Source organism: Nomascus leucogenys, chromosome 9, assembly GCF_006542625.1.
Source record: "Nomascus leucogenys isolate Asia chromosome 9, Asia_NLE_v1, whole genome shotgun sequence".
Lineage (NCBI taxonomy): Eukaryota > Metazoa > Chordata > Mammalia > Primates > Hylobatidae > Nomascus > Nomascus leucogenys.
In genome coordinates, this window is record NC_044389.1 from 107,184,933 (window position 1) to 107,247,794 (window position 62,862).

The 62,862-nt window shown below is 49.4% G+C and overlaps 1 protein-coding gene and 1 long non-coding RNA gene across 4 annotated transcripts; one reads left to right on the plus strand and one right to left on the minus strand.

The window, feature by feature from the left end:
- Positions 1–28,640: 28,640 nt before the first annotated feature.
- On the minus strand, positions 28,641–48,823 carry GATA3 (GATA binding protein 3). 2 transcript variants are annotated; one of them, XM_012499407.2, is made up of 6 exons: positions 48,585–48,823; positions 47,584–48,193; positions 44,650–45,186; positions 39,333–39,475; positions 33,914–34,039; positions 28,641–29,799 (listed from the first exon to the last, which is right to left on the minus strand). In XM_012499407.2, exons 2-6 carry the CDS (start codon positions 47,822–47,824, stop codon positions 29,515–29,517), a joined length of 1,332 nt encoding a protein of 443 aa, XP_012354861.1. In that variant the 5' UTR covers positions 47,825–48,193; positions 48,585–48,823; the 3' UTR covers positions 28,641–29,514. The 2 variants fall into 2 exon arrangements, with proteins under 2 accessions (XP_012354861.1, XP_003257671.1); XM_003257623.4 differs by having other exon boundaries at positions 39,333–39,478.
- Positions 48,824–50,027: 1,204 nt separating this feature from the next.
- LOC115836649 lies at positions 50,028–51,223 on the plus strand. Of its 2 annotated transcripts, none has more exons than XR_004031648.1 (2): positions 50,028–50,353; positions 50,731–51,222. It is a non-coding gene; the product is annotated as an uncharacterized LOC115836649 (long non-coding RNA). The 2 variants fall into 2 exon arrangements; XR_004031647.1 differs by having other exon boundaries at positions 50,055–50,290; positions 50,731–51,223.
- The last annotated feature ends 11,639 nt before the right edge of the window (positions 51,224–62,862 follow it).

Sequence of the window (62,862 nt, forward strand, 5' to 3'; positions counted from 1 at the left end):
TGGCACAGTTGCTCACAAGTGTTTCAGGGTAGAAAGGGGCTTATTCCGAGTTCTCAACTTCTGGACCAAAAAAAAAAAAAAAAAAATCCCATATTAGCCAACTGACACACATGCACTCTAAAGAACATCAGATGTCGGACGTGATAAGCCACATGGGGTGAGGTGCATACGTGGAGCATCAAATACCAGCACAGAAGTCACCCTGGGCTCTGGGCTGTCCTAACCAGTGCAGAGCCGAGGGGCTCTCTTCAAATTGAGTTGACCCAGTTTTTCCCAGGTGGGAAGGCCACAGCACTTCACAGCACTTGGGGAGGTCAGGAAGGTCAGGCAGGACAAACTAGACAAATCCTCCACTTTCCATTGCCCCCACACCCCATGAAGAATGAAGGTGGGGTTGGGGTAGAGAATAAACTAGACCACAGGGCAAATTCCGACAGGCTGGAGGGAAACGCTGTGGAGGACAGGATTCTTTTGCCTCTAGTTCCTCCTTCCAAAAGTGCATTCTTCCAGATTCTGAATCTTCTAAATTAGGAGCAATCCCAATGGCCTAGAAAATTCTGGCCAAGGTTCTCCAAGGCAGCATCTGCCACCCTGAGATCTGCTCCCAACTTCTTGAAACCTTGGCAAACATCTGCCTGTTCTCAGCTCCCGCCAACCCCCCCCCCCCCCCCCGGCCCCACCACCTCCAGCCTCGGGCCCCCCAGGCAGGCATGCAGCAGCTCAAGATAGCAGCTCCGCCCTCTTCCCGGGAGGGAGGCAGCAGCCCTAGCAGGTGTCTCTGGCTTTTCTCCTGCGGCAAGAGGCACATGCAGGTGCCTCCTGCCACTCCCTTTTTCCTCCCAGTGGGAGTGGGCGGCTAGGGAGGTGTCCCAGCCACTCCCTCTGCCTCCCTGGGGCTGGTGGCTTAGGGAGGCACCTCAACTCCTTTCTCAGAGCAGAAGGCTGGAGTCCCTGAGCCACACCACACCCTCCCACGCTGCTTTTGCACCAGCCCTTCCAGCGAGCAGCGCTCACCCTCACCACCTCTGAGGAGCTCTGGAACTCCCCTTACAAAGCAGAAAATCCCCGTAGCCATTGCGGACCCCATGAGTTCTCCTTTCTAGACTCCATCAGCCTGTCACTCAGGCTGGCAGCCATCCATTCCTGCAGGGCCCACCGAGGCCCAGACACAGCCAGCGCCCGTGGGGGCTACAGCGATGGTGGGCAGGAGGCAGCCTGTCCTCCAGGATCTGACAGTCTGTCCAGGACCTTGAAGTCTGGGTAGTGAAATGTACAACCCCCACTCCCCGCCCCCCAGTGCTCTAAGGCTTGGAGACTCGATAACATGTCAGAGTCTTATCTCACCCCTGCCAGGGCTTTGGGAAGACGTACCTCTCCTCTCCCATATCTGATTCCCACATTGAGAAGAAAAGAGGAGAGAGAATTCCTCCTCAAGGTTGTGTAGGCTGAGGATGGATGATAACAATCCAATCTTTTTTTAGAAAGAAAGGGTCTTGCTCTGTCACCCAGTCTGGAGTGCAGTGATGCAATCCTAGCTTCAGCCTCAACCTTCCCAGATCAAGCAACCCTCCCATCCCAAGTGGATGGGACCACATGCATGCACCACCATGCCTGGCTAATTTTTTTTTATTTTTTTGTAAAGATGGGGGTGGGGGGGTCTCATCATGTTGCCCAGGCTGATCTTGAACTCCTTGAGCTCAAGCGACCCTCCCGCCTCAGCCTCCCAAAGAGCTGGGATTACAGGTGTGAGCCACCATGTCTGACCAGATTTTTTCAATTCAATTCTCCACTAAGACAGAACTACAAAGTGCCTGTAATCTCAGCACTTTGGGAGACCGAGGCGGGTGGATCTTGAGGTCAGGGGTTTGAGACCAGCCTGACCAACATGATGAAACCCCATCTCTAATAAAAATACAAAAAGTAGCCAGGCATGGTGGGGCGTGCCTGTAATTCCAAGTTCTCGGGAGACTTAGGCAGGAGAATCGCTTGAACCTGGGAGGCGGAGGTTGCAGTGAGCCAAGATCGCACCATTGCACTCCAGCCTGGGTGACAGAGCAAGACTCGTCTCAAAAAAAAAAAAAAAAAAAAATAGAAACAAAAACTTCAGGTCCAGCTTATCCACGTTTGGAGGGTGATGGCAAAAGAATGAATGAGTGAAACGTGGGGCCCTTCCAGGAAACAGCTCCCACATGTGTGCCTCCACCCCTACCTCATTTCTGTGTGCACTTGGGGGGCTACAAAAAGGAAGCCCAGGTAGACAGGTTAGCCCACCACAGCACAGCCCACCCAGCCCCCAGCAAAGGGCCATGGCTCCGTGACACAGCAGGTTGCCTTACGGAGAAGTGTCTTGCCTCACTGGGAGGGAGCTACCCAGGGAAGTAGAGTTCCAGGGATACAGAGAGCCCCCAAGAGCCCAGCCTCCCAAACGCACCTTACAGAAGGAACCCCGGAGAGGAGAAGGCAGTCAGTGGGGTGAAAACGCCCCAGGGAAAATCTGCTAGGATGGAGGTGACATTTGGTTAAAAAAAAGAGGAACAAGAAGGTAAGAAGGAGTTGACAGTGATAACAAAAGTGACCCAGCCTAGAAAAAGCACCACATCTGCCCCCCCAAAAAAAGGGTCCTGGCATTCAAAATAATTGTAATTTTAAAAAAACCAGGAGAATTTGTTGTTCTAATCCAAGGATTGCTGACTTTTTTACTACAATGATGATGTCCTTTGTTCCTCGGGCCCCTGGGGGTATCCAAGCATGGCCTGTGTCTGTTCTATTCTAGATGTGAACGAGCTCACACCTTGGTTAGCTAGGCTGAGCTTGAGCTGAAATTCCAGAAGGCTTTAGCTAAAAATCCAGTCACCAGACACTTGGGTAAAGGGGGCATTTTCCCAGAAACTGTTGACCGGGGATTTGGGGTTCAGTCTTAAAGACAATCACCCATGATTAAGCCTCTGACCTCATCCCTTCTCCCAAGATCTGTCTGTGAGACAGAATTGCTTCATTATGAAAGTGGAGCCTCCTTGGTCTTTCTTTTCATCTAGTACATCTCCCTCAGCCCAGTGCAGTTAATAATGATCTTCTGGCCAGGCGCAGTGGCTCACGCCTGTTAGTTCCAGCATTTTGGGAGGCCGAACGGGGCAGATCATGAGGTCAGGAGTTTGAGACCAGCTTGACCAACATGGTGAAACCCCATCTCTACTAAAAATACAAAAATTAGCTGGGTATTGTGTTGGGCACCATGCCAGGTGCCTGTAATCCCAGCTTATTGAGAGGTTGAGACAGGAGGATCATTTGAACCCGGGAGGCAGAGGTTGCAGGGAGCCAAGATTGCGCCATTGCACTCCAGCCTGGGTGATGGGGCGAGACTCTGTCTCAAAAAATAAAAATAAAAAATAATCATCTTCTACCTTGCACAAGTGTTCCATGAGTCAAACTAAGAATTGACAAATGAACCATCTTACAGATAGGGAAACTGAGGTGCTGAAAAGGGAAGTGTTGCACCTTAAAGATGATAAGAGCCACAGCAAAGAAGGCTCCTCATCTCCAGGAGCCTACATGTGACATAGAGTTTTCACAGTCCAGTGTCTGGGCGGCAAGAACTTCAGTTTCCCTCTAGGTCCTGCAAGAGGAGTGGGAATGTCAGTAATGTATGATCCCTTATCTTGGGGTCAATCCAGTCTGGGCTTTTTGTATCCTTCCTGGAAGAATGTAACCATGAAACAACACTGTCTTTTAGAAATGCTGTTTCTTACCTCTACGCGTTCTGTGAAATTCCTTAAAACCAGTAGAACTATAATCAGATGAAGTAAAATTCCAAAATCTCCTGTGCAACTCCCAAGAGAGTCCCAGCCTCCTATCCACATAGCTGAATGTGATCAAAGAATGAGGAAATTAGGTCGAGAATGACCTGCACAGACTCTCTAGGACATACTTCTGATTAAACAGATGAACAAAGGGCATCCCAGGGCTTTGGGATTAGCCCAAGAACAGCCACTAGGAATTGACTGAACCAACACTGAGTCCCAGTCTCTTGACTTCCCATTCATAAGAAGATGAAATTAGCATTACCAGAATCAGACAGCCCCTCTGTAATGGTTTACACAGAATAATGCTGTGAGCTCAGTGCTGATTAGCTTAACCTCACTCACAACCACAATTTGAGTTCCATAATACTGTCAGCGACATCACCTTTGGGGTGACAAGATAGTCCTACAGTCTCCAGAGAAAACATGGCATTGGGGTTCCTAATAATACAGGCGCATGCAGGTATGCCTTACTTCCTGAAAATGCTATGCTACTGAATTCATATTGAATTTTTGTAATGATAGCATTTCTTTTTTATATATACTTTTTTATTATACTTTAAGTTTTAGGATACATGTGCACAACGTGCAGGCTTGTTACATATGTATACATATGCCATGTTGCTGTGCTGCCTAGCATTTCTATGCACTGGGAAGTTGACTATATAAAGTATCCTAAGGTGAATTCTTATTATTAGCAAAGCATCTTTTTGCAAAACAAATCATTCCTCCTGATGTTTATAAATAAGTTTTATTTAAAGTGAAGTGTGTATCTGTACTGAAAGCTAATCTCCATATTATTCTAAGCACAGCTCAGATTCCATAAAGGACCTCACTTTGAGAGCAGCATGGGAAGAAAACATTTGAATAAGAGCAGGTCCAGGAGAGAAATCAGATCAATCCACCTCTTTCCTAACTTCTCCCATCTTCTAGGTGTCTCTTTATCAGAGCAAAGTCCCAACCATAATGCCCAAAATTAAGATTTTGGAGGAATTTCATGGGAGGAAAATAACAATTTTTTTTATTTTAGCATCTGAGTCACCACACTAGAAGAAGAAAATAATTATTAACATGGTAGACAAGAAAGCCTATCATTTGGTGAAAAATAAATGGCATCATTTATTTTATTGGGAAAATATTTCCAAATTCTCAGCAGCATTACTCCAAATCAAGGATGGGAGAAGCAAGATTCTACATAGATGCAGAAAAGATTAAAAGGAAGTCAAAAAACTGTTTAAGAGATTAAGCCCATGGGCCTGATGTGGTGGTTTCACACCTATAATCCCAGCACTTTGGGAGGCCAAGGCAGGAGGATCACTTAAGGCCAGGAGTTCAAGACCAGCTTGAGCAACATAGGAAGACCCAATCTCTAAAAAAAATTTATTTTAATTAGCTGGGCATGGTGGCAGACACCTATAGTCTCAACTACTCAGGAGGCTGAGGTGGGAGCATCACCTGAGCCTGGGAGGTTGAGCCTCTAGTGAGCCATGGTTGCACCACTGCAATCCCTTCTGGGTGAGACAGAGAGAGAGAGACTACTCAAAAAGAAAGAAAAAGTTACATACATACATACATACATACATAAAAACATAAATAAATAAATAAAAATCCAGGCCGTGCATAGTGGCTTACACCTGTAATCCCAGCACTTTGGGAGGCCGAAGCGGGCAGATCACCTGAGGTCAGGAGTTCAAGACCAGCCCGGCCAACATAGCAAAACCCTGTTTCTACTAAAAATACAAGAATAAGCCGGGCGTGCTGGCATGTGCTTGTAATCCCAGCTGCTTGGGAGGCTGAGGAAGGGGAATCACTAGAACCTGGGAGGCGGAGGTTGCAGTGAGCTGAGATCGCACCACTGCCCTCCAGCCTGGGCAACAGAGCAAGACCCTGTCTAGAAAAAAAAATATCTAGGAGTTTGAGAGATTAAGCCCATCATAGGGGTCCAATAAATACTTTAAATCGATAATCAGATTTGTTTGCTGGCTTGGTTGGTTGGTTGGTTGGTTGGTTGGTTGGCTGGTTGGTTGGTTTTAAGTGGAAGCCATAAAGAAAAATTACAGGACCAGGAATTGCATTGGGTGTGAAGTGAGAGAGGAGAGAGGTCCTGAGACCCTATAGGGTGCGCTCAGAGGAGAGAGGAAGCCATTTTCTTCCTTTTCCCCAAAGAGAGGCATCTGGTGAGCACACACGAGGCTAATGTCATGCTAGAGTTTTCTTTCTCTGATTACTAAAGCAATATATGCTCGTTGTAGAACATCTGAAAGGAAACTGTGAAGAAGTAGAAGTCACCATGGAAGTAACCGCTGTTAACCTGGGGGCAGACTTCCAGAGCTCTTTAAAAGCAGAAAATGTTATTTCTTTCTTGAATGGTGTCAATGAGGCTCTATTCAGAGGCAGGACCTTCTGCTTCAGCGTCAGGGAACCCCAGGGTGCTAAGCTTCAGTTCCTGCCACAGGAGCCTTTGCATTCTGTGCAGAAAGATGACTAAAGCAGAGGGACCTGGAAAATAACAACCCCACATTCTCAGGGCCCCTGGCCCCCGCAGAGCAATGGGGCCCAAGCCTGGGGAGTTGTCGCCTGGCCTGATCCCCACCTTGCCCTCCTGCAACATGAGACATCTGTCCAGGTGAGGGTGGAGTACACCGCCACGTACTGACAAACGGGAAAGTATCACCCTGAGGCACTCACAGCTCCTACATGGAGCTCTCGGTTCAGGGAAAAAAATAAACCAAGGGAGGAATTTTCCACTGTCCCATCACTCAAGAGAGCGGCAGGCTCGGTGCAGAAAACTCACTGCGGGCACTCCAGGTCTTGGGACCCACCCAGCCCCACCACGAGTCAGCACTTCCCTGGTGGGGTGGTCGTCTGTTGTACGGTCGCTAATGGATCTTCATGTGTGGAAACAGCTTCTGAATATTTTTTACCTAGTACGGGCCTGCAAGACGGGCCAGGTGGCCTTAGCTCTTTGCACAGCTCCAGTAGGAGAAGCTACTTGAAGAGAGTTAGAAGAAAGCTCGCCACCACACATCTTCCCCATCTTGGTTCACAGTGGCTGTCAACACCCCTGAGATTCAAATCCTCAGCTGGAGGCTTTCCCAGTCCCTCTAAGAGTGGATAAGAGGTCGCTCCACCGCTAACTAGCTGTGCAAACTGAGGCAGGTTATTGAACCTCTTTAAGCCTCTGTAGCTCCACCTGTAAATAATAGCAGCATTTCCCTCATTAAGTTGTTACGAAGATTCAAAGAGATAAATACACACACGGAACCTGGCACATCCACACTTAGCAAATGTGAGTTGTTAATATCCAGCAACTCATTTATTCAACAGCTACTTATTGGGAGCCAGCATACTTCTGGGGACACACGGTTTCTGCCTTCAAGGATGACATCGTCTAGTGGGGGAGAGAAATGTTGAAAACCAACAATGACTACATGCCATGATCACTTCTGTGAGGTGTGTAGAATAATCACCCTTTTGTGGCCTATCACGTATATCTCCCCAATGATGCTACCAGGGCATCATTCTTACAGACGATGAGTCTGAGGCCCAGAGGTCACCTTGTGGACTTCAACCCAGGTTTGACCACAGTGCTCGTGGTCCACATTCACTGGCCCCTTTTTATTTATTTTTTTTTTTAGACAGAGTCTCACTTTCTTGCCCAGGCTGGAGTGCAGTGGTGGCTCGGCTCACTGCAGCCTCCACTTCCTGGGTTCAAGTGATTCTCCTGCCTTAGCCTCCCAAATAGCTGGGACTATAGGCATGCACCACCACACTCAGCTAATTTTTACATTTTTAGTAGAGACGGGGTTTCATTACGTTGGCCAGGCTGTCCTGTTTTTTTTGGGGGGTGGGGTGGGGCGGGAACAGAGTCTCGCTCTGTTGCCCAAGTCAGAGTGCAGTGGCACGATTTTGGCTCACTGCAACCTTCACCTTCCAGGTTCAAGCAATCCTCCTCCCTCAGCTCCCCCTAGTAGCTGGAATTACAGGCATCTGCCACCACGCCTGGCCAATTTTTGTATTTTTAGTAGAGACAGGGTTTCTCCATGTTGGCCTGGCTGGTCTCAAACTGCTGACCTCAGGTGATCCACGTGCCTTGGCCTCCCAAAGTGCTGGGGTTACAGGCATAAGCCACCGCACCCAGGCTTTTTTTTTTTTTTTTTTTTAATATTATAGGATCCACCAAAGCTTCAGGTGGACCTGCTCAGGATAACTCAGATGATCCCTTGACGCTGTACACAGCTTTAAATCTGAACCCAAATACACTCACCCATTATGCAAGCCACGCTGCCAGGTCGATGCAAAAAACCCTGCAGATTGTCATCAGTCGTGGTCCACGCTGTGGTCACCGCAGCTGTTCTTTGTCATTGCAGAATTGCAACCCTGCATGTCACTCTGGGACATATGGCCCTGGGCCTGTAAGCTACCACCAGGCCACCGACGGCTGCTCCTCACCACCTGACAGTGATGATTAAACATGGTCTATTTAGAGGAGCCGTAAAAAAGCCAGATATCCCTCACAGAGGAGCAGAGGGGCGCACAAACAATGGGACAGATTTTCCTGTCTCTCGGTAGAGTCACTCTCTCATCTTTCACCAAGAGAAAAAAAGTCATGCAATGAGAATCTAGCAGCAGAACCCAAGGGGAGTTTCGGGGCAGGAGAGGCAGCCAGGACATGGATGCCCGCCCAACGCTTCCGCTGCCCACACTCCTACCTCAAGCGAAGAAATGGAAAGCACTTTTATTTCTTCTGAACTCCCGGCCTGTCCCGCTAGTTTGGTTCATTTGCTGCTCTTGAAGATAGGAATCCCCCAGCTCCAAGACAGCCCACCCAGCATGCCAGGCCTGTCCACAGTCTCCATCCAGTTTCTGTGCCCTGGTACCCAAATTTCAGAGTATGGCTGCAGAAAGCCCCTAACTTCACCCAAGCCCACCCAAGGGCTCCACCACCCTTCAGTCATCTCCCGCGGATTCCCTGCTGTGTTCCCTGGGGAATTCCCTGGACTCTCCAACCTGCCCAGCTCTGCTGTTCTCCCTGCAGATGGCCTGGACTCTTCCCGCCGTGACCGTCCTCAAATTTCCGGTTCGTCATTAACATCAAACACTCAGAGACGCCACAGCTATGCGCAGACACTGCCTTGTCTACCCTACTCCTTACCCCAACTTCTGAATTTTTTTCGTTCTCTTTTTCTCTCTGGGGAGAAGGCCTTTGTTCCTGATCCCTTTCTCTCCCATCTCCTGGAGGATTTTTTGCCATTCGGTTCCATCAGTCTTGCACTTTCATTTTATTGATTTATTTTTTAATAGAGACGAGGGCCTCACTCTTGCCCACACTATTCTCAAACTCCTGGCCTCAAGCAATCCTCCACCTTGGCCTCCCCAAGTATTGGGATTACAGGCGTGAGCCACCATGCCTGGTCCTGTTTGGCACCTTTTATCCTTGTCTTCACTCCAGTCACTCCTCTTCTGCTTGATAACTTGATTATCAAGCATCACTTCTAATCTAAAAAACTTGAGAGCAACCCTTTCACCCCCTCAATTTATTAATTTATTACTTTATTTAGACAGAGTCTCGCTCTGTCGCCCAGGCTGGAGTGCAATAGCACAATCTCGGCTCATTGCAACCTCCGCCTCCTGTGTTCAAGTGATTCTCCTCCCTCAGCCTGTTGAGTAGCCAGGATTACAGGTGCACGCCACCACACTCAGCAAAATTATTATTATTATTATTATTATTATTATTATTTTGAGACAGAGTCTCCCAGGCTTAAGCAATTCTCCTGCCTCAACCTCCTGAGTAGCTAATTTTTGTATTTTTAGTAGAGACGGGATTTTGCCATGTTGCCCAGGCTGGTCTTGAACTCCAGACTTCAGGTGATCCACCTGCCTCAGCCTCCCAAAGTGCTGGGATTATAGGTGTGAGCCACTGCACCCGACCTCTTTTTTTTTTTTTTTTTTTTTTTTGTATTTTTAGTAGAGACGGGGTTTCTCCATGTTGGCCAGGCTGGACTCAAACTCCTGACCTCAAGTGATCTGCCTGCCTTGGCTTCCTAAAGTGCTGGGACTACAAGTGTGAGCCACCGTGCATGGCCTGATTTTCAAAGGTATTAAATATATTGGTAGGCCTTTTTTTTTAATAGAGAGAGACAGGGTCTCGCTGTATTGCCCAGGCTGGTCTCAAACTCCTGGGCTCAAGCAACCCACCCACCTTGGCCTCCCAAAGTCCTGGGATTACAGGCATGAGCCACTGCACCCAGCAGGGCCTATTCTAGTAATAATAGTCACTATCTATGGAGCATTTACTCTATGCCATGCCCTAGGTTAAATGTTGTACCTACGTTATCTCATTTAATCCTCATTGCAGCTCCCATTTTACTGGTAAGAAAATATATTTTCTACAGTCTAAAAGTATGTGACTCAGTGATCCTCCACCCCTGCCCCACTCCCAACCAGACCTCCACAGCCCTTTGCTCCACTTCAGTTCTGGAAGCTTGGGGAGTTAAATGGCAATTAGCCTTGGTGCCTAATTTTAAGAATATCTGAGTTTATGCATCCATTAATTCTCTTTATGAAGAGCCGCTCATATAGAATCTGCCACTGCTGTTAATCAGCACTAGCCACGAAGACAGTATGATAACAGGCAGGAGAAGCAGTCAGACCTGTTTGTCTTAATGTGTCTGAATCATTTCTACTTCAATATTGAAGTTTTATGCATCTTTCATACCACTGGGTCACCACCAAAGGTATAGCGCAATGTCTGGGCACAGTGGACACTTTATATTTTTATTGAATTTTTTTTTCCTTTTTAGGGTGTAATTGAGTTTTTGTACATGCACTGCTGTCATACATGCACTGCTGTATATACACACAAGTCTGTCTTACTCACATGGAAACACATCTCCAGAAAGTGCAGAAGAGAAAGTATTTCCCTCCTCTGCCTGCCCAGGATTCTAAAACCTTCATATTTTAGGAGAGTCAGAGATCTGAGTCCTACGTGACGGCTGACTGCAGCCCTGGCCTGAATGCTTTGGGAGACTGGTCTAGGTAAGAGGTCAGGGCTTGACTGGCCCTGAAACAAGGACCTAAGGGCTCTTCCCAGTCTCTCTGAGCTCCATGGAAAGCATGAGGCCAGCACCAAACAGAACAGAAACCTGTCTACACAACAGACAGCACACTCCCCTACACCTGCCTCACCGATGGAGAACAGGGCCCTGGACTTTTGGGGACCTTGTCAAAGCTGGTCTCCAATCCAAACATCAGCGAATCAGAGTGGATCTCACTGCCTTTTTCCTACTTAAAGAAAGGGCAATCCTAAAAAATATTCTCAGCCGGGGGCGGTGGCTCACGCCTGTAGTCCCAGCACTTTGGGAGGCTGAGGTGGGCGGATCAGGAGGTCAGGAGCTTGAGACCAGCCTGGCCAACATGGTGAAACCTCATCTCTACTAAAAATACAAAAATTAGCTGGGTGTGGTGGGCGCCTGTAATCCCAGCTACTCAGGAGGCTGAGGCAGGAGAATCGCTTGAGCCCGGGAGGCGGAGGTTGCCGTGAGCTGAGATTGCGCCATTGCACTCCAGCCTGGGTGACAGAGCAAGACTCTGTCTCAAACATATATTCTCTTCCCCACCCAAATATTGAGCTTCAGATATCTGCTCTGATGGAAAAAGGAAAAAAATACAGGCACTAAACTAATTTAAATTTGGATTTGGAATGTCAAGGTGAACACACAAACATGTAAACACTTGCACATCCATTGAGAAAGACACAGGTACACATTCTCCAGACGTAAATACTCACTTTTGTAGCCATCTGCCATGTAACTAACCTGATCTTATTATTGGGGGCCAACGCCTTGATCACATTAAGCTATAAACTTTTTCTTATCTTTTTCTCTTTTTTTAAAGGCAGGATCTCGCTCCGTCACCCAGGCTGGAGTACAGTGGTGGAATCATAGTTCGTTACAGCCTTGATTTCCTGGGTTCAAGCGATCCTCTCATCTCCACCTCCCAAGTAGCTGGGACTACAGACACCACCATGCCTGACTATTTTTTTAATTTTTCTGTAGAGACAGGGTCTCACTATGTGTTTCCCAGGCTGTTCTCCAACTCGTGGCCTCAAGCAACCCTCCCATCTCAGCTTCCCAAAGTACTAGGATTATAGGCATGAACCGCCACTCCTGGCCCAACATTTTCCTTTTCTGAGGATCCCCTGAGTTCATATGGGGCTGATGTCCACACCACTGATATTCCACTCTGGATGCCAAGAGTACATTTAGACGTTGAGTCGAATAGCACGTTGCATTGTGACATTTTTCAAATACTGTCCAACTATTTAACCTCACCCTAGGCTGGAATAACAACCCTTGTGGGGGGTGATCACAAAATAGGCCGCTATGGACAACATATTCTTATCAATACTCCCTTTGCCAAAGGGCCCACAAGCTATAATTACCATCGTATTCCACCTTCTTGAAAGGAGAAAACTGTAGCGCGAAGGAAGTAAGCCCCTGGTCTGGTATTGTGTAACGAGTGAAAGTTAGGACAAAGACGGTGAATCTCTCATGTTCTGCATATTTTCATCACTTTCTTTCATAAACCCAGTGATTCCAAGAGGAAGAAAAGAGAACTTGAAGGATCAAATCCCAGCCCCTGGCGGGCATCCATTTCTCTTCATAAGGATGATTTTCCTTCTTGCCTTTTCATAGCACTGACAGGTGCTATATTAAAAAAAAAAAAAAAAAAAAAGACAAACAAAAACCTGACTTGCACCTAGCATTGCTCTACTCATCCTTCCAACTCTAGGGATTTTTTTTATATTTTTAAAAGGAATTTCAGACAGAAATTTGACTTTATTGATCTCATAAGTGGGAGCTGAACAATGAGAACGCATGGTCACAGGGAGGGGAACGACACACACTGGGGGTCTGTCAGGGGGTTGAGTGAGGGAGAGCATTAGGAAAAATAGCTAATGCATGCCGGGCTTAATACCTAGGTGATGGTTTGATAGGCGCAGCAAACCACCGTGGCACACGTTTACCTGTGTAACAAACCTGCACATCCTGCACATGTATCCCGAAACTTAACATTAAATTAAATTAAATTAAATTAAATTGGAAATTTGACTTTATTGGCCAATTCCTGGTGGGTAGCAGCATTCATATTCCTGTTTATTGCCTTCATATGACTGATTCTTTCATTGTCCAGTAAATGCCTTAATGAAGACCAATAGCCACCACTCAGAAGGCAAGTTGTTTTGATCTTCATTTATTTTTGCTTTGCTATAAATGCTTCAGTTTGTTCTGCCGTCCCTTGAAGGATGTCACATGCAGTAATGACAGAGTGGGGCCACCTATTTTATGCCACACGGGAATGTTTGGTTTCACAGGGTGTGCTAGGTGCAAAAGTAATTCAGGACAGTGACTCTGAATACCCAGCCTCACGTTGGATATCACAGAGAGTTCATAAGTCTCCTTCACAACCCCTAAGAAATGTAATGGGGGACCGGGCACAGTGGCTCATGCCTGTAATCCCAGCATTTTGGAAGGCTAAGGTGGGAAGATCACACTAGCCCAGGAGTTCAAGATCAGCCTGAGCATCACAGCAAGTCCCCATCTCTTAAAAAAAACAAAAATTAAAAACTAGCTTAGCATGGCGTAGTCCCAGCTGTAGTCCTTAGCTGTAGTCCCAGCTTCTCAGGAGGCTGAGGCAGGGAGATCTCTTGAGACCAGAAGTTGGAGGCTGCAGTGAGCTAGGATCAGTCCACTACACTCCTGCCTGGGTGCCAGAGCAAGTTCTCACTGTAAAAAAAATTTATTTATTTATTTATTTTGAAATAGAGTCTCTCACTCTGTCACCCAGACTGGAGTGTAATGGCACGACCATGGCTCACTGCAACCTCCACCTCCCGGGTTCAAGCGATTCTCCTGCCTCAGCCTCCCGAGTAGTTGGGATTACAGGTGCCCACAAACACACGCTATAGAATAGAAATAATTTTTCTATTTTTAGCAGAGATGAGGCTTCACCACATTCACCAGGCTGGTCTCAAACTCCTGACCTCAAATGATCCACCTGCTTCGGCCTCCCAAAGTGCTGGGATTACCGGCATGAGCCACTGCGCATGGCCAAAAATTTAAATTTAAATTTAAATTTTCAAAAAAACTTCTGTCTTCATATCAACTCTGTTCAACCTCCAAAAGGGGAGTGAGCCAGGCTAAGCCCACCGCTTCCACTCCCCAAGACAGAGAAAGTAGGATGGGGCTCGCAGTGAAAAACAGACAAACAAAACATCACTGCTTCTTTTTCTACATCCATGTACAGTTCTAACAGGGCCAATCATGCTCACTAACCTTAATTAACCAGCCACCTCAGATCTGGAACGAAAGGCAAGAGGCATGCAGAGTGTACCCCTATTAATATTATTATGGTTATAATTATATCTTATGGCAGTTTCCCTACCCTCTACTGCTCAACACTGGTTAATTTCTCCATCATAAAAAGAGGGTTCTTTTATGGGATGAAGTGTTTTGTGATTAGTTTGGTTTGAGTTCTACCAGCCTAGACCTAATTCAGGGTAGCAAGCCTCCACGTGGGGCCTGAAATCCGTTATGTGCTTAAGTGTGTGGGCAGGCAGGCAGTCTGAAAGGAAATGGCCACTCCCTGCAGTCTGTCCAATAGGAAACCACATCCTCCTTCAGCCTTAGAAGGGGATTTTCTTTTTTTAATTTAATTTAATTTTTTTTTTTTTAAGAGACAGGGTGTCGCTCTGTCTCCGAGGCTGGAGTACAGTGGCACTATCATGGCTCACTGCAGCCTCAAACTCCTGGGCTCAAGTGATTCTCCTGCCTCAGCCTCCCAAGTAGCTGGGACTCCAGGCATGCACCACCATTGTCATATAATTTTTTAATTTTTTGGTAGAGATGGTGTCTCTCTATGTTGCCCAGGCTAGTCTTGAACTCTTGGGCTCAAGTGATCCTCTGGCCTCAGCCTGTAATCTCAAAGTGCTGGGATTACAGGCATGAGCCACTGCACCTGGCTATGGGAGGGGATTTTTTTTTTTTTTTATTAAATGGAGTCTCACTCTGTTGCCAGGCTGGAGTGCAGTGACATGATCTCCACTCACTGCAACCTCCACCTCCCGGGTTTATGTGATTCTCCTGCCTCAGCCTCCCGAGGAGCTGGGACTACAGGTGCATGCCACAACACCCGGTTAATTTGTGTATTTTTAGTAGAGACAGGGTTTCACCATGTTGGCCAGGATGGTCTCCATCTCTTGACCTCATGCTCCGCCAGCCTCAGCCTCCCAAAGTGCTGGAATTACAGGCACCCAGCCGGGAGGGGATTTTTTTAAACCAGAACTTCCAAATTGGAGATGATGCTAGGCTCCTCAAGCCTATTAATGACCAACAAGAGATCAAATCTAAACTTAATCTACTTCTGCCAAGAACATTCCCCAAGTTATTGCCTCTTCACAATCCATCTCTTGGTAAAACTCATGGTTCTTAAAGTCATCATCCCACACGTAAGTGCCTACAGGAAAATAACCAATTTTGTCAAGGGGGAAGATCAAGAAGGTGCAGTGGCTCACGGCTGTAATCCCAGCACTTTTGGAAGCCAAGGCAGGAAGATCACTTAAGCCCAGGACTTAGAGACCAGCCTGGGCAACATAGCGAGACCTTGTCTCTACAGAAAAAAACAGCCAGGCATAGTGGTGCACGCCTGCAGTCCCAGATACTCAGGAGGACGCCCAGGCCTGAGCATCTATGGCTGTGAGTTTTCACCCCAGTGCTGATTTGCTTGTGATGTTGGGCAAATAACCTCTTGGGATGAAGGGTTTAATGGTCATGCTGCCTTACAAGGGAGAAACTGCAAGGCAACCACTCAACAGTAAGGACCAATGGAAAATACTCCACGGAAATCCAGAAGCCTGGGGACATAAGCCCTCGGGCTCCTTTTTCAGTTCCTATTTGAGGTTGAGGAGGGATGGCCTCCCTCAGTAGAAAGTAAAGGTAGTGGTTGGGTGCAATGGCTGTAATCCTAGCATTTTGGGAGGCTGAGGCGGGCAGATCACTTGAGGCCAGGAGTTCGAGACCAGTCTGGCCAACATAGCGAAACGCCATCTCTACTAAAAATACAAAAAAAAAGCTGGGTGTGGTAGCAGGTGCCTGTACTCCCAACTACTCGGGAGGCTGAGGCAGGAGAATCACTTGAACTCAGGAGGTGGAGGTTGCAGTGAGCCGAGATTGCACCACTGCACTCCAGCCTGGGCAACACAGGGAGACTCCCTATCAAAAAAAAAAGAAAGTAAAGGTAGCAACACAGCTCTTCGGTCAAAGCTGCAGTCCAGAGATGAGTTAATTACTCAACTTAGCTTCTCTAAGCCTCTTTGTCCTCATATGTAAAACAGGGATGATAAATAATAATACTTACATCATAGGATTGTTGGGAAGATTAAGTGAGAGCACTTATGACAGCACATGGTAAACGCTCAGAATTCAGGGTGGCCACTAAGTCGAGAAACATCAGGGGATGCAGAAATGCTGCAATGATATTAATTTCCTGACATGATAAAATCACTTCTGTGTTTCCAGACTTGCTGGTCACCCCGCACATCAGCTGACAATTATTATTCGACAAATTACACTCTGCTAGCTGTTGAAAGACATCTCTGCCCAAAACTATTGTATCTCCCCCGGTGCCCAGAATTCCCACAGAATTCACTTGCTTGGTATAAGTTTGAAGGCATTAAAGGCTTCTTTTACGTGCAAAGCTCAACAAAGAAGGATAACATTAAGCCATTAAGAGTCATCAATACCTTAGCTCAAAAGAATGTATCAGCTCAGACTTAGCATGGAGCAGGACTCTGAACAGCTCAGGTTTATTCTGAGGGGGAAGGATCAGTTGACGAGGGCCCAGGGTACGGGTCCTATTTGCATCAGGGTTCCGCAGCCGAATGAGGAAACTGTACCAGGGGCCCAGTACCATTGTGACAAATACCAAAATTTGTCACTATGTGGGGGCCAGAAACTGGAAGATGGAAGTAAATCTAACTTCATCTTCTTGAGTTATCGCCTCTTCACAGTCCGTCTCTTGGCAAAACTCATGGTTCTTTTTTTTCTTTTTTTTTTTTTTTTTTTTTTTTTTTGAGACAGAGTCTCACTTTGTCGCCAGGCTGGAGTGCATGGAGTGGAGTGGCACGATCTCTCGGCTCACTGCAACCTCCACCTCCCGGGTTCAAGCGATTCTTCTGCCTCAGCCTCCCGAGTAGCTGGGACTACAGGCGTGCGCCACCACGCCTGGCTAATTTTTGTATTTTTAGTAGAGACGGGGTTTCACCATGTTTACCAGGATGGTCTGTATCTCTTGACCTCATGATCTGCCTACCTCGGTCTCCCAAAGTGCTGGGATTACAGGCATGAGCCATCACGCCCAGCCCAAAACTCATGGTTCTTAAGGTCTCCATTCCACAACATAAGTGCCTACTCTACCCTGTCCACCTGCAGGAAAATAACCAATTCGGTAAAAAAGGGAAGATCAGCCAGGCACAGTGGCTCACGCCTGTAATCCCAGCACTTTGGGAGGCCGAGGAGGGAAGATCACTTAAGCCCAGGAGTTTGAGACTAGCCTGGGCAACACAGCAAGACCTTGTCTCTATAAAAAGAACTTAAAAATTAGCCAGGCATAGTGTGCGCATCTGTGGTTCCAGCTACTCAGGAGGCGGAGGGGAGAGGATTGCTTGAGCCTGGAAGGTCAAGGCTGCAGTGAGCCGTGATCACACCACTGCACTCCAGACTGTGATAAAAAAAAAGGAAGAAAAAGAAGAAAGAAAGAAGAAAGAAAGAAAGAAAGAAAGAAAGAAAGAAAGAAAGAAAGAGAAGAAAGAAAGAAGAAAGAAAAAGAAAGAAAGAAAAAGAAAGAAAAGAAAGAAAGAAAGAAAGAAAGAAAGAAGAAAGAAAGAAAGAAAGAAAGAGAAGGAAGGAAGGAAGGAAGGAAGGAAGGAAGGGGAAGATCATAGTTCATCCCCCTCTTAGCACGGCAGTCCACTTTAACAGTGACATCAGAAGCCTTGGTGAGATTTCTGCATTGTGGCAAAGTTGCATTATCACTGGGAACCCATCTCAGATACAGAGAAGGATAACCCTCCCCCTCCTTTGCATAGACTGTTGGGTATTCTGTTTTGTTTAATTACCTAAGACTTCTTTAAAGGGTCCTCTAGATGTTCAGCCAGGCCACGCCTATGCAAGAGCAATAGACAGGGTGGGATCCAACGTGAAGCTGGAGCCATGGTAATTACAGGGCAAAAAGGTTGGTCTGACGGGGTACATGGGGTTTCTGTATTAGACATTTCATATTTCATGTGGACAAGTTTGATCCTTTAAGCTCTGAAAACACCCAGAGGGCAAACTGTCAGCACCATGCACAAGAATTTTGCCCTGAACAAAATGACCTTTGAGTTCTTAACTGGTTTCATATTTTCCAGGTCTCTGCATACATATTCCTCTTTGGTCACTCCCTAACATCTTAAATGCATTTATTTGCTGGTAGGGTTTGGCCTCCCTGGCCAACAGCCACTGATTAACATCTAGTCTGCAAACCATGTAGAAATGTAATCCTTAACAAAATGAGGGAAGTCCCCAGCAAGCCAACACATTGTATTGATTTGCAAACTTCAGCCCAACTTGAGCATCCCTTCTTACTAAATTACAGCTGTCTGTCTTCAGTGAAAATTCATGTTTGCCATTCAGACTCTAGGATCAAGCTGGAACTCTTACTGGTCACACCTTCAACAGGCATTAAGTTCCATCGTGCAAAGCACAATTCAAAGACTTTTAATGGGGCATCCATTGACAAAAATGGGACTTTTTCTTTTTTCTTTTCTTTTTTTTTTGAGACAGAGTCTTGCTCTGTCGCCCAGGCTGGAGTGCAGGGGCAAGATCTCAGCTCACTGCAGCCTCTGCCTCCTGGGTTCCAGTGACTCTCCTGCCTCAGCCTCCTGGGTAGCTGGGATTACAGGCATGTACCAGGACACTCGGCTAATTTTTGTATTTTTAGTAGAGACAGGGTTTCACTATGTTGGCCGGGCTGGTCTCGAACTCCTGACCTCAGGTGATCCGCTCACCTTGGCCTCCCAAAGTGCTGGAACTACAGGCGCGAGCCACCGCACCCAGCCCAAAAAAAAAAAATGAAACTTTTTAAAATGACAAATCAAGGTGGCAACTTTTATTTGGGATATTTCTATCTAGATGTCAAACATCTATTTCTCAGTCCTAAGCCAATACAGCATTTCCCTCAAATTTAAGACTTTCACTGTGGGCTTTTCTTTTCTATTTTTTATTGTTAGTGCTGAGAGCAGATATACCAACAGTCTCACAATCTAGGACAGGCCCTTGGGGACAAGGCTTTCTGTGTCCTTGGGTAACTCCGACACATCCCAGAGCTTCAGTTTCCGGGGGCGTGACAGAGAGGCCAGCAGTCTACCTTAGAGGACCGTGCTGGTGGAAAAAGTGGATTGATAGACGCCTCTTTTTCTCCTCCTCTCCTTTCACCTTTGGCCAGCCAGCTGGCTCCGAGGGCAGACATTCTGCCAGCACACTTCTATCTGGGGTAATGGAAAGCAGAGACACCTAATCCCCAAACTTCATCTTAGACACAACTGTAGTTTAAAACCTCTGCCTTCATCGGAGCTGCTGGTGATCTGTCCATGCAGCGGGCAGCGATGCCGCTGCCTCTCCTTCCCCTCCTTCATGGATGGGTGATGTAATGGAGGAGTGAGCTGACTCTGGACTCTATAAGGAAACTGCAACAGGGCCGGTGTCACGAACAGCCTGGACAGCCAGCCTCGGATGGAACTGACGGTGTGGGGTGCTGGCCAGAGCAGCAGCAAAGTGAATTAAGCTCGAAGTTCCATCCCTTCATGCCACCCACAATCACATTTCGAGAGCCCAAGTGGCAGCTCCAAGCCCCCGATCCAATTAAGAGGCACAGCCCTCCTGTCTTCTGTTAGAAGAAAGGGATTGAGTGTCCCCACTTCCTCAACCAGTGAGCCAGAGCCACATTCAGGACTTAATTGTTCTCAGGCACATCTTGTCACCCCAAGGAGATTGTAAACCTCTTAAGGGAAGGGTTGACTTCACACATAGCTGGATTAGTTGCTCACTTACTTGGTATAATTTATCGGGAGCTGAGAGAAAGCTGTTTCCTGCTACTCACCCACCACAGTCTCTGAAGTTTCTTTTTTTTTTTTTTTTTTTTTTTTTTTTTTTGAGACGGAGTCTCGCTCTGTCGCCGAGGCTGGAGTGCAGTGGCGCGATCTTGGCTCACTGCAAGCTCCACCTCCCGGGTTCATGCCATTCTCCTGCCTCAGCCTCTCGAGTAGCTGGGACTTCAGGGGCCCGCCACTATGCCCAGATAATTTTTTGTATTTTTAGTAGAGACGGGATTTCACCAGGTTAGCCAGGATGGTCTCGATCTCCTGACCTCATGATCCTCCTGCCTCAGGCTCCCAAAGTGCTGGGATTACAGGTGTGAGCCACCACGCCCGGCCTGAAGTTTCACTCTTAAAAGAGCCTTTCATTGGGTAGAAATGCTGTCATGAAAATGCCTTCATTTATAATTTTATAATTAAAAGGGGCAGAATAGCAGAAGTCCCTGTCATTTTACTACACTCCACCATTACAGAGAGTCCCCATGTAGCAAGAAGCGATATAGAAAGAGGGCTTTCCTCCCTGCCCCGCTGCGAGATCTTGCATGAAGCCCTCTCCCCAATGCGTCTCAGGACATTCATCCCACAATGACAAAGATCACACTCTCACCTCACCTTGGGGTCCACCGGACCAGAGTCATCCTGACTCTGAGATTAGAAGACATGTATAAAACTGCCCTGGGCTTAGGTAAAGGAATTAAGGAGTTTCTTCAGTTTCTTTTTTTTTTTCGAGACAGAGTCTCGCTCTGTTTCCCAGGCTGGAGTGCAGTGGCACGATGTCAGCTCACTGCAAGCTCTGCCTCCCAGGTTCACGCCATTCTCCTGCCTCAGCCTCCCAAGTAGCTGGGACTACAGGCGCCTGCCACCACGCCCGGCTAATTTGTTTTTTGCATTTTTATTACAGACTGGGTTTCACCGTGTTAGCCAAGATGGTCTCAATCTCCTGACCTCGTGATCCACCCACCTCAGCCTCCCAAAGTGCTGGGATTACAGGCGTGAGCCACCGCGCCTGGCTGAATTTCTTCAGTTTCTTATGTCTTAAACCAATACTCTGGTATCAGGTACACCCACAGTCAGTGAGGCCAAGTTCAGTTGATGAATGCTCTCAGCAAATAAAGCCAAGGTTGAGGGCCCCATCTCCAGCTGGGGCTCACTAGTGAACTCTGCAGAGGAGAAAAACTCCCCAACTTCACCTATCTCATCTGACCCCAAGAGCCCTTCCCCTGCTGTAACCTCTAAGCTGTATCTTTCTCCAGAGCGAAGGACAGCCAGCTCCTCTTTTTTGACAAAAGATGAGCAGATGTGATGACAGAAGCAAGAGGTTGGCGTGTCGGCAGGAAAGGGCCACGCACTGAGGAATGCAGGCCGACTCCAGGCGAGAGAAGGCGAGGAAGCAGATTCTCCCCCTGGAGCCTCCTGAAGGAACCAGCCCTGCCAACACCGCGACTTTAGCCCAGTGACACTGATTGCGGGGGCTTCTGACCTCCAGAGCTGCAAGAGAATATGTGGGTGCTGTTGGAGGCAACCAAGTTCAAATAACCATTTGTGAATGACAAGTGTTATTTACATGTTAACATGTTATTTAAATGTTATTTACAAATAATATTTGTTATTTGGAAATAGCAAATAACCATTTGTTACAGCAGCTACAAGCAACTAACACAGATGCTGACTGCATCGAGGCCTGGGACTGGACATTCCAGAGGAGTGTGCCTAGAAGTTGAAGATCTCAGTGTTCTGTGGGTCTGTCCCCAGGCCTCTGAGGGTCTTCAGACATCCTGTCTGCCTCGCAGCTTCCCAGGACCTGCTATCTAACAAGAATTGGGGGAGACTGGAAGCCACTCTTTCTGATGGGTGATTTCAGTTTCTCCTCCGAGAAAGGGGCCTATCTGTGTTCAAAGCAGCATAACACTGGTATTCATGTATTCAACCAAACCTACTGAGTGGGTCTTGCCTGCCAGCCACTGTGCTCCTAGCAGGATTCTGGGAGGAGCAAAAGGGACCTGGTACCCCTCCTTATGTTGAGCTCCTGTTGGGGGCAAATTATTTACCCTTTCTATCCCATGATTTTCCTGCGCATAAAATAAGGGGAGTAATCTTCCCACATTCCAGAGCTTTTCTGAGTCAAGTAAGAAAATCTCTCCAAAGAGTTCAGCACTGAGCAGGTGCTCAATGGAAATGCCCGCTGTCATTTGCTGGGGGTTTGATGTGTTACAAGCTTGGTTTGTCAGCCTCTGTGCACTGTGTGAGGCCAGCCTCCCAGCCCATTTTCTCAGGTGGATTCCTCTCATCATCCAGGCTGAGTGAGTCCCAACGGTTGCACTGAACAAATCCATTCCCTTGTCTTTCTAGGATGGCCCCATGGGTCTACACAGTGGTCAGGAGTCTGGAGGTCTGGTTTTCAGAAGAGTGAGTCCAATCTGGGAAATGGAGAATTTGCCACCGGAGGTCCATCTTGCATCAAGGCACTTCAGGTCACTCCGGCACAAGGGAGCCCAAAGATGTTCAAAGTGAAGAACAGGGTGGTTTCACACACTTGGGTCTCGAATTTATCAAAGATGGGCCAGCTTGTGTGCCTGGCCTGGGAACAGTCTACCTGGAGTGGAGGAAAGTCACAGAGCTCCTGGCTCGGGATCATCAGGTTGGTGATGGCGGGAAAGCCAGGCAGCGTCTGCTCAGTGTTGGCTGTGACTGTGGGTGAAGGCTGTCTCGGAAGCTGTGGATGGTTGTGGGGCAGTGTGGGCCACTTGTTGTCACTGCTCAAGCAGTCCCTGTGCTATCCTTGGCATGGTTGTAGCCTAGTAGACCCAATAAAGAGGAACAGAGACTCCTCAACAGTAAGAAGAGAGAGGGTGGCCACAGTTTACAAGGTGGCTTTTACTTAACGACTCCTTCCAGTTCATGAGATGAACTTTTAATGACCCTCAAAAAAACAAATGCTATACGTAAGCTTCCCCCAACCCCGCCCCTAGAGGCCATCAGGTTCAAGACAGCATTCAGGATAAACTCTTCCTAAGACTGCACTGCACGTGGCCAATTCAACAGCAAGGAGGCAAACTCTGCAGCTTCTGCTTCTTTCATTTATTTATTTATTTATTTAGAGACAGGCTTTGGCTCTGTCGCCCAGGTTGGAGTGCAGTGGTGCGATTTCTGCTCACTCCAACCTCCACCTCCTGAGTTCAAGCGATTCTTGTGCCTCAGCCTCCCGAGTAGCTGGGATTGCAGGCGTGCACCACCATGCCCGGCTAATTTTCATATTTTTAGTAGAGACAGGGTTTCACTATGTTAGCCAGGCTGGTCTTGAACTCCTGGCCTCAGGGGATCCTCCCACCTTGGCCTCTCAAAGTGCTGGGATTACAGGTAAGAGCCACCAGGCTCGACCCTTCTGCTTCTTTTAAAAAACAGTTTGGTACTTTACAAGTTTGGTCAATAAATTATTAACTAATTTTGTAATGTTGTTAAAAAAGGAAAGAAAACAAAACTTTAATTTTTTGGAAGTTTCTTATGCCCACAGGCAGCCCACACCCAATCCCCTCAAAACAAAAAAACAAAACCAGATTGGCTGGTTTCCTTGCAGAGCACGCGGTAGTCTGGGCATTGTGCAGCCTGCATCTCTGCAGCAGGGTCCTCTTCAGACCTGTTCTCTGAATGAGGACCTGGTCCTGGGAACCTCAATTCCCCACACAACATCCCTGAGTTACACAATCCCAAGCCCAAGCACAAAGGCTCCTCCAGGTGTTTACACATCTTTCAGACTCTTGCTGGGGACCCAGCCCTGCCATCAAAGGCAGGGATGAGATGAGTGCTTTATACGGCATGGCTTTTGTTTAGCTTGAGACCTGTGGGGGTAGGGAAGGGCGAGGGGAGAGGGCCCACTCTCTAAATCCCTGCTCCAATGTGCAGCCTGCCAAACTGCACACAGACATGACAGGGGATTGTAAAAATGCACCACAGACAATGTAGCTAATGGACCAGGGTCCCCTGCACCGGAGCTCAAGGGCGTGTCAGGAAGTGACTCGGGGACACCAGGATCCGAACAGAGCATCCTAAAAGGAACCACTTTTCTGAGCACTGATCCACTTCCTCCATTGATCCCCTTCTCCAAAGAGAAAGAGAGACAGGCAGCACAAGGAAAAAAAAAAAAAAAAAAAAAGACTGGACTCTGGCTATAGCCCTAGAATAGCCTGTAAGCAATTCAGGCAGAATTTCTTTACACAACGGATGAGAGAAATATGAACCAGGCTGCCAAAATCAGCAGGACAAGCAAGTCCTGTGTATTCAGCTCGAGAGGGGCCTGGACACATTTCAGAAAGAGCAGACTCCTAAGACTGAGGCGCAGACTCCTATCCCGGGTTGACAGTCATAAAATACAACTTAATTTGCAGTTCACAAGATAGCACTGAGGGCAGATAGAAGTGAAATTCCCCCAACCCATCTGGAATCTTTTCTTTTCTTTTCTTTATTTATTTATTCTTAGACTGAGTCTCACTCTGTCTCCCAGGCTGAAGTGCAGTGGCGGGATCTCGCTCACTGCAACCTCCACCTCCTGATTTCAAGTGATTCTCCTGCCTCAGCCTCCTGAGTAGCTGGAATTACAGGCATGCACCACCATACCTGGCTAATTTTTGTATCTTTAGTAGAGACAGCGTTTCACCATGTTGGCAAGGCTTGTCTCGAACCCCTGACCTCAGGTGATCCGCCTGTCTCAGCCTCCCAAAATGTTAGAATTACAGGCGTCAGCCACCGTGCCTGGCCTCCATCTGGAATCTTTGATGGGCCACTCTCCCTTCAGGCTTTTCAAATACCCTGGTCAAAATTATGGGCCAGGCATGGTGGCTCATGCCTGTAATCCCAAGCGCTTTGGGAGGTCAAGATAAGTGGATCACTTGAGGCCAGGAGTTTGAGACCAGCCTGGCCAATATGGTGAAACTCCATCTCTACTAAAGATACAAAAATTAGCCGGGCATGGTGCTGGGCGCCTGTAATCCCAGCTATTCCAGAGACTGAGGCACGAGAATTGCTTGAACCCAGGAGGCGGAGGTTGCAGTGAGCCGAGACTGTGCCACTGCACTCTAGCCTGGGCAACACAGTGAGACTCCATCTCAAAAAAAATAAATAAATAAAAACATGGCTGGGGTGCGAAGAATCTTTTCCTCAGAAAAGTTGTTCTTAAAAAAAGAAAAAAATCTCCAATAGGTCTTAGAGAGTATCTCATCTAATTACACAGATAAGAAGCGTGCTCCCAGAGAAATCAGAGAGCCTCACATCATCTGTTAACTGGCAGCACAGCCAAGAATGAAGCCCTAGTTTCCGCACTCCTAGGACAATAGTCACAACACCTTCAAATGACCAGTGAATGTCTCAGAATTCCAGGGTTTTCCCCTTCCTGGGTTCTTTGCAAAGCATATGGACAAGTCAAACCTGATGATGTCAAATCTGCTTGAGCTAGAGTGTACGAAAGAAAACGAAGATGTTTTCCAGAAGTTTGCTTCATTTTGAAGGCCAAAAGGTGTTGGTGTGTCACTCTGCTGATTTAGATAATGGCTAGCATTTTTGTTCTATGGGTAAGATTATATGCCATTGTTCAGACGTTTTCTTTTGGTCTTTTAATCTCTCCTTAGCTTGGAAGTTGCAGAGGGCTCACCAATGTCCTCTGTCCAGGCAGATCACAAAAATGGCTCTAGGGGTGGATTTGGGGTTGATTTGTGGACAGGGGAATGGAACAAGAGAAAATGGAGTAATAATATCTCTACATCTCCAAAATGTAAATAGGACAATTTACCGAGGAGGAAAACATCCAAGGCAGGCAATGGATTGCACTGGACTTTGTGGGCTTGAATTTGGGGAACAGGTGTTTCACTAAACTCGAGTCACGTATGCAATATCTGGAAAGAATCTGCACCCTTCACACACTTTTAAACTTATGAAATACCACAATGAAGTCTTGTGATGAGGAGTACGCTTTAAAAACAACTTTAAGACCTTAGAAAGCTTTAGAAAGCAAAGGCCAGGTGCGGTGGTTCACGCCTATAATCCCAGCACTTTGGGAGGCCAAGATGGGTGGATCACCTGAGGTCAGGAGTTCAAGACCAGCCTGGTCAACATGAAGAAACCCCGTCTTTACTAAAAATACAAAAATTAGCTGGGCACGGTGGCGCATGCCTGTTATCCCAGCTACTCAGGAGGCTGAGGCAAGAGAATCACTTGAACCTGGGAGGCGGAGGTTGCAGTGAGCCGAGATTGCACCATTGCACTCCAGCCTGGGCAACAGAGCGAGACTCCATCTCAAAAAAAGAAAAGAAAGGTTTAGAAAGCAGACGCTGATCTCAGAAAGCAAGCTCTGGGTAACCCTAGTTCCATCACAACCTGTCTGTTTAGGGACTAACCCAGAGGCCCAGTGAGAAGCTCACCACAGTTCACACAGTTCATTTTAAAGTGGAACAACAATGTAAATGTCACAAAGTAAGAATGACATCACTGGAATCTTGATTTCTCTATTTCCTGATCTGTCTTTTAAAAAATTAAAAAAAAAAAAAGGTCAACTTAGACACTTGGGTATTTGTTGAATAAATGAAAAAAGTGCTTAACTCCAAAAGCACTATAGAGGAGTTTACAAATAGCAAAACTGTTCAATTCATATGTAATTTTTTCTATTATGTTGGCTTTTTAAATGTTTTAAAGAAATAACCCAAATCATCAGATATTTTCCAAAAAAAACCCCCATATTCTCCTATAGATGTGCAAATACAACAACTTCAAAAGTGAGGTGAAACAGATTGGAAATTAGGAATACAATTTACTCAAAAATTTTTTAGCAATATTTTAGATCTGCAATCTTGTTCTACTTTTCTAGATTAAACCCTCTTTAGTATTGCTCCTCTACTGTGTCTTATATTTTTGAAAAAAGAAAAAAGAACCAAACCATTCTGGCCATTAAAATATATGATAATATTCCAAAGAAGAAACTGAATCAGCCAGGCACGGTGGCTCACGCCCCTAATCCCAGCACTTTGGGAGGCTGAGATGGGTGGATCATTTGAGGTCAGGAAGTCAAGACCAGCCTGGCCAACATGGTGAAACTCTATGTTTACTAAAAATACAAAAATTAGCTGGGCGTGGTGGTGGGCGCCTGTAGTCCCAGCTACTTGGGAGGCTGAGGCAGGAGAATCGCTTGAACCCAGGAGGCAGAGGTTGCGGGGAGCCGAGATTGTGCCACTGCACTCCAGCCTGGGTGACAGAACCAGACTCTGTCTCAAAAAAGAAAAAAAGAAAAAGGATCTGGATCACTGTTATTATATATATATTTATATTTTACAGCTGTTGCATCATCTGCTAGAAACATCTTGGAAGGTTCAATCAATGCCCACAACAATGAGATGACATTTCTTTGAAGAAGGAATGGGATGAAATGTACCTAAAACAAAACGTAGTTGGATACTGAGTTTGGGATTTTTCCACGTGTCCCCCGCCCCTTGTCCAGGCCTAAGAATGTCAAGAATTTGAACTCCCTGTTCTTAAGGTGAAAGGGCATTAACTCAAATCTGTTCATGAAGCAAAGCGGTGGCAAACTTTAAGACATTGGAACTATATGACAAAACCTCCCAAGTTTACCACGGCCAGCAGTGATTCTTTCTTTGGGTGTTTCAAAAGTAATTGGAAACAACATTCGAGTTGTACGTCATTAATTAGGAGCCAGAGAGAGCTCCACCTGCATCTCAGTCATGCTCTACACCTTTATTTCAACATTTAGCTTTAGGTTTAAAATATTTGCTAAGATAGCGCAGAGGCAATTAACAGAGATTTCTTTTAAATGTGCGCTATAGTTACACACTCCGTCCACAGGAAAAGAAAACTATACAGCAGAAGCTACAAAATGGTTATTTTGTGTTTCGAAAACATTCCAATAATCCCTTCACTGTGGTGTTATTCATTCGACAGCAGAAAAGCAAAACAGAAATGAACACAAGAGCAGCCGGCTCGTTTCCATCTCAAAGAGAACCTCGAGGAACGAGGAACGCATCAGCTGCAGTTTGCGTCTGGGAATCTCAGCCTGGAAATCTTCCCAGTCCTCCTTCGAGGGCAGGAGGAGAGCGGGAAGACACACTGCCGCTCACTAGGGGACCCCAGATGTCACCCCGGCCCCAGGATAAATTCCTCCAGGCCGCATGTGGAACTCCAAATACTCCCAGGTCCCCCCAAAATAGACGTTGACTCGCTGGGGTTAGCACTGGCTCCTGGTGAGTAACTTAACATGTCTGGTTGTTGTTTCTTTTAACTCCTTTCTCTGAAATTAGCTAGAGCTACCAGATTCTAGAAGAGCTCGGCCACCACGTGGATACGATGTCATTTTGTAGTTTTAAAATATTTTCACTTTATTATTATGCTTATAATATTATTCCAACAGACTGTATTAAAGGCAGTGATCACTAACACAGAACACGACAGGGCGAAGAGGCAGCTGGGCCGCTTGCAGGACGTGGCCTGTCGGGCCAGGGTTGCTGACATGCACACTGGTAGCTCATACACTGCTACCCTCAGCACAGGCTGCAGGAACAGGGACAAGACAGATGCCGCCGGACTCTCAGAAGCTATTTAATAAATATCATCCAAAAACAAAATGGAAAAGAAGCAAGAAACCCTCCGAGCACAACCACCTTAGGCCAACTGAATATAATCTAGTTTATTCAACCAAAAATTGAGAGAGAAGGAAAATATTGAAACAAACAAACGAAAGAAAGCAGTTCTTAAGACTAGCAGTAAATAAATTTATACAACAATTCGGTCTGTATAATATGATGAAATAAATCTACATCTTTTCTTATTTTGGTGCTTTGAATTATACATACGAACAACAATTACAGGGATTTGTTCACAAAGCATGTAGGCCTAGAAAAAGGCTCTCTGAAACCCTCAGTGGCAACTGGTGAATGGTAACACTGATTGCCCAGAACTGGTATTTCCTTTGCAGAGGCCAACAGCTTTGAACGAATGATTCGCCTACAACTTTTTTCTTTTTTTTTCTTTTCTCTTTTTTCTTTTTTTTTTTTCTTTTAATGCATCAAACAACTGTGGCCAGTGAAAGGAAACAAAACTGGCAGTTTGTCCATTTGAATATCAGACCTAGTTTCTTCTTAATTTCCACACTCTATTTCTCCCATATTCCTTAAACTTCTTGGCATCCTTCATGCCTTACAGCTACCCAGATGCAATAAAGTCATTGTACAGTATTTCTTACAATATAAGTTATATGCAATGTTCAGCATTTTTTTTTTTCACAGCACTAGAGACCCTGTTAAATAGGGGATATGAGTCAGAATGGCTTATTCACAGATGGGGTCCAGATTCAGTGGTGGGAACACAGACACCACAGTGAGCTCCTTTGCAAAGTGGCAAACATAATTTTGCTTTCTGCCTTCAGAAACATAGATCCATCGCGTTTAGGCTTCATGATACAGCTCCTGCAAAAATGCAAGTCGAAGGGGCCTGCAGGGACTCTCGCTGGGGGCCCTGTGAGCATCGAGCAGGGCTCTAACCCATGGCGGTGACCATGCTGGAGGGGTGGTGCGGTCCAAAGGACAGGCTGGATGGCGGGTGCATCGGCGTGGGCGTGGTCAGCATGTGGCTGGAGTGGCTGAAGGGCGAGATGTGGCTCAGGGAGGACATATGTCTGGAGAGGGCAGCCGGGTTAAACGAGCTGTTCTTGGGGAAGTCCTCCAGTGAGTCATGCACTTTTTTGCACTTTTTGGATTTGCTAGACATTTTTCGGTTTCTGGTCTGGATGCCTTCCTTCTTCATAGTCAGGGGTCTGTTAATCTAAACAAAGATCAATTTTTTTTTTTTTTTTTTACTTTTTTGCTGCCTCTGAAATGCACAGGCTCTCGCACTCCAACAAGGGTTCCACCGGCCGCCCCGGATCAGGGATCTGTTTCCATTTCAGCCGGCCCCTTCCTCCCTCCCACCTTCTCCTGTCTCCTTCCCAGGGACTGGAGAACTAAAATACATAAGTTACCAGATTAGAGCCCCATCTAGTACGATTGTATTTCTCTGGTAACAAAAATAGAATTCACTTGTCTTATTTCTTTGGAACTTCCTTAGACTATTTCATAAGAATCGAGGTAGTGAAGAATCTTCAGGAGGAAAATACCATTTTGTCTACTCTGACAAATCTGCTTCAGAACTTGAAAAGCGCTCCCCAGCTCATCAGCCTCTAGGTGGTTGAGGCTGTCTGCCTTGAAGAAATGAGGACTGTACTCCTCCACTGAGTAACTTTCCGTTGCCCCTCTTCTACCTGGCCTTTAAGAGGTGCCATAAAATCTTCCCCTAGAATTTATATGTAGCCGGGTTGTATTTTATGAAACCATGCCTTTCTTAAAGGTGATCTTTTTTTTTTGAGACGAAGTCTCGCTCTGTCGCCCAGGCTGGAGTGCAGTGGCGCGATCTCGGCTCACTGCAACCTCTGCCTCCCAGGTTCAAGCAATTCTCCTGCTTCAGCCTCCTGAGTAGCTGGGACTAGAGGCGCCTGCCACCACACCTGGCTAATTTTTGTATTTTTAGTAAAGACGGGGTTTCACCATATTGGGCAGGCTGGTCTCGAACTCCTGACATTGTGATCTGCCCACCTCGGCCTCCCAAAGTGCTGGGATTACAGGCATGAGCCACCACGGCCAGCCCAAAAGTGATCTCTTGCCTGTATCACTCCAACAGCAGCTGCAATGGTTGCAAGTGCTATTTCCACCTAGCTCTGACTCTCCACTTCTAACCAGACAAACAGCCAACCAACAAATCAACAAGTATTTAATAACCACCTACAGGGTGCAAAGCACAAAAGGGCACTCATCTTAAAGAGGAAAGACCAAGAATGTGCTAGAGGAAAGAGACAGAGACCAGACCCTACTCTCAAGATCAAGAGACTTCAGTCTCGGAGACAGCTACCATTTCTCTCTTCTTGATAAACCTCATTTGCCTTTCAAAAATACATTTGCTTTGGGGGCCCAGAACAAGAAAGGAAACTTTACAAAGTAAACAGAAGCTACTCCCCACAGGGAGGCAGAAGCAGATTAACCCCAACAGCAGACATCTGCCCGGAAGAGCAAACTCCACATCTGGCCATGTTCCCAGGGGAGGGTGGCAAACAGACTCGGAGCGAATGTCAGTGTCCCGGCCGTTCCTGACTTCCCGGGCTGAAAGCATCGCCTTCCACCACAGTTCTCAAGGGTGGAGAACCTTTGGCTCTGGGTTTTACCTGTCTGTTTCCAAAGCCAGAAAATCACAGCTAAGAAAGGGAGAATTCAAATGGCCAACCTGCTGAGAGCAGCCAACACTCAGCTCCCGAAGCAGGGTTGGGAGAGATCACCTGGAGAAGGAGACAAAGCCCCACACTGGAGCTGAGACCTTATTTCCCCCAAGCCCAGGAAGGCAACATGACTGATGGCAGGAGAGCCCAGAAAGGTCACTGCCAGAGGAACATCTCCAGGTTCCTTCTTCAAAGTTATCATCAAGATAAAGATGCAGCCTACAGAGATGACAGGAATCTACTCCCGCATCAAATCTTCACCAAGATAATGTCCAGATATACAGCTCTGGATGCCAATATCTAGCTATACATAGCCAGGTATCTAAATATAATATGTAGTTACACCAGCAGCCACATAACCCCAGATAACCAGTCACAACACCACTGAGAGATGCTGATACCAAGGTAGGCAGTTATCTCAACACCTAGATAAGAAGAAAGAGCTTATGGCACCCATGTAGAGATGTCTGGAAGGGCAGAGCAAAATGCAACGTGATGACAATGTTAATAGATTATCATCTCTTATTGTTCAATACACATCAATCGCCTCCTTTTACAAATTCCTGGTAAATCAGAGAAGACAGAAAAACCACTCTTGAGGATGAGGAAGTCTCTGTCTCCCACTCACTGGAGCCCAGCCACGAAGACCAAGCTCATTAAGATTGAGGAGGTCGAAGTGAGCCATGGAGAGGATTCCTCAGCTTTGCTTTGATTTGAGAAATTCATATTCTTCAGAAATATATATATATGATCAGACACAAGTGAGATCATATCTCATCCCAGCTAACTATTCAAAAAAACAGATAACTAGTTAATCACCTGTAATTCCTATACTTCCACAGATATAGGGATGAAATATACATACACACACAATGTTATAATTTTGTTGTACTCTAAAAAAACAGAGCATTCCCTTTCCCCTGGTTCTCCTCTTAGTTCTGACACTGCCAACCTCCCAGGAAAGCCTCCTGACTCTGAAATGGGCCCTGATTCTTCTACTTTCTCAGCCACGTTACCTTGTGCAAGCGACTTGCTTTTCTGAGTCATAATTCCTTCAAGTAAAACTGAAATAAAAATAATTTCTGCCCTGTCTACATCATGGGACTATCTCCGGCTCAAATATAATCAAGTAACATGAAAGTTCTTTGAAATCCATAAATTACAGCCCAAAAATAACTTTGTAGGCAGTGCTGATGACTGGATAGCTAATAAGCCCTCATGCTAATAACCTAATAGCTTATAAGCCCAAGTCTTCCAGATTTTCATCACGAATCTCTATCTCTACTGCAGTCAGCAAGTAAATTCCCCAAAGTGAAAACAGAACTTGGATTTAATTGCTGATAAATGTATATAGACCACAGTCTCAGGACCTACGGGAGAATAAGGGATCGTAGTAAGACTCTAGTTTCATTCACTGCACCAGGACCACAGTGAGAGAGATGGCACAGGCAGGGAAATGAGTGTATAGGGCTCCTCGGAATCACAGCAACTTGTTCCCAAGAAGTAAAAAAGAAGCAGGGTGCTGGTGTCACCCTGAGAAGTTCTCTATGACTCAAAAAATCCAACCAGAAAAGCTTCCTCCCCAATTCCCAGGTATTCCTGAGTAAGATGAGTTCATTGCCAGAACCGCCGCAAGCAAAAGTCCCTGTCTCCTCCCTGTTCAGCCCCAGACTTTGCCAAAGTCAGGTTGGCCAAGAGAATTTAGGAGAATCAGAAAGAGCTAAAAAGAAAGGAGAGAGAGAGAGCAAGACAGAGAGAGACCAAAATGACCATTTTTGTCTTTAGAATTAATGTAAACTTGAAGCCTCACTAGAATCATGGCCTGTGAGCCAGAATGATTTCAGGAAAAAAAAACTGAAAAAAAAAATTTTAAGATTAAGATATATTAGAAAATGAGAGGACCCCAAATGGCAAGATTAGAAATGACACAGCTAAACTCAGGTGACCGGCAGTTACCATTCTGCTAACATGATATAAAAGGAGAAAATGACAGTTTCTTTTCCCTGGTATGATAACTTCCTCCAGGCCAGCCACCTTCCTCAGGAGCTAGCTCTCTGCACATGAAAGTTGGTTCAGACAAAGACATCAGATGAAATCTCTCAGACATTTTTTTCCATGTCTTTTATACAGAGGATCCATTTCAAATTTATAGCACAGATTTAGCCAAGACTTTTTACCTCTCAGTAACCAAATGGGTCCTCTTTGTTTCCAGAGTGCCTGCCACACATTACAATTCTATTTACCTTTCTCTTTCACTCTCTCTTTCTGCAAAGAGTTTAAAATGTAAGGAAACAACAAAATAGGACCGATGGCTTTTTTTGTTTTCCAAAAGGAAGGTTTTTTTTCCTTATAAACCAGACAGGCCCACTCAGCACATCGGATTGCTGCATGGTATGTGGAGTGTCCAGTGCATACCAAGGGGGTCGTGTGGCTGCCAGGCTGTGAGCCCCCTTGGCCTCAGCACGGCTATGCTAGACAAGGTAGTTTTCCAAGCTAGGTCCTATTGCATCAATTATTTGGAGCCTGTCATGTGCCCCCATGGTGGGCGATTCACTTGGAGAGGGTGGTGGTGACGCTGTTTGCTGGTCACCATCAGGAAGCGAGCCCTGTTCTTGCTGGTCCCAGTCCACTTACATTGTGAAGCTTGTAGTAGAGCCCACAGGCATTGCAGACAGGGTCCCCATTGGCGTTCCTCCTCCAGAGTGTGGTTGTGGTGGTCTGACAGTTCGCACAGGACGTCCCTGCTCTCCTGGCTGCAGACTGAGAGTGGGGAGAGAGGAAGGGGTAAAACCAAAACAAATGTTAAATGTGTTGTCATCACTATGAAGACAGGCTTGAAAAAAAAAAAGGAAGGAAGAAATTATCATTGAAATCAAAACTAGCAAGTGGCCCACATGAAAGTAATATAGATCCCCAAAAGCTGCCTGGAGAAGAAAAATGTTGCCACTCCACTGGAGCATGTCAGGATTGCAGTAACGTGGTCAGAATTTCACCTGCCACTCCCCGGTAAGAGCAGGAAGCCTGGGCCCCCTCCCTGGCAGTCTCATCCTCCTACCCTCATCCCACAAAGTACACCAGAGGGTTAATTTTTATGGGTGGCAATTTTGAATTAGCCAGCCTAATTTTGGAACTGGGCTTTCAGTTGCCTTTTTCACCAAGTCCAGGGTCACGAGAGGTCGTTTTCAAACACAACTCCCAAGAATATCCATCCTCAAATAGGCTCCGGCCATCAGGATGCACTCACAGCAAACAAGGCACAAAGCCAAGCATCAAAAACACTCTGGATCCCAAATAAAGAAATGCTGAGTTATAAAGAGAACAGGGTGCACACAACAGCAAATTCTGCAAAGAATGTCTGTGCAAGTGTGTGGCACGCACACATGGGTGACACACCTGAGGAAGCACCAAGTAGGACATCCTAGGTCGACAAGACCTCCTAAATTTATACAGCCTGCACTTTCTTTTTTTCTCGTTTTGAGATGGAGTCTCGCTCTGTCACCCAGGCTGGAGTGCTGTGGTGCGATCTCAGCTCACCGCAACCTCCGCCTCGCAGGTTGAAACAATTCTCCTGCCTCAGACTCCCGAGTAGCTGGGATTTATAGGCACCTGCCACCACGCCCGGCTAATTTTTCTATTTTTAGTAAAAACAGGGTTTTACTATGTTAGCCAGGCTGGTCTTGAACTCCTGACCTCAAGTGATCTGCCTGCCTCGGCCTCCCAAAGTGCTGGTATTACAGGCATGAGCCACCACAGCCTGTGCGTTCAAGCTTGGTCACTTCCCATTCACAAGACAGCCACCCTCCACTCTCTTTAGCTGGCTGTCACCTAAATTTGATCCACCAATCAAGCAAACTCAAAAGACCAAGGAATGTTGCCACTCATCAGGAACCCTGGATCCCTCGCCTCCTCTGATACCAGTTCACCATCATGAAATCAGGCATTTCCTATTTGCTGTTCATGGAGTAGCATAGTTGCAGGTCAAAGGTCAGCCTCAACTTGAATTTTGATTCCTTGGCTGTGTTACTGCCCTCATTTCCTTTAAAAGAGAGATTTTTCTTTCACTTTTTGACATATTTAAATTGATCAGGTGACTATTCTCTGTTCACGCTTTAAAAAAAAAAAAAAACTGAAAAAAACCATTGGAAGAAAATGGAGCTGGGTCAATTCTAATATAAACCTCTCTCTCCTCCTCACCTTCCATCATAAAAAGAAAATTTTAACTGCAAAATTATCCCCGTTCCTGGATCAAAAATATTATCAAAGGAAAGGTAAGAGAAGAAAGAGTTTAGTCTCTGTCTGTGATGAAGAAAATTCTGGTATGGTTATAAGAACACAGAACAAGAACTATAGGGATCCTGGTACAGTTTTGTTTTCTGTGTTTTGTTTTGTTTTGTTTTGTTTTTGAGACGGAGTCTCGCTCTGTCACCCAGGCTGGAGTTCAGTGCCGCGATCTCGGCTCACTACGAGCTCCGCCTCCCGGGTTCACGCCATTCTCCTGCCTCAGCCTCCCGAGTAGCTGGGACTACAGGCGCCCGCCACCGCGCCCGGCTAATTTTTTGTATTTTTAGTAGAGACGGGGTTTCACCTGTGTCAGCCAGGATGGTCTCCATCTCCTGACCTCGTGATCTGCCTGCATCGGCCTCCCAAAGTGCTGGGAATGATTACAGGCGTGAGCCACCGCACCCGGCCTGGGATCCTGGTACAGTTTTATATCAATATTTTGTCAAGCAAAAAGTTGAAGCCAACACCCGAAGCCGCCAGAGATGGAGAACCCAGTGACAATTTTGAATTAACCTGAGTGACCCTTTTTCTTTCAAAGTTGCTAAATTGTTTCACAGATATGCTCCTGTGAGATGTAAATAACAGAGTATGTTATGACCTTTTCAAACAAATTCTTTCTTTCCTGTATTCTAAGAAACTGGAATCTAAAAACTGCCCTGACCTATCATAAGGGAGAAGATGGGAGTCCTTTGCCGTCCATCTTGAACGTAATTCACATTGTCCATGAGTGTCGATCTAACCCCATATGCCTCTGCCCGACTGCCTTTATGAAACGTGATAATTTAATGCTTAAACAACTTTCATTTGTGTACTTTTTGGGAGAAAGTACTACATAAAATCAGGGCTTAATGATTTTGACAATTAAATTATATGTCATTATTATCTTCCTGTAGTGTTTTTTTTTTAGAAGAGCTACTCAGATATAGCAGATTCATATCATTCAGGCACCTGGATTTCCTAGCCCAGCAATTCTGAATGTACACAGTACAAGCATATAATGCCAACTGGTAAAGTCAGAGCTCCAGATGACAAGGTGCAGCATGTAATCTTTTGCAGTCTATTGACAGCAACCTAAATAAAAGCAAAGGAAGATGCTTCCAGTACTACAAACTTTATGGGAACTCAGGGTCTCTCAAAGCCACACTGCTTGGGTCACTAGCAGGAGGTACAGTATATTAAGGCAAGCAGCTCAGCCTCTCGCTAGTGGTGAGATGTATGAAAATCCTGGCAATGCCAGGGAGAAAAGAATCTATGAGTCTTCCCTTCAGTCATCTCTCCTATTTCCTGCATTAGTTTATTCAGGGTTAAATACGCATCTCACGGAAGAGCTAGCTATATATGGGCTGGGTGGTCTTCAGTGAATCTGCAAATGTATCAAACAAAAATAGCAAGCTGGAACTGGAACAAACGGTCAGGGAATACAGGAAAGAAGAAAACAAAGGGTTCTAGGTGTTCAGAAGTCAAATACATCTCAGGGCTGAAAAAAAAAACAAAGAGAGAGAGAGAAAGGAAAAGAAATCTGAATCTGAATGTGTCCTGTGTTCTATCTCCCTGTAGCTTATGAATTCTATAGAACTAAAAACATCAAACCACCCAAGGCAGATGATTAAGAAAGAAAAGACAGATGAAAATGTGACAGTCATTGAACTCTAAAATTCAAAGCAATTATTACTCAGAGTTCTAGAGATTTCCTATGAAAGGTGAGTGGAGACAAAATTGTATAAAATGGAATTACGATCCTCATCTGCAATCTGACCAGACAGAAGAAGAAGACCCAAGAAAATGTCAAATAAACTTTTGCTCACCAATCAGTCCATGCCTTGAGACTTTTAATCCCTCTTTTTCCTTCTTTACTTTTATTAGAAAAAAAACAACAACAACTATAATGGTACCAGGACACATTTTAACAAGAAGGTTTTTGTTTGTTGTTGATTTTTTTCCTCTCTCTCTCTCTTTTTTTTTTTTTTTTTTTACTAAGGCCAGGTTTTTGAGTGATTCAAAACATTCTTTTGTGGTGTGATCATATTCATTCTGCACTAACACCTCTAGCCTTTTTTTTTTTTAAACACTTCTTGTTCTGATACGTTCAAACATCTTGGTGTTTAGGTTGGGGAAGCTGAGTTGTTGTTTATGAGTTATCTCCAGTGCTCAGATATCCGGCAGCTTTTTCCTAGGAAGTCAGCTTTGCACATGAGAGAAAGGAAAAAAAAAAAAAAAAAAAAAACCAAACTGCAGGAGGAGAGGTGGGGGAAGGTTGAGAAAGTTGGAGAAGGGGGCAAAGATCAGAAAGAATAAAGCCTCGTTATCCAGAATTGTCAAAGATTAAAGTCATATGGACATTTCCATCCCTAGAAAGTTTTCCTTCTTTAGCCAGGAGCAGTGGCTCATGCCTGTAATCCCAGCACTCTGGGAGGCCGAGGCGGGTGGATCACCTGAGGTCAGGAGTTTGAGACCAGCCTGGCCAACAAGGCAAAACCCTGTCTCTACTGAAAATACAAAAATTTGCCAGGTGTGGGGGCGGGTGTCCCTAGTCCCAGCTATTCAGGAGGCTGAGACAGGAGAATTGCTTGAACCCGGGAGGTGGAAGTTGCAGTGAGCCAGGATCATGCCACTGCATTCCAGCCTGGGTGACAGAGTGAGACTGTCTCAAAAAAAAAAAAAAAAAAAAAAAAAAGGAAAGAAAGTTTTTCCTTCTTCAAAATAGGATGTGAAAGGTGTTGAGTTGCACTACAATCTGATGGGAAGGGCAAATAATTCTTTAAAAAGAATACAGAGGTGTTCTTTTTCCTTCCTTAGAAATTGATGGATGCTAATTTATCCATTAATCTGTATGGGAAATTCCCCTCCTCCCATCTCGACTTGGTCAATGTCAGCACCACATAAAGCATTTTGATCTCTTAGCTGTGGCTAGAGTTGTTATTTGTCTGTCACATACATTTACTATTCAAACTTCCAAAGAGGAGCTTGCAAATGAATGACCCCTATGAGCCTTCCTTATAAATGCTTGACAGAGCCAGGTTTTCTCAAGGATCCCTCATGCTTAAAAAGTTTTTAAAAGAATAATGAGAAAGGAGAGAAAAAACTATCACCCTACTGGTCGTAGTTCAAAGAGAAAATAAGACCAAATGCCAGGTATAAGAGGACTCACACGACGTTTCCCATAGGAATTGCCTGTGGGAAGTTCTCAAATGCTGAGACCAAGAAAGGAGGAAAGTGGCATTAGGCTCACTGCTTGCTGGTGAAGCCTCTGAAATTCATTTAATCAGCTCCAACCATTTTGAAGCATTAGCATAACAAATCCATCCACTGCACTGAGTCTGTGATCCTTCCTGGGAAGCCACACGCCACAACTTCAGGAACCCATTCTGGATGGTTTCTGGAACATTCCATCCTCATACTAAATGTCTCCATCTGTCAAACAGTGCTCATCAATGCACTTAAACCAGCTGCTCTGGTCCTGTTCATACCTTTATTCTATTCGGGAATACACTGCAGATTTGATAACCAAGAATTCAGTCTCCTTAAAATGTTCACAAGTGACTTAAGAAACATGGATGGGGAAAAAGAGGGGAAAAGAGCTGTTCTGTGTATCAAATTTGAAAAAAAAAAAGAAAAGAAAAGGAAGAAAGAAAGAAAACGAAAAAAAAACTGTCCCAAGCCAGCTGACATGATCGGAGGCTATCCTGTCAATTTCCTGCAGAAATTGCAGGAAGAGAGGAAATGAGAAACCCGGAATGGTCAGCGTGGAATCCATCCCTTCCCGAGAACTTACCAGCCTTCGCTTGGGCTTAATGAGGGGCCGGTTCTGTCCGTTCATTTTGTGGTAGAGCCCGCAGGCATTGCACAGGTAGTGTCCCGTGCCATCTCGCCGCCACAGTGGGGTCGAGGTTGCCCCGCAGTTCACACACTCCCTGCCTTCTGGAAACAAAAGCACAGATAAGACACTTAGGGAAGGAAAACACCCAGGAAAGCTGACAGCATTTGGAATTGGGGGAGAAAAGTAAAATGAAGAACTTTTTTCCTTCTCCCTCCTCTTTTGGGGAGCGTGTCCACCCCCACCTCTTTCCAAGATGCTCCAAAGTTGAGCTGGGGAATGCTGTCCTGGCATGACCGTTCCCCCGACACACATGGAGGCGCCCGCAGAAGGGGCAGATGCATCGTTGCAACAGAACCCTGTTCTTGGCTTGTCCGACTTGATGGAGAAGATCGGGCAGGACCAAGGAGGAATGCAGATTCCAGCTACAAATACTTCCCTGAGAAAATCCTGAGCCCTGGATGGTGGCAAAAGGCAAACATTCCATTCATTTCCCTCAAAGGAAAAAAAGGAAGACAAAGGTGACCCATTATCATCATGGGTCTGTCTATAGAGATTGATTAAATAATGAAGATTAGGATAGGAGGAAAGGAAGGATTCATCAATGGCTAGATAGGTGAACAGATAGTAAATAGATGTATAGATTGATCAATCGGCTGATTGATTTCACTAGCTAGGGTTTTAGATTTTACTTCCAATCAAACTGTAAATGTCCCTGGCTGGAAAGGAAGCGATTAGGACCCAGCAGGGGTTTCCATAGCTTTCCAGCCACTGTTACAGAGACTGAAGTTAAAGTATGACCCCAGCCAGGGGGTGCAAGGGGGAAATGCAAACTTTAGGCAGGGAACCTGGAAGAGGGGGAGGGAGGGAAAAAGGAAAAGGGAAGGTTTGAGAGGACAGAGTGAAGCCGATCAGAGGAAGATCAGGAGAAGAGGCGAGTTAACAAAGTGGGGTGGCTGCTCATTAACCAAGGCCTGCCTACAGTTTCTCTTTTCCCAAAAACACAAACAAACAAAATAAACGAAAAACCGGCCAGGCCGGTAGGAAGTTTGAGCAGCATTCTCTCCCTCAGCCTAGGCTGGAAAGGGACCCAGACCCACCCAGAAAGCTCCTTGGAAGAATCCCTTAAATTACCATTTCAAGACTTAGGGGAGTTGGCTAACTGATTTCAACTTCTGCAAGAGGAAGAGAAAGATGCTTTCTAGGAGAATCTCCTTGGTTTTGGGGGACCCAGGGACACACGGGTCTCTAGTGCCCAGTTCTCTCGGTGCCCAGAGAAAGCCAGGACTCCCCTTCCCTGCAGGAACAGGAGGCTCAACTCAAGTTGGTCTCCCAGAGAGGGGAGGCCCAGAGGAGGACCCCGGAGGGTAGGTAGGGAAGAAAAATGAGCCCTGAAGACTGTTTTAAGAGAGTAATTAATGACCTCCAACCTGCCTGGACCACTGGGGTGGAAGAAGAGAACCCAGAAGGGTGCTTGAGAATTTTGATTCCCCTAAAAGGAGGAAAAATCTGCCTTAGCAGATATGGGACCTATTGGGCCTTTGGAAAGCCCCAGACCGAGTAGGAGGGAACTAGAGGGGTTCACACTTGGGGGCCTGTGATCCTCTCCAGGGATAAGTTCTTCAGGAAAGTTAAAGACTTTTGCAAATGGAAGAGGGTCTTGCACCCTTTTCCATGAAAGTCAGGGATGATGCCCACTAGTTTTTGTCTACTTTGCTTTTTCAAAAAAAAAAAACAAAAAATGAGGACGTAAGAGAGGGTTTTTTTTGCTCCACATTCCGAAAGATTCTTAGCCTAGAGTCCCCAGAGAGCCTTCACTGTGCCCCAGAACCCCTGAGATTAAACACAAACAACGCTGCAGTGCATGCCAAAGGCGCCTTCCTAAGTACCCAACGGCTCTTCTCAGTTCTTGAAAAAGACTCAGGCCTGAATCACACCCAGACACCTTTCAGTTGGGGTCAAAAGCCTGAGGGATGTGGCAGACTGGATGTGGGGGAGGCTGGGAGGAAAGAGTGAAGGGTGAGTGGGCGAGTAACCGGCTGCAGCCCAAGCCAGGAGGCCACAGGCCTGCCTTTTTGTGTCCCCGGTGGCTGCTGGGTCAGCCCCTTCTGGGGCAGCACTGGCCCTGTCCCAGCTAGGACTTCAGGCCCACTACCCACCCTGCCCAGACAGGGGACCCCCTCGGGCTCCTCCCCTACTTGGGCACTGGGCAGAGGGCAGTGTGAGGAGAGGCCACTGTGGTTGGAGGCAAGGAGCGTGGTTGCCACCCGGCTCCTGGGCACCCTGGCACTGGGGGACCTCCCAGCCTGACATGATCAGTCTGATTTCCTTTCATTTGCAGGGTGGTGGGGAGGGTGATAACTTCCTTTTCAGAAACACCTTGAAAGCTAGCAACGGTTCCCTCTTCAACAAGGTTCTGCACACTAGGGTAATTTTCTGTCTTGATTCACTCGGCAAGTTTGCCATTGCCTCCTATGGGCTTTTCTTCTTCTTTTTTCCTTGCTGCCTCTGGTCTGTGACTTCAGCAAACAGCCAATTTTCCTAATGGAGGCCCTGACTCTCTCCTGCCTTCTTTCCTCCCCTCTCCTCACCCCTGCATGTTGTGAGCTGCTCAGGCAGACACCTCTCTCTTAGGTGACAAGAACCACAGAGCGGCGAGGCCTCTTGACATTCAACAGCTGCTGGCAAATGCCTCTTGCTCCGCCTTGGCCTGAAACCCTGCAACCAGGCTGTGGGAGGGGGTAGGGAGCAGGGTAGGAGCTCGATCAGAGGACAGTGGAGGGAGATGCCCAACTGGAAAGGTGGCAGGGGAGCTAAGAAGCGGCCCTGGACACAAAGACTCTGTCTTTTGTTTGCAAAAGCTTCGTCCCAGCCTCGAAAGCCCAGGCGTTAAGACAGCAATAGGTGCCCTAACCACAACTTCAACCGTTTCCAGCGACAACCCCAAAAACTCTCTCTTCTCTGTGTCCTCCTTCAGCAAATGCATTTGCAAAGAAGAGGTTAAAGGGGAAAAAAATAATAGAGAGAGAGAGAGAGAGAGCGCAACCACTAAAACCAAGAGAATCCCCTCCTCTAGAATTCCCACCACCTCCACCCCCTGCACAAGGAGGGGCTTCTCGAAACTTCCCCTCCACACTCCCAAAAGTCCCAGCTCACTCGCCAGGTGTGCTGTTCTTGGTTTTCATGACTGTGAGAAAGGAATTAAGAAGGAGGAAGTAAAAAGGCCAAATTGAAATGGCCTCCTCTCCTCCTCGCCAAAAAAACCAAAATCGGTGTATCGGTATTCCTAGCTCTGGCTTAGGGAAACCACGGCCCTCTCTTTCTCCCCTCCATGTTCAGAGTCTTACGGAAAGAAATGAAAGGAAAGAAAAGAAAAGACTAAACTTAAGGCAGAAAATGTGCACAAGAGGGGGAGAAATCAAACACGGAAATGAGGGTAAAGAAACCAGAGTATCTTGGAAAAGTCACTCTGTCCCCTCCCCCCGCACAAACCACTACCCCGGCCTCAGATACCACGAGCTCTCCCCAACCTCATAGCTTTACCAGAAGAGAGAACTTTAAAAAAAAAAAGAAAGAAAAAGAAAAGAAATCCCATCACGACCTCAAAATGCACAGGTCTGCTCTCTTTAGATTCAGCGCCCCGGCCTGTGTTTCTGAGTCAAGCTGCACCCCACTTCTCCTTAATCCTTCCCTCCACCCCCAAGCCCAGCCCCTGCCAGGCACCGCGGCCACTTTGTGCCTCCAGCTCTCCCAGCCTCTTGCTTTCTTTTTGACTCCACCAGCTAGCCTGCCTCCCTCTCCCTCCTGCCTACTTTCATGTACTGAACATGCAGGTCTGAGTTCTTCTGTCAGCCTAACCGCATCCGGACTCTATTAAAGTTCCTGGCTCGGGATAAACAATGCAACTGTCGCGTGCAGCAGTCTGAAAATAATTGGATTAGCTAAAACATATCAACTAAATAGAGACAGTCCTGTTCAGGCAGTCGGAGTGAATGTCACCCTGGAAAAAAACCCTGAAAACTGATCTCATGGTCACTGGGCTCCCAGCGTACTCCCTCTGAAGTTTTTCAAACCGGAGCTTTGGGAGCTCGGTTTCAAGGCTGCTCATCTCATCCCTAAAAGACAAGTGATTTTCACGATTGCTTTCTATGTAGAATCTATACAGAGAGAGCGCGGAGGCAAGATACCTGGAGCCGATCAGAGAACAGATGCCCACTCTGAAATGGACACGCCTAAGGAGACATCGGAATCTTCACCAAACCCTGTCTAAAAATACAGTTAAATCAATATCAGAGAATCCCTAGCTCTCTTTTGACTCAATGACTTTGTTTAGAAATGGAATGGGTGATGGATTCATTTATTTTTAAAGCCGAAGTATTTTGTGTGGGGTTTTTTTTTTTCATGCAAGTAATGACACCAATTGAATAAAAACGCAGCGTGCTGCTAGGCAGCGTTTGCATTTTGGAAAGGAACAGAGCACAGGAAGCTGAGATCCACACCTGGAGCGCTTTTCCGTTCCTTTCTACCTCCCTGGCTGCAGCTCAGCCAAGCAATATGTCCTAATACGGCTTCCTGCCCCTGACTGCACTGAGAGCTCTAGGAGACGCTGCAGGTAACTAACTGGGCCAGGCGACATTTGATTTTCATCCAACTCTGCTTCCCCAATGCAAAGCCACCGCTTTCTCCCAGTTCAGCTGAGAGCCCCCTTTTCCACGCAGAGAATATGCGTGCAGCTTTGGCCAGGCTCTTGCACACACACTTTGTGTCTACATGTCTAATAAAGGATTGTCCTCACTGCGTGGTCCCCTTTGAGCTGAGCGAGAGGAACAGTCAGAATGACAGAGGCCAAAGGGGTCATAGAGGGACCTGTGTTTGTTTAGGCTTGAGGAGGTTTCGTTTTAGCGTGAAACACTCAAGATTTATTCCCTCGGCCTTCCATTTGGTCTTGGAAACTGACTAAAGGTTACCAGCCGAATCCAGAAGTCCTGCAACAGGCAGAAGAGGGTATGACTTTGTTTTTATTTGTCTTTTTTCCTTTCCCAGCTCACTGGGGGGTTTTAAATCAGATCCCACTTCCCCTCTGCTTCCGAGGCCAGGCGTGAGCTAGGATGGGAGGACATGCAGTGCCTTCCCGGCAGGAAGAATGGGAAGAATGGCAACTCAGCAGGCTTTGGGACACCCCGGCTCCCCTGAGGGGTCCCTCTGGGTGCGGCCCTGGATTGAGGAAAAGGGGAGGAGGGAGGAGAAAAGGCTCCAGGAGAGAGCTGGCTCCTACCTGTGCTGGACCGGGCCTTGGGCCTGGACTTGCATCCGAAGCCAGTGGGGGAGCCGCCCAGCAGGCTGCTGGGGGGGAAGAGTCCGGAGCTGTACTCGGGCACGTAGGGCGGGTAGGTGGTGATGGGGTGGTGGGCCGACGAGGAGGCCCCACCCAGGGCGGTCATGCTGCCACGGGAGTGGGACGACTCCAGCTTCATGCTGTCGGGCAGCGGCACCTGGTACTTGAGGCACTCTTTCTCGTCCTGCCGGGCCGAGCCGGCCGAGCCCGGGGTGGACAGCGACGGGTCCGGGGAGACGTCCTTCGGTGGGGTGGGCGGGAAGGTGAAGAGGTGCGGGCTGGCGTGGCCCCCCGACAGGGACGAGGACGAGGCCGGGGGGTAGACGGAGAGGGGCCCCGGGGAGCCGTGGTGGATGGACGTCTTGGAGAAGGGGCTGAGATTCCAGGGGGAGGCGGTGTGGTGGCTGCCCAGGGCTTTGCCGCCGTCCAGCCAGGGCAGGGATCCATGAAGCAGAGGCGGGCGGCACACCTGGCTCCCTGTGGGGCAACGGGGAAAGGGCAGGAGAGAGAAGGAGGGTAAGTGTGACCCTGGGAGGCCGTCAGGGACACCTGGGGACTCTCTACCTCGCACCGGCCTCCCTTTCAGCAAAAGCCCGGGTTCAGCCCACTGTCTCATCCCAGCGGTCCCCGGAGTACGTGCCGGGCACACCTGGGGGTCAGGCTGGGGACAGAATCCTTCACCCCTCTCTCCCACAGGATTGTCCCATCAAATCCAGCAGAATGAAGGGCCTGCGGCTGACACCCGAGAGGTTGCTGCCGAGGGGAGAAGGGCCCCTTTGCTTATTTGGCCTCTCCAGATACAGCGCCTAAATCACATTCCCCAAGGTCTCTCTCTAGAACCTGACTTGATTTATGGATTTCCTTCAATGGCCCTGAGTTCCCTGACTCGGACTTAATTCCAGCCAGCCTGATAAGAGAGCCGCTGTGAGTGACGAGGCCTGAAGGATGGAGCCCGGCCACACAACTGCTCCACACCAGAAAACGACCCTGGAGTCAGGCCCAGCTCCCAGCACCAAATGCAGGAAGGAGAGGCCCTTGGGACAGAAGTCAGGAGACTTTCAGGGTTAGTGCCCGGAACCCTAACCCAGTGCTTGCTCAGAATCGGCCAGGCTGCCCGCAAAAGGCCTGAAATGGGATTTGCAGGGACATTTTCATTGACAGGGCTGTTGGAGAAAGTTCCCAAGGCTGGACCCTGGGATGGCCATTTTCTCTGCTTTTCTCACCCTCCCAAATCCTAAAGGAGAAGGAGATAACGTAAGCCCCATGCACCCTCAATAAAGCTATGATCCCACCAGTGTGATGGGTGAATTCTCACCTGAGCCCCTAAGACACAAAATTCCAGTTGATGTGTATATTTTAAATGAAAGATGACTCAGACACAGAGTCTGTTTAGCCTTCATTTAAAACACACAGTCTTAAGGTAGCTGTAACTCACACACTCTGAGGGGTACGTTTAAAAAAGCAAGTGCAAATCCACACACTTCTTGATCTTTAAATCCGGTACCTGCCTCAGCATTTGACATTTGATTCAACCATTAAGAACAATACTGAAACTAAAATCTTAAGAGAGAGGAAGGGGAGGGGAGTGGAGAGGGAAAGAGAGTTCTCTGAACACCAAGGGTCAAGATTCATATTATGCAGGAAGTAGTATAGTAAATAATATTAAGTCTGCCTCTACCGCACTTCCACTTAACTGTTGATCTGCACAGAACACGGGCAAAGAGCGCCCCATCCGCAGAAACGGTTGCTTCAAACCTGGCGACAGCAGGGTAGAGGACGCCTGCTGCCCGAGGGGCTATGGCATCGGTGCCAAGGCAGGCTCTGAGTAGGGGGATCAGGGCAGAATTCGGTCTGGCTGGACTCAGAAAGCCCCACTCTTTTTCTGCCCAGCGTTTTACCCTTGTTTCTTCTTTAGGAACAAACTTAGAGCTGGAAAGTGTTCGATCTTTTTTCCTCAAACTACACAGGCCTGGTCTTCTTTTTGTACATTTCAGTACTCTCCTAAACTTCTCCAAGTGAAAGGGGGAAGGAGGTGGTACTGGAATTGCCTTTATTTCAACGCGGGTGGATCCTACATCTTAGGTGGGAGGCTAAGGGAGGGCAGTACCCAGAGACCGAGTAAGGCAAGAGTTGCAGGCAAGGAGGCAACTTGAAAGCAAAGACGCAGGAAAATTCTGTGCAGCCGGGAATCTGGGAAACCACAGATCCCTCAAACTTAAGACAGGGGTCTTCCCCCCCCAAACCCCTTCAGCATCAGGATTCCATTCCTGAAGCCAGGAGGTAGGAGACCTGTCTAAAAACCAAAGGCACTAGCTTTGGGAAAAGGTCAAGGAGAAGGGTGTGAATAAATAGGTCTCTGGGGCCTTTCTGAAAATGTGCGAATTGAGGGACGCTGGCAGAGGGCCCCCCCCCACCCGCCTAGAAAGAACTAGCGGGTAACAGGGAACCCCAGGTTTTTTGGAAGAGCCGGGTTCCAGCCGGGCTTGGCCGGCGCCGGCTACCGGGCCCAGAAAACCCGGACCCGCGGAGGAAGAGCCAGGGCACCCCGCGCCTGGGGACATCCCGAGACCCCCCCCAAAATCTGCAGCCGCGCAGGGACGGAGGGCTGCAGCCTGGCGCCCGCCAAGTGAGCGCCAGGCCCCAGGGCCACCAGCCGGGAGAGGCGCCTGCTGCGACTCTTTCAAAACACACTCTCGCGACGAGCCAGAGGCCTTCCTCGCCCATTTCCGGGCCCCAATTTTTTTGTAAATGAACCAGGAACGGCAGATGGGGGCTTTCGCTTGACCTCTCCCCGCCCTCAGGTCCCTCCCGACCTCCCCGAGCCGGGACGGCTGACGCGGCCGGCGGGAGCCCCCGCACCCCGGACGCACTCACCGTGGTGGGTCGGAGGGTACCTCTGCACCGTGGCCCTGACAGAGTTTCCGTAGTAAGGCGGGACGTGGTTGCCTTGACCGTCGATGTTAAAAAGCACATCCACCTCCTCCGGCAGCGGGTACTGAGCCGCGTCCATGTAGGAGTGGCCGAGGCCGGGGTGGTGCGTGTCCGGGTGCTGCCCGTTGAGCACGGCGGGGTGATGGTGGCTCACCCAGCGCGGCTGGTCCGCCGTCACCTCCATGGCCTCGGCTGCGCTCGCGCCCTCTCGCCGGGCCCGGAACCCGCGCGCGGGGAGGGAGGGCGGTCCGCCTGGGAGGTCGGGGGGCTCCTGCAGTCGGAGGGTCGGGGGTCGTTGAATGATTTGCTTTCGGTGGGGGGATGGGAAGGCTGGGAAGCAAAGGTGAGCAAAGGAGAAGGTTTTTAAAAAATAATCTTGGAGGGGTCGTTTAGCAAAGAGAAGAAGGGGAAGACAAAAATCCAAAAACTGGGTACGGCAGGATAAAATAGGACCAGGTTGTAAAAAGGGGCGACGACTCTGCAATTCTGCGAGCCAGGCTCCTCTGCACCGGGGTCCTCAGCCGCTCGGAGGCGGAGTCCCTCCTCGGGTCACCTGCAACGGAGAGAAGGGGAGACCTGGATGAGCCCCTGAGTTGCTGGAGTGGCACCACCTCCCCTCGCGCCGCCCGCCCGCCCAGCGCACCGAGACCCGCACAGGAGTGCGGGGACACGGCCGGGGAGCCCGCAGGGCTCTCGGGGACGTCCCTGCAGCCCGGCTCGCGGGAGCCGGAGCTGGCTGAGCAACTTGGAGGGCAAGTCCCAGGGCTGACTGTTGCAACTTGGAGGACAAGTCCCTCCCTCGGGGACACCGTTCCTGCGACCGTCCTCCCAGCCCCTAGAAAACCTCCAAAAGAGGAGAGTTGAGTTTTTAAAATTGATTTAGGTCCTCCCAAGTGGTTGGGGGCAAAAAATCAAACTTAAAAAAAAAAGTCACCAGTACCAACCTGGGTAGCGAAGAGCAGAGAGGAGGAGGAGGCGGCGGCGTACGACCTGCTCGGTCAGATTGCGTTGCTCGCTCTGTCTCGCTCTCCCTCCGTCTCTCTCTCTTCTTCTCTCTCTCTCTCCCTCTCTCAGTATTTTTTTTTTTTTTTTACAGGGAATGCATTCTTTCTGAAAGTATCAAGACGGCGCCAGGCAGCTCAGTGTTCGCAGACAGCTGTGGCGCGACGCAACTTAAGGAGGTTCTAGTGTCATCCGCGCCGAGGGGGGAGGAGCCTGGCGCTGGCGAGTAGGGGACAGGATCCCCGGCACAAGGAAACTGCAACCCAAACCCGCTCCAGGACTTCTCCCCCCGCCCCGCGCACCCGCGCCCCTCCTCCCGCCCCTCCACTGACCGGAAAGGGGCGCCGCAGAGGGCGGCCGCGGGCGGAGGGGCGGCGGGCTGGGTGGGCGAGGCCCGCGGGGCTTGGGGGCGGATGGGAGGGAACGCGCGCTCTGGCCCTTTAAATGTGGCCGCGGCTCCTGCCGATTCATTCGGGTCGGGTGGACGATTCCGTCCCTGTGCAGCTAGCCTGTCCCATTCATGAAGTTCATTTCGATGGGCAGACTTTTCTTTTTCAGACTTTTGAAAAATAGGCACGCATGGATCATTATTAGGATCCAATGCAGGGTGTTTGGGAGAGCGCATCGATGTAGGGAAACGTGCGCGTTAAATTGATCAGAAAAACAAAATGTTTCGTGTCAAGGTACTTTGAGATTTGCCTCTCGGGCCGACTTCCTAAGAGGGTGAGGCATCGGGTAAAGGGGAGATGCCTTCGACTGGAGCGTCCGCGTCAATTTTGTTGTCATTGTCACCTCTTTCCTGAGCCTTTTGCGCTCTCGAGACCCCAGAGTGAACACGCTTCAGCTGTTGCAGCTGCCCTTTCCAGACCTAATATTTGTAATCAATGTGTGCTTTTGACTTGAATGGCAACAGTGAAGGATGAGGAGAGGGGAGGGGAGGAAGAAACTGGCTCTAACTCATTCCCCGAGTACGCTCAGTGTAGACGGACAGAAAGAACTCGGTCTTCACTCCAGGGGCCCAACTTTTCCTTTCGCCCCGCCCGGAGCCCTACTTACTCCGGCTCCCGGCGTTTCTCCCCCAGTCGAGGAAACCAGCCCTCGGTCTGCACCGACCCCAACCCCGGCCTCTGGTCGGGACTCCACGGCGACCTTCCCCGGCTCGCGGGTTTCCAGGCCACGCTCTGCGCAATGGGCACCCCCGGGCGGAGGGCACGCGGCTCCGAGGCGCCCCAGCGAGAGGGGCGGGGCGAGCGGGGGCGGGGCCGGGAGGGGCCAATCAGCGGGCGAGGCTGCGGCCTAGCCGCGATTGGCCCGCCCCGCGGGCTCCAACCTGCACGGCCCGCTCGGTCCTTTGAGCCACTGCATCCCCTAGCGGCGCCCGAGTGGCTGCAGCCGCTGGCCCGAAAATGCTGCTCGGGCGAGCAGGGGTCAGGCGGGAAAAGAAGACTCCAAATCCACTCTCTGCTCACGGCAGGGCAATGCTGCGAGGAGAGGGAGTGGGTTCCCCCGCAGGCTATACCACCGATGGGGCTGAAAGCTTAATTTGGGGTTTTATTTGAACTGGAGACATTGTTCCCTCTTCGCTCCTCTACCCCATAAAATTCCCTACAAATGCAAAAATTCGAGATAGAAGAAGCCGTCCCTGAAAGTAAGTTCTGAAGGATTCCTTTCATGCGGTGAAGGAACAACATCAATATTCAACTTCAACTTGGTGTGTGAGGGTTGTCGTGTTTTAAAACACTATCCCTGTAGAAAGATTAGTGAAATGTTTTGGAAGAAGTAGTGAAAACGTGAATCTTCCTGGTCTTGCGTTTGGATCTTCTTTGGAGTCCTCACCTTCTTAAATCTGTTGTTTGTTTGAAATCAGGGCTGAATTTCCATATATAGGACAGAAAGAAAGAACCCCAATTTTTTAAAGAAAGCTCTCCCCCTACGTTTCTCCTGAGCCCACTTGGTCTCCCATTATTAGGCGGCCCAGTTAAGAGGCATCGATTTTCCTTTCGTTCTCTGACCACTCGTCTCTCCTGGGCCAGCCAAGCTGCCCGCATCTTCTGCTCACAGTGCTCTCTAAACCTTTTAATTATTTAGTTGCTGTCTAACATTCACCGGAAACCTCTCCATAAACAAGGAGAAATGAACGCACACGCATTTTTGCTAAGAAGCCCGGGATTAAGATTAAGGATAGAAGCTGAAAGAAAAAATGAAAAATGCTTCTCCGCGCGTCAGTCGGGGGATAGATGCGCCACGCAGCGTGATCCCAGCTCACAGCCACGCGTGAGAGCAAGAGCAGCCCTGGGTCCTGCGCGCTGAGGCCTCAGAGCCGAAGAGAGAAGTCCCCGCGACAGAAACGCTGCGGATGCCAGGTCTTGAAAATGCTAACTTCTGAGGCTAAGAATTATTTCAAAGACAAAAAGAAAAGACTGGTGAGGAGGCCTTCCGGTGCAGGGGCGCCTATCCGCTAATTTTGGTTGGGAAAGTGGGGATTATTCGTTTAAATTCAATCGCCAGCACCAAGTCGGACTGGCCGGGGATGGAGAAGGGCAACCCTCACCTTTAGAAAAATAAAAGATCTCGAAGGCCCTTCTCGGTCTGGGTGATTTGAGGCTGGCAGAGAGGGGTAGGGGGCCTGGGGCTGGATGCCCCGGGTAATGGAGCCAGCCGGTAGGGGGTATTTAACATTTAATTCCCAACCGGTCGGCCCCTGTTCCCGGACTGACAGTGGGTAATTGGGAGAGAGGACGTTGCTCTTTTGATGGCCCGCGCCGGCCAGTCTCGCCGACGCCACACTGGGTTTGACGTCACGGGCCCAGCCCCGGAGCTCGGAGCACAGGGCAGCGGGGGAGGGAAAAGGATGGGAGGGGGATACCGAGGAGGGAGGGCCGAGGTCGGCCTCGGGACCCACGGGGAAGGAAGGGGGAAGGGAGCGAGGCTGGAGAGGCTGCGGCGCGGGGCCTGAGGCGGAGAACCGGGCTGCGGGGGTCCGGGCCAGGCCAGGCGCCGGCCTGACCCGCCTCGCCGGCAAGAGCAGGCCGGGCTTCCTCCTCCCTTGGCGTGCGGGGGAGGGAAAGGGGGCTCCTGGCCGGGGGTAAGGGCAGAAAGCTGGTCCTGATTCTCCCTGTGCCACCGCCACAAAGCTGACCCTGGCCTCCTGCGGAGAAGCCTAAGCGCCTTCCCGCAGACCTGACGCGACCCCTCCCCAGGTACCTGGGCCTCGGCCTGGTCTAGCGAGTCCCCTTCCTCCCAAGGAGCAGCCGGCGGAGCTCGGGTGGAGGAAAGCGAGGAGGAGACCAGGAGGATGCCGCCGCCGCCGCCGCCGCCGCAGCCGCTGCAGGGCCCGGGGCTTCCGTAGGGAGAAAGGCCTCCCTCACCAGGGTAAGGGGCTGGCGATCAACCTGGACGCCTGGGACCCTGGGAGCAAGCATCCCGCAGCCGAGCAGGCGACGGAGCGGCCACCGCCTGGAGAGGAGCCGGGGCCAGGTGTGGCGTGCGGGCAGGCGGCAGCCGGCTTGGCCTATCCGAAACCCCAGGCCTGGAAGCGGCTGCTTTAGGCGTCAAGTTGAGCGGGGTATGTGTGTCCTCTTGGGGAAAAGGTGAGAAATGGAGCCGGACTTTCTCCGCTCGGTAGGGGTTAAGCTGGGACCCACACACACCCCCAAACACATGCCCACGTGCAAGTCCCTCCCACCCGCCCTCCCAGGGGCGAAGAGACCCTGTCCGAGTGGAAGTGGGGAAACCCAGTCGGGTACAGAAAGCAGAGGCCATGGCGCAGAGAGGAGGCGCGGCTTTCCAGGGCTCAGCCCTAGGGCTACAGACCCAGGGCACGGAGATGCTCGCGGCCGGCGCCACCCACCCGAGCCAGGCAACCGGCGCTTCCAGGCGAGCTCCGCGGGGCCGAGGTGCCGGGAGAAGCGGTAACCGGCAAAGCAGAGCCCCGGGGTCGAAGTCCTAAAGTTACTAATCCCGCGCAGGGGGAGACAGCGTGCCTCGGACAGCCCGGGGCGGTCATTTGAGCGTGTTTACTTAAAGACTTTGCAAGCAGAGCGCGCGCGAAATCGTCGAATTTCCAGCGAGGCAGCAAATATTTGTAGGCAGGAGAAAGAAGCGGAGCTGAGCCGAGCCGCCGAGTCCCTCCCCCCGGAGCCCCGGCGCCGGCCTGGGCGGTCCCGGCCGCGCAGTTAAAGACAGAAAAGAAGCCGGGAATCTGCGGGGCTGGGGGGCGGGGAGCGACACCAAAGGCCAGAAACTGCAGCACGGCCCGAGGCCCTGGCGAGCCGGGCCTGGGGGAGGAGAAGTCCCTTCCCATTCCAGCGCGATCAATCTCGCTGGGCTGCGATCAGTCAATAAAAACGGTGTGAAGCGGCCGCTGTCGCTATGAGTCTGGGGAGGAAGTGGAGGCCAAAGGTGTCGAGGCCGGCGCCAGCGTCCTGCACCAGCCGGGTCCGCGGCCCCGCGGTCTGCACGCCGCAGGCCGGGGGCCAGAGTTTTGCCGGGAGCCGCGAGCGGCCCAGCAGGGCCTTTAATTGGGTGTCTCCGTTTTAATAGAGGCCATTGTTCGAGCAATTAGCGAAAGACAATAACTGCCCAGAGGCGTTTAATTCGATTCCCTGCGCCCGCCGCAGTCCTCACCGGGGCGCTCTGGAAGAGTGGCCGAGGCTGCGTGGAAGGGAGGGTCCGCTTGGGGAGGCGCCGGCGTCTTTCCTTGCTCGCTTTGCCTTCGGTGTGGGAATTGCAAAGGGTGACTGGGGCAAGATGAAAGCGGGGCGAGGGCGACCTGAGCCAGGCCAGGGCCGGCCTCGCTAGCCCACGCTGGGCGCCCCCGGGACCGCCGCGCCTTTCGCTGCGCGCGTCCAGCTGTGGCCGCCGCGCAGGTCCCCAGCGCCTGTTCAAAGGAGAGAAGCCGGAGGATTCGGCCGTGAAAACTGGCCTCCTTCCTCCTTAGCCCCGGGTCCCCATTTCGGTCACCCGAACCATGTCCATATTTCCTTCCCTATGGTGGGAGGAGGGGCAAAGGAGAGATCCCGGGTAGTGGCGCGCGCACACCTCCCTCTCCAACCCAGCCAGCCTCACCGCCCCCTCCTCCGCCTCGGCCCCTGGATTAGGTTACCCTGGCCGAGCGAGGGTTTTTACTGGATAGGACTATAGCACAGGTAAAGCTGTATAAACAGCTCGCCGGCTGCCGGGCGGGAGGATTATGCCGGGGACACGGCTCCAGGCCCCACCGCTGGCCCCGGCTGCGCGGGCCACACCGCGGGGAGCCCGCTGCGGCAGGGCGCTCCGCACCGTGCAGGTTAAATACATATTATCTCTGCATCTGCCACTCGGGCCCCCGTTTTCTTTCCCTTGAGAGCTGAAATGCGGAGAGCGGGGAGCAAGATCTAAACGGGAGGAGAAGGCAGCCGGGCAGTGGGCAATGCTGGTTGAGGATCCCGGCCCAGCAAGGCTGGCTCTTTTCAAACAAAACCCAGCGAGCAGGGAACTTGGGGGAAAGCAGAGAAACAGGGACCCTAAAACTCACTGGCAACGAGAAGATGATGGAGGCGGGTGCGTCCAAGGGGCAACTCTCCTCGCGGCTCCCACGCCCACGCGCCCCGGGCCGCGAGTCTACCCTCCCCGTGAAATGAGCCATCGTTTTGGGGATGGTATGATTTGATTTACCCTTTTTTCTTTTCCTTCCTTTATTTCTTTTTTCTTTTTCTCTGTTTGTTTTGCTTATTCATCTATCACTGTTTAAAACTCGGAAGGAAACCCGCCCAGGCCAGGAGGAGCCGCGAGCCGTGGGGAAGAGTCAAAAAAAACAGGAGATGCACTGGGAGAGTCCCCCCGCCCCCGCACTCCGCCCCCAGCCCGGCCCCGGCCTCCACTTCGGGGGATCCTGACCCTCCCACCGCCACTACCATCTTTTCCCCGGTTGAGAAAACCCCTGATTGTAGCGAGATAAAAATTGGGTAGGTAGGGGTGCAGCGGAAAGGGGGAGACAGGAAGGGAGAAGGCAGGGGATTTCTGCTTTCGGGTTTGACAATGCACACGTGAGGCGGGTGGCAGATGAGGGGGAGCCCTGGGTTGAGTGGGACAGAAGGAACTCGCCTTGAGGGTGAGTGGAAAGGAATTGGAGTCACCCTGGAGGAAAAGTGCCCTTTTCAGCTCTCTCTCTCCCTCTTGGCCTTGGCAGGTGGGGGGACAGGTGGGTGCCACGGGAGAAAAAGAAGGGATGGAGGCAGCCCAGCCGGCGGCCCTGGGTCTCCCGGGCTTTGGACCTCTTACCCTGCCCGGAGCGGCATCAGTGACTCTTAGCCAGGGGCTTGCTACTTCTAGACCGGACCTCTCCTCCCTCCCAGGAGGCCCCTCAGCCACACCGCTATAGCACCCAGGACTCCGGCCCCTGCACCAAGGAAAGGCTCCAGCCTGGCAGAAATTCACCCATTTCAAGGCTTGGCCCACCAGGCCTTAGCGTTGCCGGGTGAGGTGGGGTGCACACGGTGCTCAGGCCGGCCAGTCGGAGTCACCTGCTCCACTCCCCCGGCCTGGTCACTCACATCCTCACAGCCACCCAGCTCCTGAGCCCCCTGGCCAACGACAGCCCCAGCCCCAGCGCTGGCCTCAGCCGAGTCTCCTCCGTCTGCTTCAGTTTGGCCTTTTAGGAGGAGAAGGAGGGCTTTATCTGGGGACTATTGTGTTTTGACTCATCTAGATTAGCCTAGGAACTGGAGTGTGATTGTAGCGGGACAATCTGGCAGGGGGTGTGTTCACAGCAGGGATAGGAAAAGAGGGGGAGGGGGACTCCGTTCAGATCCTGGAGACAGTAGAGGCGCGCTTTTAAAAGCACAAACCGTTCTTGTCTTCCTTTGGACATGCCAGAGACCCCCCGGTAAAAAAAAAAAAAAAAAAAAAAAAAAAATCCATGTTTGTGCCTGACTCAGAGGTGCAAAGGAGGAGATTTGGCATGCGCACCCTTCTCCCGACCTCCCTTGGTCCCGGACTGCCCCCTACCCGCAGCCTCTCCCTCCGGGCAGCTCAGCTCTAGGCTGCCTTCCACCTCACGGCCCCTAAGCAATTTGTTATATAAAACGAAACAGCAACCAGACGCATGTGCCTGTTCTTCACTAACTCCAGCAGACCGGCAGCGACAGACACCCGGTGGACCTCAGCCGGGACTCCTTGGGCAGCAGCTTCTTGCTCGCTGCCTCACCCACCTCTGCACCCCAGCTCGGGTCAGCCCAGCAGCCAAACAAAGGGGGGATTCCTCAATTTGCTCCCTTGGAGGCTACAAAGCCTCTCTCTGGTTATTCCAACCATTAAGTAAAAAAGAGGTGATTGGAAAGATTTGGTCCGCACACAAAGATATACCAGGAGAAGAATGCACATTTATGTGTAAAATGGCTCGGGCACCAACAATGAGACATCACTTCAGTGCAGCCTAGAAATAGTTAAAAATAACCGACTACTAGAGGACAGAAGTGGTTTTGGGATCTGCCCCACTCACCTTATCAGGATCCCTAATTCCCTGCCACCTCCTATGGTTCCAGGACACAAACTGCTTTAACCTCCAGAAAAGGGGTTTTCAGCCACCTGGCTCCCACCTACCTGCCGGTTCCCCAGGCACTCTGTGTGGCCCGGGGCAGCTGGAAAACCCAACAGAAAGCCCCTACCAAAGAATGCTCAGGGCTTCCCACTCCCATCCCTTCTCTGCATCCCTGACTGTCCCCACCTCGTTTATCTTCTGCAAGAAGGCAGGGTGCAAATGTCAAATAAAGAAAAATGCAGCTTGCCAGGTCTCCTTGCTTTTGGTGGGGACAGAATAGCCCCAGTGCTGGGGCTGGCAGAGATCTCTTGTGCAGAGTGGAGGATGGGCCCGTGGATTGCAGCCGCTCCGCATTTTCTAAGCCCTGCGGCTTCTTGGGCCAGGGACTCTGGGCTTTACGGGGCAGCTGGCTGGAAGCTGCAAGCAGGGCCTCCTGCTTGATCCCACCGAGAGACTCCATAATCAGACCCGCATGCGACCCGACACCCAATGGGGTCTTGGTCTGAACTGACACCACGCCCCGGCTGGGTTCAAATGGGTAGAAAACAATTCCGTTCTTCTGAATGGCACAAACATGTCATGGTAAGCCCCTGACACACACACACACACACACACACACACACACACACACAACCAGCCATTTGGGCCCCCAAGCATCTCATTTACAGATGCCTGCATGGACTCAACCTGCCTGGCTAGACCCCCAGCCCACCCACTGCCACTACCACTACCTTCTCGGCAGCAGCCGCTAAGCAGACGAGGCTTCAGAAATGCTACTTCATCATGGATCCCTTTAAAGTTCTTAATCTCCCGTCTGCGACCCCAGCAGCGTGGTGAGCATGGACAATGGGGAGTAGAGAAGCACCAGGAAATACGGGAACCAAGCTGAGGGAGATGCCATGCCGTTGGACTCACTTTCCCCCCTGCCCTTGCCAGAATCACCCGTGTCACTTTCCTCAGGCACCCTGTTGGTATCCGAGAGAAAGAAAGGGCGTGTATAGCAGCTGTCCTGCCCAGATTCACTCCATTTCCTTGACATTTTAATATTATCTGTCTTCAGGGGTAACTGCCTCTGAGTGACTTTTTGGAGGTCTGTTGGTCTGATGTCCCAGGAGTTAAGTCCAAATCTTGTCCTCTCTGCCCCTTCCGCCTCGGATGCCCCTGGGCACCCTCTGGGGAGGCTGCGGTTTTCTCACCCACCTCAGGGTGCTCCTGGAAGCAAAGAAGCCTCCGGACCCCTAGCTTCCCGGGGGTATGCCAGATGCAGACACATCTGGGTTCCAACTTTATCTCACAGCGCACAGCTGTTTCTTTAATTATATGCAGAGACAATGAGCCTCAACACACACTTTTAAACAGAGGAAAATAAACATGAAATTGACACTGAAGCCACCTTTAGGAGAAGGCTCCTGGGCACAGGGGTTGTTTTCCCCAATCCTCTGCCCTCCTTGCAGTGGGAAACCTGTCTCCGGCCGTTTCCAAGCATTCCCACGGGCTCTCTTTCTTCCGTTGGGTTTTTCTTCACATCCCTACTTCTACCAGCTCTTTCCTGCAAACGAGGACATCCACACACTCACACACCGTGCCCGCCCAAGGTCACCACAGAAACCCAGAGATTTCCAGTGACCAAAAAGAACAATAAGAACTGGGTTCCAGTTTAGTTTCTTTCAGAGGCAGTCTGCCCTTTGGAGAGGAGGCCTCCTCCTTATTCTCTCCACGTGGAGCGGGCAGAGGGAGTGCGGAGTTAGAGAGGGAAGAGAGTGATAGTCACTGACCTGGGCAGCTCGCTCCCGAGGGCCAGCTGTTTTTTATTTTTTTTTCCTGACTCGCCCGGAGATCTGAAGGCAGAAATGACAGGCAGAGTTCGCCACTGTGGCCGCCGCTGCCGTCTTGGCCGCTGGAACTGCTCACCGCATCTCAGGCGGGCTTCCAGCGAGAGGTAAAACCTGGGCGATGTGCATTCTTCCTGGGAGCCCCCTCCCCTCTGCCTTCTCCTGCTCACTGCAGAGAGCGGAGCTCTTCCGGGTTGCGAAGAGGGAAAGGGAGGGAGGGAAGGAGCAAGAGCGAGGGAATGAATTTCACCCCCTTTTGCAAACAGGCAAACCGCACATCAGGGGTGTGTGAAACTGACAGAGCTGGCGAGGGTGGGGAAAGGCGGCCTGAAATGTGACCGGCCCCTGGCGCCTGCACAGCCCGCTGTCTTCTGGCAGGGTTGGAATTAACACTATACATGTCATCAGAAGTGTGGACTAGGTCATTACCATAGGCATAAACCCATGCGTGGCATTTTCCTTCCACTTTTGGGAGCAGTGGGGACCCAGGGGGAGCTTGTCTTGGTCCGGCCAGTGGCATCCAGTAGCAGGTCGAAGGAGCTAGGGTCTCTGCCTTCCAGGGCTCTCCCTCTCCCCTTCCGACTATTTCTCCTGTTTCTGTCTATGCTGACGCCTCCAAAACGCCCCCATTCTACTTTCATCTCTCCTGAGCTGTAGTTGCCCCGTAAAAGTTAGGAGGTGCAGGATACTGGGTGACTGGCTGCTACCCCCCGACCCTCCTCGGAGTAGACATAAGAATATCTGGAGATGGGGTATCCTTGGGCACACATAGTAGAGGTTGGGGGCACTCTCTAGGGGTCTCAATTCTTTTTAAGAAGACTTCTAGGGAAAATCTGCCTTCTAGGAGAGGGAGATAAGAAAGCAGGAATCAGAGGTCGCGCTGGAGATAAAATGTCAGAAAGAAAATGATCCCGTTAGGCCACCCATAGGGCCATGTAAACTCCAGCCTTCCCTGCAAAACCACCTCTCTCCGGTACTATCCCTACCCCTGCTGGTGAGGAGATCAAAATAATCCAAGGAGAGAGAATCTGTCATGAATAAATTTCGGCAAGAGTAAAATGAAACTCCATAAACATTGGGGTAGAAAGGCCAGAGTCCATTTGTTTTGACAGGTAGAGTTTTCCCTTCACAATATTTATACAATAAGAATATGGAGACTGACTTTAAAAATAAATAAATCTTTGGGGAGAAATAAAACAAAATTTGTCTGTGGCTGGGCCAGGAAGTTAAGAAGTTTCTTGTGCTCCAACCGGTTGGGTAGGAAGGAGTTGCTATTTTCATCGGGCAAAGAGTTTGGGGGTGGCCATTTCGTGGCGGGGAGGCCGAGGCACTTGGTTCCTACAGTCGGGAGAACTGGGGTGTGGACAGAGGTGGAGGTGGTTTGAGGGCGAACCCTCGTGGACATGGGGTTCAGAGAGCAGTTGAGAGGGATGCCCAGGCTGGGCGCGCCACGCTAGGAGCCGGGCCGCAGCTCTGCGCGGTGGGCCCTCCTGCCCTCTCCTTCAGTTCCATGGCCTGCCTCCAGCCTGCAGAACCCCAAACCAGCCTCCACTCAGGCGCACCCCAGCCCGTCAGCCAACCCGTGTGCGCCTCCGCTGCACACCCTGGGGGCAGGTTTAGGCCGAGGGTCCCGGGAGAGGGATTTATGATTTGTCAAGCTGGCCAGGTCTGTCTGCCCCCTGGGGAGTCCCGAAGTCCTTACCCCGCTGCCCCCCGTCGTCACGAATGCAGCCCCTCCTCCACCTTCCTGCCCTTTCCCTCCCGCCTTCCGCCACCAAGTGGCAGAGCCACGTTCTTGGCGCGTTTCGAGGACGCAGGGAGAAGGCCATCTCTTGACAGCTTGCACCCAACCTGTTGGTTGCCCTGACGAACAGGGTCGGGGGGATGGGGGCTACCTGGCCTGTCCCCCGGGGAAGGTCCCTGCTGCTGGGAAGAGAAGTGTCGCTGGCATTCTGGACCCCCGGAGGGTCCCAACACCGCCTCCTCCCTTCTCGCGCGCTGCTCCCCCGTGGGGACTAAGGCGGGGGCCCAGGGAGGGGGCATCGGTCACCAAGGCGGCGACAGTTGTCTCCTTGGCCCCGGCATTAACTGTACCTCAACTCGCTGTCCACTAGGCCGGAGGGGCCACTTGCGTCTTCTTCCAAGCTCCCCTCTCCGGCTTCTCGTCCTCATTCTCCTGCCTCTCCCTTTGGCTCGCCTCCCAGGGGAAAGCCCTTTTCCCTTAGAACCTGGAGCCCGCAACAGCCCCCTCTGAGACCCAGGGCGGGCTCTCCTGTCCCTCCTGCGTCCCCCGGGCCACCCGGGCCCTGAGCGCCGGCGACCCTCTCTCCGCCTGTTTCCCGTCGGTCTGGCGGCCTCGCTCCCCGTTCCTTTTCTGCTGACGCGGGCACTTGCTTTTCTCGGGTCTAAAGTGACTCCTTGGTGAGGGGTTGTGAAATCTGATGGCCTACACACATCTCCCCATCACCTCAATTCTACCTTTAAGGGAAGATGCCTTGATGGAAGGAAATTTGGCTGCCAAAGAGACTCAGGTTTTAAAAAGAAAATCCAAAGGGCTTAATAAAAATACAGCTGTTTTCCAATTTAATGGTCAGACAGGGGCAAATGCTTCCAGGTGGACATTTCTTGCTGTCTTGACGGGCTTAGGGGTGGAAATCCTGCCGATCAGGGCGAGGTATTCCATGAGAGTTGGGGCAGGTTTGAGGGTGGGGAGGAAGTGGGGGAGGAAGGAGAGAATTTATTCAGAGAAGGAAGCAAAGTGAGAAAAATCCTCCCGTCAGTAGCTTGGTCGGACTTCCTGGGCAGTAGGGCTGAAGATTTATTTCTGACAAGTGGACATTGGACCAGGCACAAGGCAAAGATGCTGCTTTAATGAAGCCCCAAGTCGCTTCCTGAATTTTAAAAGCTACCACTCTGGCTCACTGATTCATGGTTCAGGTTTCTGTGCATGTAAATATACTTGGGGGTGACAGAGGGCGAGAAGAGAAGAGAAGAGAGAGTAAATGACATTCTGATGCAGAGACAACTGTCTATAGCTTACACGCTAAGGAGCAACGGAGCCCAGTTGCTCAGAACCCGCCCTAACCTAACATGCCTAAGGGGACAGGGGTGGCTTTGCTCCGAGGTTTTAGGACTTTCTGGAGGGAATCTTTTCATTGAAAAGTTTCTGAGTGAGGTGCATGCCTAGAGTCCCAGCCCAGGCACGGACCCACTCACAGCCACACACAGACACGAACACCCACTGCTGGTCACCTCTTCCTCGCACCCCATGATGCTGCACCCTGCTTCGGGCCTCCCTGGCTCCATTTACCCTCCCTGAAGCACCTACCACCAGCCTTTTAGCCCTTTGTCCGTGGGTGGGCGTTCATGCTTCTCAGGTGTGGATTCAGAGCTGAACCAGCCAGAGAGACGGACCAGAACCCTGGTCCTGGAGTCAGCTTGGCTTTGGGACTCTTCCTGAAGGCAAACACCTTATCCTAATTGGCACCGGCACCAGCCACTTTCAATCCTGTGGTACATCCTGAGAGTTTTATGAGACCACATTTCTAGAAGCTAAGGCATTTGATTGGATTTTAAATATAAAGGGAAGTCACCGGACATGTGGAGGTAGAAGATGGATCAGTAAATGACTGACAGATAATAGAAACAGTGTGTCCAGATCTCCACGATGGCCACATAGATATGAAGTTCACCTGTTGGATAAAGAAAAAGGAGATCCTGTAGGAAGAGGTAATCAGTGGCAGAATCTCCAGTCTTTCTAAGAACGTGTGGCCATATAGAGTAGCTCTGTGTAGAGCTGCAGAACCAACATATTTATTCATCCAGGTTTCCAACATCTGATTTCTTTCCCCTAAAATGCATAATATTTTTCTTTCTGTCCATCAGTGTTCAGTGTCACCCTCCCTTTTCAATTGTTCTACCTTCCTACAAATACTCAGATTGGTTTAGTTCCTTAAAGTGCACTCTGCCACACAACAACACACACCACCGGGTTTGAAAGTTCTAATCTTCCAATTCCACTCATTGAGATTTATTTTATTATAAATATGCATGGGGGTAGGAATTGAGAGGGCATAAAGGAGGTATCACATGGGAACAACCCAGTTTTCTGTTTCTTCTTATAAAAGAACATTTTTGTTAAACTCAACTTTCAGGACCGTGACTACGACTACATTTCCGGGACCAAGAACTGCAGCCCGGGTGGGGCGGGTGGGTGGTGGGGGCCTAGGTGGTCTGAAACTATGGACATCGCAAATGAAAGTTTCAAAAGCAATGACTGGAAATTTAAAAAAAAAAATCAGACCTATTCCACCCAGGCGCCCTAAACAAATAGCCCCGTTTGCAAATTCCTATCAATTATTACGTGATGGGAAAAAATCCTATCTGAAAATAAAGCACGTGGACGTGGAGAATTTTAATTAAATCTTACTGTGGATATAATAACATGGAAGTGATTTTTCATTCGGCGCTTGCCTGCTCACCAGTGTTTTATGGCGTTTTCTTGCCTCTGACTTTATTTTAAAATATTAGACGAGGTGGAGAATTATAAACGACTCTTTCCTTATCTGTGCTGCTCACATATCCAGGATCAGAGGAGCTGATTAAGAAAGAAGTCAGAGGCAACGTTGGATTCATAATGATTTGGAATAATGAATCCTTATCTCTGCTTTCCAGATTATCTGCCTTTCAGCTCCCAATGTTTTGTTACATGGGATAATTTATTGCATCTAATACATCACAATGAATCTGATGGTAGAAAGTGATGGCCCATGTTGTGAAAAGGGGGCCCTTATTTTTTATCCTGGGGCAATGAAACTGCTTTTTGCAGTTTTTAATTGGGAAAATATAAGGTAGATCTGATAAAAAAAA

Bases quoted from the DNA above. Each gene is read 5' to 3' on its own strand.
- GATA3 (XM_003257623.4), bottom strand. From the start codon at position 47,824: ATGGAGGTGACGGCGGACCAGCCGCGCTGGGTGAGCCACCATCACCCC. The intron at 45,187-47,583 runs GTGAGTGCGTCC...GTTGCCCCACAG, and splicing joins GTACCCTCCGACCCACCACG to GGAGCCAGGTGTGCCGCCCG. The intron at 39,479-44,649 runs GTAGGAGCCAGC...TTTTGTTTCCAG, and splicing joins CAAGGCCCGGTCCAGCACAG to AAGGCAGGGAGTGTGTGAAC.